Below are 72,089 nucleotides of genomic sequence, written 5' to 3'. Positions count from 1 at the left end.
AATTTCACATTGATAAATTAGCTTTTGAAAACAGCACAGCTGTGTTAAATTTGGAAACATTGGACCCTAATGATCAGCAGTTTTCTGATGAGGCAGCAGGCTCTCCAGGGCAGAAACAATGTTCTTATTTTTCTCCTCCTTCTCCCTGAGGCTCTTCCACTCCAAGCTGGGTCCTTTTTATTCCTGTCTCTCTGTAAATACTTAAATTTCATATATTTAATGTTTTTGTTACTGAATTTATATATTTTATCAAATAAACATTTATAATGACAAATGTCTCTGTTCTACTACACAGCAAATATTGGCACCCGACTTGACACAAGTAGAATTTATTTCATATTATACTAATAATAAAACATACTAATACAGTGGGATGCAAAAGTTTGGGCAACATTGTGAAAAGTAATTATTTTCCTGTACAAATCGTTGGTTGTCACAATAGAAATTGTCAGTTAAATACATCATACAGGAGACACACACGGTGATATTTGAGAAGTGAAATGCAGTTCACTGGATTTACAGAAAGTGTGCAATAACTGTTTAAACTAAATCAAGCAGATGCATAAATTGGCAACACAAAAAAAGAGAAATAAAATAAATATTTAGTGTATATCAATGTGTGTGTCTCCTATATGATATATGTAAGTGACATTTTTTACTGTAACAGCGATTCATACAGGAAAATAATGACTATTAATAAGGTTGCCCAAACTTTTGCACCACACTGTATATAGGAACATAGTGAAGACAAGTTACTTAAGAGAGTAAAAAGAGGTTAGTTTATTTTGGAGTAGAGCTCCATTTATTAAGAAAAATTTAAAAAGACAGGAACACTCTTTAGAGGTTTGTGGGTGGCTCTTAAAAGAGCCGTTGTGGGGAAGTCACTCGGACTTCAAACAGGCTACTCCTTTGGTTGCCAAGACACAGCTCCCTCCGCCGAGAAGTGGGCCATGAACTCCTCCCTCACCAGGACAGCCTCTCTGGAGGAGTTGTTTGCTGCCATACGTCCCAGGCCTTGCAACGGCTCCACCACAGCAGGTGCCACACCCCTCACAGCAGGCGCCCCTCTCTCGTCCACACAGCGCAGAAAATTGTGGAGAACACAAGTTGCCTTCACACACTTCTCCGCAATTTCAGGACGGAGCTCCACGGCGCGCCGATACAACCTCCACTGTGAGGAGAGGATACCGAAGGCACCCTCCACTATCATCCTGGCCCTGGAAAGGCGATAGTTAAAGATCCTCTTCTCTAAAGGGAGGAGGCGTCCAGGGAAAGGCCTCATGAGCTCACGCCGCAGAGGGAACGCTCCATCAGCCACAAAGACATGGGGCTGGGCTCCACGGTGTTCTCCACCAGGTAGAGGCTGGTCAGGAGGCAGATGGAGAGTCCCAGCCCGAAGAGCCTGACCAAAGGTGGAGTTGGCCAGAATACCACCGTCGCTGGTCCTCCCGTACCCCCCAACATCAATGACGCGGAAGCGATGCTCTGCATCCACAACCGCAAGGAGAACAATGGAAAAAGTTCCCTTGTAGCTGTGGAACATGGATCCTGAGTTGGGGGGTGCCTTCGTCTGGACGTGCTTCCCATCCAGAGCTCCACAGCAGAGAGGGAAGTTCCAGCGCTCCTGGAATCCCTCTGCGATGGACCGCCAGTCTTCAGTTGAAGGCACAGCCATGAAATCGTCCACTAGACAGTCCCAGATGGCCGTCGCTACCTGGGGGATGATCTGGCTCACCGTGGACACACCGACTCGAAAACTGAACGCGATGGTCCTGAAGGAGTCCCCGGTGGCAAGGAACCTGGACAAAATTGTTTAAAATGAGTATTATGTGTACTGCAGTTACAAAATACATTATTGAAATTACAAAATTACAAAACATAAATCTTACATAAAACATTTTGTAATTATAAGGATAATTACATGATATATATTAGATATAATCTAAAGCAGTCTGCGGTGATTATATACAAATATTCAACTATCCCAGAATTAAACCAGGTCTAAATAAAAAGGAGTGAGTATCACTACAAAGATTAACTCAGTGGTCCTAATGCTACAGTTTGATATCAGCAAACACCGAGCGCATACATTGATAGGACACCACAGCCATGCTATCATTGCAAACACTGATAACAGCATAAATCGAATTAAATCGGGACTTGATGAGAGCTTCTGAGCATCACTAGAAATATTATAAACAGTCGTCTCCGTACCACAGTTTGCTCTCAGTAAACACCGAGAGCATTCACTGTTAGCATAGCACATCCATGTTAGCAGTGTATAGATGGATGGTTTAGCATATATTAGCACAGGTATCAATAAAGGACTACCGTATTAAATACTTTTACTAACCTCAGGCAGACGGACAGGCGCTCTGCAGGTGGGATTGAGCGCCTGTAATTGGCGTCTAGGCGGGCGATTCTGGGACCGACGCAGGAAAGCAGGTCCTCAAACTGGCCGAGTGAGAGACGGTGATAACGCTGGAATCGGCCGTCATCCAGGCGCAGCTCCTGGAGCAAATGGTGAAACTCACCAAACTGCTCACGCCTCTGGAGGACCTGATGGACCCAGGTACGGCGAGGACGTCTTTTACGCCGCTGCTCCGCTCTCCACAGTGCATAGAGAAGGGAGACTCTCTCTTCAAGCGCTAGCTCGACAGCTGCCATCTTGCAAAGATACCGTCTGGCACAACTTCCTCCCACATTTCCGGTTCACGCGCGTCAAATATGGATTTTTTTCTTGGACACGCGTTGAGGTGCGAATGTGCACGCGTCAAATTAGGGGCGTTTGGGGCGTTTTGTTCGCGTCCATCGCGTTCGGTGTGAACACACCGTAAGGTGATTACTGGACGGGTGTCAGTGTTGACTGTAAGCTGGGCGGATCCAGGCCCACTGCCCGGGACACAAATGGGATTTGTCTCTCATGCAGAACATCAGACGCGGCTTTTTAGGCAACGGCAGCAGGGAAGGCATTACAAAAATGCCTGCTTCTGCTCACCTTGGAGGACTAATGGGCAGTTTGGCCCACCAGCGATGCAGTCATTAGCTCCGGCAGCCACTCTGGAACACAAATACAGGCTGAAAGCCACTCGACAGCACAGAAATCACACCAAAATAACCCGGCCGAGGCAGCGCTGCACATCTTTCTCCTTGTGGCTGCTTCACAGGCTTGTTATGAACCAAATACCAGGTGTCAAAATGCACTTGTCAAGAGAAACGACAGCAAACATCACAAATGACAGCACTTAGAAGAGAACAAATGAGACATCTCCTCCCGAGTGCGATATTTCGGGTGAAATGTGGGTTTCTTTCCCCAAAGCTTTCGTGAGCTGGGGGTGAAAAAAAAGTTTCTTTATCTATAAAGACATCTGACAAATCTGCAGTTTTCTACATGTTCTGACCCAAACTGTCACACTGACCCATTTCTCCTGCTTCTCCCATCATTTTACGGGTTCTTGTTCCCTGACATGTCCCACCCACTAACAGGTGCCAGGATGCAGATCAGTGTCATTCACTCCACCTGTCAGCGTGTTAAGGCTGATCGGTGTATCGCTCTCTGATTTTGCATTCCCAGCCTCGCTCTTTGTGTCTTGAGCTTTTGTACGTTCTCCTCATTAACCTGCATTAAATGTTCACTTTGAGCTCGATTCCTGCTGCCTGAGTCAGCGACACAGCTAACTCTGACACTCATAAACACATGAAACACAAATATGGACTCTAACCGGTCACGTGACTGATGTAATGTTCGCTGATCCCAGAGCTGTGTAGGAGAGCTGATGTGAGTGAAGCTGATATGTAAATGTGTCAGACTGCTCCAATAAAAGCCTTTCATGCTGTTCCAGCTGTGGCAGCCCAACCCTGCACGCTGCATGTACCGAACCAGTTCTTTTCCTTTGTTTTTTGGCATATTTCTCCTGTTCCAGGTGTGCATGTTCATATCAGACATGACCAAAGCTTCAGATGATGAGCTCAGTGTCTGTACAGTGAGCCAAAAGCTGCAGACTGCTGTAAAAACTCTATTTATCACCGTTTTTTCACCCTTTTATCTGAAGTATGTTCTGATTGGGGATTTCCTTAAGTGCTCTGATGTAAGGGAGGCATCCTCCATCAGTCTGCTCGGGGTACTGGAGGGTGGGGCACGTGTTGAGAGACAGGGGTGGTTTTCAGAAATCTGCATATCACAGCTGACCTGCAGCATGTGTAAATGCAGAATGCGTGAAGAGTCGGTGCATTCAGGAAGCTAATGCTGCTGCGCCACATGCATTCATTAAAGACAAAGGAAGGAATCTGAGTCTCAGCCAGCTGTGAACAACAAACAGAGATTCTGCAAAATCCCAGATTATGATATAAGAAGAGAGTCTGTGGAGGAGATGGAAGGAGTACTGAGCAGCTCATGAATAGCAAATGAGAGTGAGAGGAGGACGGGCGGAGGAGTAATAATGATGAAGAGAGGGCAGCTATGACGAGTGGGACGGCGGTTGGTCCTGGTGACATACACGTGGAGGTGTGGAGATGTCCAGGAGAGGGGGCGGTGGACTTCAACCAGACTGGTAACGATGATTTTGGAGAGTTGGAGGATGATGAGGAAAGCAGGTGCACTGATACTGATGGCACGATTACGTGTGTGGTAGGAGAGACAGGTGGGTTGAAGGTGGGAGTACATCAGGGATCTGCTCTGAGCTCCTTCTTGTTTGCAGCGCTGACAGATGAGGTCGAGAAAGAGGAGCAGGTGGAGGAGAGCCTGGAGAGGTGGAGGTATGCTGGGGAGAGAAGAGGAATGAAAGTCCGTAAAAGGAAAACGGACCATGCGTGAATGAGAGGTGGAGAGGTGCAACACAGAGATAGTGTCGCTGCAGGAGTTTAATACCTGGAGTCAACCATCCAGATAGAGATGAAGAAGTGAGTGCAGGCAGGGTGGAGCGGGTGGAGATGAGTGTCAGGGCTGATTTGTAACAGAAGGAGAGCAGCAGGAGAGAAAGGGGAGGTTTCAGGATGGTGGTGAGAGCTGCTGTGATGAGTGGAGATCAGATTTAAAGGGAGAAGCAGAAGCTGCTCAGTGACTCCACGTGTTGTAAAATAAACACTGTAAAAACACCACCCCACTCTGAGTCTGCGTTGGTGTGTTGGTATCTGAGTCGAACCAGGGCTCGGTGTGTCCACACTTCTGTGAAGGCGTGAAGCTTCTGGGCTCTTTGTGTGTTTCGTACTGATCTCAGAAATGTGACTGCCTGCACAATAATCCTCGAACCTTCAAACGTCATTAAGAGAAGGTGGGAGACACGGTTCAACAGTCGCAAGGACGCCCCACAGACTGTCACTAATCAAACGGGAACAAAAGATGTTTTATTAGCTTTAAAAAATGTTTATTCTTCTTAGGAAACGACCAAGAAAACATGATTTAATTGGCTGAGTTATTTGAACAGCTGTGAAAGGTCAACATTTCCTTTGGGGAAATAAAATGTCAAAAGATTGAAAGCGGCAGCTGCTGAAGAAGACGTCTTTAAACCTTAAACTGAACCTCAGAGCTGAGTTCACAGCGTAAATACCAGAATCAGCACAGAGACGTAAAGTAGTTCAAAACGTCTTTTTCTAAGAAGACATTTGTGACCCAGATTTTATGCAAACGAGCTCCTCCAGCAGCGAATAATCTGAACCTGCAGCAGGCCGATCAGACTGAAGACGTCCACAGACGGTGTGAACAAACGATGTTCATAATAAAGATCTGTAATAATATGCAGGCTAATAGAGACTACTGTAAACCTGAAAGAGTTGATACAAACAATCCAGCTATGAACTGGTGACTTTTTTAATCTCTTCTACGAGATTACATTAAAAATAATCCCACAGAAAAAATAAGTTGACAGATAAGCGAACACTGCTACCACAGTGGCCCGGCAGCTCGTTTCACTCAGATTTTATCTGACATGAATCATGAAAACCTGATAACACAGCCCCATTTAATCTCCACTGGACCAGTAAAACTTCTGCCTAATAACCCAGTAAAAAAGAAAACACCCTTACTCTGAGTGGATAAAAGTTTAACTGCATATTTAATCCTTGAGATGTCTGATAAGAAAAAAGATTGCAGCGACACTCGAGACGGGGACAGGGTTTAACAACAGCCGAGCCGTTTATTAGGCTGGGGGAAGGTACAAACAAAGACAGGTACTAAAGCTAAACTGAACTAGAACGAAACTGGGAGAAAATAGATACTAAACTCACGGGACAAAGAACATGAAAAAGACCTGAACACAGGAAACCAGGAAACACGTACGCTGGGAAACAAACACAACAGAAGACCCGACAACGACTGACAGAAAACTCCCACACTAAATCCACAGAGAGGAGACGAGGGGAGCGGAAACACAGCTGACTCAAATGAATGTGACTAAACGCAACCCACAAGCATCGCAGAAAATCTACTGTTTCTTATTGTGTGAACAAACCCAGGAAAACTCTGCTGCACTGTACTGTGACACGTGGCTGAGCGTGGATGGTGTCAGTAAGAGGAACATAAATCTGATGAAGATACAGTGAGAGGTCCAGCTTTGCGCCCTTCTCCTTTGAAATGTTCCCAAAGACTCGCGGTGGCCCAGACTGGACCCTTTGACGGCCTGGTTCTGGCCCGCGGGTTGCATGTTTGACACACCCACCCGTGGAAATGTTAATGCACAGGTGCAAAATTCTTCTTCTTCCTTTTTCCTCCCTTACACCTGGACTGCACGAGGATCACCTCACACTGATTCTCCCTCAGCAAACAGCAGGACGCCGCACGCACAGAATCAAACTTCTTATTTAATCTGCAGATTAAAGTTCTGTTTTTGATTCACTCCAAAGAGATAAAATGTGACAGAAGCAAAATCTGATCACAGCATTTGTTGTTAAACATTTATTCTAATCAAATCAACTTCTTATTCACAGTCAGACTTTTATCAGTTTTAACCTGCGGCTGTCAAAGAAAAATCTCACGTTCTGTTTGAAAAATGCATCTTTGAAATGTCTGCATGTGCATCAAGATGCAGTTTAAAGCTGGAGAGCTGGTTTTAGTCCACAGGTTACAATTCTTTATCCAGGTAAGTGTCCTCACAGCCATAGACAACCTGTGTGTGTGCGTGTGTGTGTGCGCGCGCCTACCGTGGATGAAGCTGCACAGCGTCAGGATGAGCGGGGTGAAGACGCGAGCGTCCATCATCAGCAGCGAGTCTCAGAGAAGCTGAGCGGAGTTCCTCCTGAACCGACGGCAAACACGGAGAGAACGAGAATCAACAGAGGGTTCGCTCTGAGAGGAGACGGGGTTGCTCCTCCTCCCAAAAAGCATCCAAAGGAGTAGATTCAGCAGCCGGAGACACCGAGGAGAGAGAGAGAGGTCTGTGAGTGTGTGTGTGCGCACATGTGAGGACAGAAACGTAGGAACAATCATAAAACTGAGCTTTACAGAACAACACACCTTCATCCACTGCTGGATGTTTAAGAGTTTGTAGTTTGTTTGTTTTTTCTTTTTGTTATCTGGGATCTGTATGATGTCATCGATTGGAGATACAGTTGTGGCCAGAAGTTTCCTTCCCCTCATCTCAGGCATGCATGCTGGTAATGTTGGGCTTTTAATCATGTCTTTGCACTGTTGTTTTCCCAGGGTGGATGCAGGCTCAGATATATCGTTCATATTTGTAGAAATGTCTCTGAGCAGGCTGCACCTCGAGCACAGTGTTGTTGGCAGCTATGAACATGAACTCAGGCTGATATCTGACTGCTCCTCTTGGCAAAACTGGTGGACTTCATTTAAATTGCTTGGTTTCCTGGGATGGACCACATTCAAAGACATTCTGAAGCTGCGTCGTCCACACCAAAATCAGTTCTGATGTGTGTTTGGACTTTTGCTAATCCACACAAAAGCATCACACGGCTTCATCTACACTCACTCAAATCTTTTAATAACGATTAATTTGTGTGACAGCACTCGTTGGATTGACTCCGAACAAAGTCCAACCAACTCAGTGAAGGAGAAGTGCAGATTTACACAACTACAGGTTATTCTGATGTCACGTCCCTTTGCCGAGGTCTGGAAGAAGTCCAGCCCTGTCACTGTGAAATGAGAGGAAAGTAGTTATGATGTTCAGGAACCAACCAGGATCAAGCTCGCCATGAACAGGAAACTGCAGGAACACCAGAGACAAGATGCATGTTTGGAGGAGTAAAGGTGAAGCTTTCAAACCTAAAAACACCAACTGTCATGCTCCGTTTGCTGTCAGGGAGTGGACATTCCACTCAGTGATGGAACAATGAGGGACGATGGCTACCTCCGAGTCGTTCTCCTCAAATCAGCACATAATAAATAACATTCAGTGTTGTGGCTGAACAGTGCAGCAACACCTCCCAGCCGTGATCTGGACTCTTCATCGCTCAGCTTTCACACCTCACTGAAACCAAGTCTCAGGGACTGACAGCCTGAGGTCACCTGCAGAGTCCATTCACACTTCTGACTGCAGCGCCATCACAGACACGAAAACTGAGAGACGTGCTTAAAGCGACGCCTGGAGGAACAAAGTCACAGCCAAGTTCAAATATGTTGCAGAAAAGAACACGCTTTCCTTTATTTCCTGTCATAGATCTCCTGTTCCTGTGGACGATGTTCAGCTTAAATATCGTGAAAGTTTAAAATAAGTGCATCAGGGTACGTACAAGTACTCAAAGTCAGAACCAAAGCTGCAGACCCTCACTTTCTCACAGTTTTTCTCTTTTGGATCTGTATGATGTCATAAAGAGCCTGGTCCTTTCAGGTACTGGTGTTCAAATCTTGACCTAAAAGGGGAGGAGCTAAAATTATGGATGTGATTCAAACAGCCCGCGGTGGCTGACGACCGTGCTGTAAATAAAGATTATTATTGCGGCTGTGTGCAGGGAACTTGGGATCTCGTTGCCTTGGAAATGGTTCCCTCAAAGACTCGTCTGCAACCACTCACAGTCAGCTGCAGCTTTGGCAACAACACACCCGTCTGCTTTCAGCTTTATATGAAATCTGTTTGTGATAATACAGTAATTATCTGTGATAAATAAGCAAACAATCTCAAATCTGTTGTTGTCCTTATATACGGAAATTCACATTAACTGCTCAGACCTAGATTAGAAATCTGCTTTTAAATAGGAAAATCACTAGAAACCAGCTGCCAACCAGTTCAGCCTCTGTTGCAAAGACAGGTTCTGCACACATCTGTGCAGACTGACTCCCACAAAGGTGACATCCACAGGTTGGGGGTGCTGCATGCTGAACTTCTGAACAACCGTCTCCGCCAGTAAAATAAATTCAATGCAATGATTTTTACTTCTCATCTAGTCTAACTGAACTGTAACCTTTGACAGTGGGAGGATGTTAAGATCTTCCATGAGGACTGACGGTGGTGCGGGAGCATCAACTACATCCTGCCAGCTTCTCACATGTAAGCACAAGGTGTCCTTTGTCTGCACTGCATGGCATTAAAGATTACACTCATCACACATGGACACGTGTGAAGGACCTCATCGTGCTCAAACATATTTAAACCCTGAGTTTTACAGCCAGCATCTAGTGGCTGTTAGCGGTACTGCACTGAGAGACGTCGTCCTCGGACACATGACGGAGGCCAAAGCCTCGTCACCGTTTCGTGTTTGTTTCCTTCTCCGTCTACATGCCTACGAGTCATTTCCTGTGATGACATCGTGTCCAGATGTTTTTCCTGGTGCGTCTGATGAGCGACAAACTCAGACTGCAGCTCTGACATGAAGGCTGTGACTGCGGACAACAGAAATACTCTGTGTGTGATTGTGTGACATGTACTGATGGCAGCATTGAAAACGAGCTCTGATGTTCAGTTTCATACTTTTGCCTTTTATTAAAACTCATTTTAAATTTCAGCATGTCAACATTTTATTTACTGTCATGGAAACTCTGAATAAAGAGTCGAGTCCCCAGCGTGAAGGCGTTTCTCCGCTCAGCTGAGCGTGATACAAACTCCTGATTAATTTCCTAATGAGGGCTGAATAATTAGCTCGCTTTCTTAATGACCCTCTCCATTAAAGACAGCGGCTGGCACAGAGAGAAGAGCGACGTCTGCCAAACTAAAGCCAAACTGTGGCCAGGATGATTATCCTGAGTCTGTTTGAGAGTTTAGTCACTGCAGCTTCAGCCGAGGGTGTTGCCCTGACAGATCCATCGCTGCTGTCACACAACAACGAGGAGCTTTACACATGGAGACAAAGACTTAGTCATGGAGTTCCTCAGGGCTCTGTGATGGGACTGATACTTTTTATTATACATGTTTGCCCCCCCAATACTATAATTCATTATTATCAGGATGTCATTCATTGGATCCCTGTTAAATCCAGAATTCAAAATCCTGCCCCTCACATACAAGGTCTTAAATAATCAGGCCCCATCTTATCTTAATGACCTTGTAGCACCATATCACCCTATTAGAGCACTTTGCTCTCACACTGCAGGCTTACTTGTTGTTCCTAGAGTATTTAAAAGTAGAATGGGAGGCAGAGCCTTCAGTTTTCGTTCCCTTTAACACCAGCTTCGTGTTGTAATCTTTGTTTTGATCCCCGTGTCGGATGCTTCACTCGGTGCAGAGGTGACTCTCCTGTCAGTAATGAACTTCTCTGCTGCTGTTTCTGAACTTTAAATAAAAGAAACCCATTCCTCTTTAAATAGTCACCCAGCTGGGCACAGACTGTGAAGATATGAAAGTTTATCATTGGTCTAGGTAAATCCCCTGGACCAGGTACCAGCCTTATAAGCTGTATGCAGCCAGTTAACAGTAAGACACTGAAACACTGATTATTGGTAATATTTCTGGTAATATTTGAGTTTTGCGCAGATGTTTTTAATCCCAGCATCCTCAGCTCAGCAGGCTCGGTGCACTTATTACCAGCTCTGCCTACAGCAGAGATGAGCACAAATGCTGTAACACAGGGGTGCTCACACTTTTTCCGCATGTGAGCTACTTATAAAATGACCAAGTCAAAATGATCTACCCACTACAAAAATCCAAAACATATACTTATTTATAAATATATTGAGGATTCTTTATATCTACAATGTATATACATGCATAACCGCAATATCCAATATTTCACAACACAATTAACAATGTAAATTTTTTGTCATTACCTGAGTTTACTCTGATGACTTGCACTGAATTGAATCAGCCAGGGATGCATAGTCCGGACAGTAGCTGCTGACGGCCAGCCTCAAACACACTTCCAAATGTTCATCAGTCATGGTGGAACGGTACTTGGACTTAATGATCTTCATGTGGGAAAATGATGACTCACATAAATAAGTGGAGCCGAATAATGCAGTCAAAGAGGCAGCACATTTCCTCATGTTGGGGTACTTTACTTCTGTGAGTAAGTTCCAGAACTGTCCATGATCTCTGGACTTCAGCTCAATGTCGGCTTGTAGTGTCAAAATCTCATCTTCCACTCCAGAAGAGTTCAGGTGAAATAGTTTTGCAATTTTTGATGCGAGTGAATCGACCTCAGCATCTTCCCGAAAAGGATAGCACATGAAGGTAGCGACTGGCTCGAGCAAAGAAAAGTCTTGAAAGCGTTTGTCAAACGCTGACAGACAATTGTCAATCTGCTCTGTGTAGCGTGCACTGTCAAGTTGCAAACAGGCCATCCCTTGCATCTCCAGCTCTGACGCCAGGTTTTGAAAGTTTATCAAATCATGGCGCTGCAGCTTTAAAGAGAGATGTTGCATCTTTCGTTTGAAAGCATTAACTGAGCTGATCATGTTGATCACTGTTTTGTCTTTTCCTTGCAGCTGTAGATTAAGGTCATTCAACATGTTTGTCAGATCGGTTAAAAATGCCAAGTCTAACAGCCACTGACCGTCATTAAGTTGCATGTATTCTGCTTGTCCAGCTACACGGAAAAACTCCTTAATCTCCGGACAGAGCTCTCGAAATCTTTGCAGGAATTTCCCTCGACTAAGCCACCTCACGTCAGTGTGTAGCAACAACTCAGAGTGGTCGCAGTCAGCCTTCTCCAGATGTGCACGAAATAACCGTCTTTGAAGAGATCTGGCGCGAATAGAACAGGCGATCTTCGTTGCAACATTCATGATCTCCTTCATGTTGAGCATTTTAGCGCATAACGCTTGTTGGTGGATTATGCAATGGTAATTTAGGAAGTCCGGGAAAGCATCGTCCTGCCTGCACTTGGCAATAAATCCATTCAAGCGGCCAACCATTGCGGGTGCTCCATCTGTGGTAATAGACACCAATTTGTACACTGGGAGCTGGGTTTTCTCGATAAAGTTTTTGAACGACTGAAATATGTCCTCTCCTCGCGTCTGTTCTTTCATGGGCAGGACTGTTAACAGCTCTTCTTTTGCAGTGATATCAGTAAACACCATACGAATGAAAATGCACACCTGGGCTGTGTCACTCACGTCCGTAGATTCGTCCAACTGCAGTGAGAAACACTGGCAATCTCCGATGTCCTTCCAAAGTTGCTGGGTTAAATCCTCCGCCATGGCTTCACAGCGCCGTGTAACTGTACTTCTTGACAGCTGGAGAGCTTTGATCGAAGATGTTATTTCTGCCTTATTTTTAAAGTCTCGGAACAATGAGTCAGAGGCATTCGTTGAAGCAGCTTTTACCATCTCTCCATCTTGAAAAGACTTCTTGTTTTTAACGATGATGTGACTCACCCGGAACGATGCTTCGGTGGCGGCTTTCGCTTTTGAAGTTTGTTGTGTGAAAAATGACTGCTGTCCGGACAACTGGGATTTTAGTTTATTCACCTTTTTCTTTCTTAGCTCGCTTTTCGGCGGGAATGTAGTGTCGTATTTTCCGTGAACAGTTCGAAAATGCCGCTCCACATTTCCCTTCTTTGGCATTGCGATGGTAGCCTGGCAGATGAGGCAAACGCACTTCGAAAATGACATCGTGAAAAAAAAGTCCTCCTCCCATTCCGTATGAAAGTGATACGTTTTTGTCTTCTTACTTGGTCCAGCTCCCTCACTCATTTTTAACCCTTTCTTAGGTTTAAGAGAAAAAACCGAGAGCTAAAAATTGGAGTTAAAACTGACAAGCTAGTCAGCGAGTTACTACACTTCGCGCCGCTGTTTGCGCATGCGCAGCGACCTAAGCGTCAGAAAAAATCTGATGTCATCTGACTGGCTTCCCTGTATCAATCAAGTGACGGGATGGATGATAGGCTGGCATCTATTTTTTTAATGCCATGCGATCTACCAATACTACCTTTGCGATCGACTGGTCGATCGCGATCGACGTATTGAGCACCCCTGCTGTAACACATTCAAAGGTGATCATTACACAGGCCTGGACTGCCACCTAGTGGAGGAAGAGAGAACTGCCTCTCATGACCGTTTGCGAGGAGCTGCAGGCAAAAACATCCTGAAATTTCAGGCTGTTTTACTCCCGTGGAGTCAGCTGGGTTCCAGACTTTTTTCATGTCACACTTATTTAACATCCCTGTGACTCTGAGCCTTACTCCACCTGGCCTCACCTGTGCACCACCTCTATTTTCTATTCCTCTACAGAGACATGGTATGCAGTGGGAACTGTGAGATGTAATGCATGTCTCCTTTTTGAAGTTATTCACTCAGTTTCCAGAACTGAAAAATGAAGCCAATGCTAAAGTGCTAGAAACTGCAGTTCCACTCATGTCCACTAGGGGCTCCAGCAGCGAGCCAGTCCCCTGGTCGAGACTTTACAGCTCTGGTCTCTGTGGGTAGCTCAGTTTGTATGTTTTTGGGGCGGGGGTTACCTCCGATGGGTGCTCTTTTTCGCTTTTGTTGCACTCGCCTTGCGTGCTGGTCCGAGGCTGACCTCTGCAGTCCAAGCCTGACGTCTTCGTTTAGTAATATCGGATACAGGAGATCCCTCCCGTTGCCTCCAGGAGGGGAAACGATGAAAAGAGAGCCCATTTTCCAGCTTCTTGCCTTCCCTATCGTGTGATCTAACGTTGCAACCGACAACACAGTACCCCCTCCCGTGACATCACGCTCCAAAGCCCTATAATGACCTCTCTTGGCTTAATGTATGATGGTGGATAAATGAAACGTACAAGGAAAATTTGACTATATTACAAAAGGACATCCATCTTGGTAACATCAATGACCGGAGCATAACTTGTCAACTAGTCCGAAAATAAGTTATACAGTAGCAGTCAAAGACACCTTCTCATGTGTCACATTTCTATTCATTCAAAACACTTATGCATAGCTGTGTTTTATACAGCTCTTACAGAATTCAGTACAGGCTCATGTGAGTATTTACTGTACGGCTCAGCTCTACTGAATTTCTGAGTTTCTAGAGCAGACACAGAGCTCATGTCAAAACAGGCTTCAGGCGCGATATTAGGCTACGTTCACTCTGCAGGTCTTAATGCTCAATTCCGATTTTTTGATCAAATCCGATTTTTTTGTCTGCTTGTTCACACTACAAATAAAATGCGACAGCAAACGCGCTCTAGTGTGAACGCTCTGTTTAGGCCCAGACCAAACAATATTGTTTGACTGATAGCCCTTAATATAAAGACTTCGGACTTTACGTTTCCCAATTTTTGCTTGAAGTTATTTTGTTATTTACATAATAATGTAGATAACCTAATAATTATCCTTATTGCTGTTTTAAAGGAGCGGTGCTTCAAAGGATAGCTGCAGATTCCTGTCAGAATCCGCAGATTATACAGAACAAATAAAATGTTCACGTTTCTCCAACGTTGTCTTCCCAGCAGTTTCACTGACATCTACACTGGATGGCCAGGAAGCGTTCGCGATGTCTTCTCGGGCGCTGATAATTGGCGTCTGTCTTGTGTCAGTGACGTAAAAGACGGATTTAATGCGACATGACCATCAAACAGCAGTCGCTTTCTAAAACATCGGATATGTGTCGGATTCAGGACCACATACGAAAGTGACCCAGATCGGATTTGAAAATATCGGATTTGTGCCGTTCACACTGTCACACCATGATCGGATATGGGTCGCATAGGGTCAAAAAAGTCGGATTTGATGCGCTTTCGCCTGCAGTGTGAACGTAGCCTAAGTGACTTTAACAATATTATCAATTTTAATATCGGTCTAGTGACATTACGTTATGTACGCAGCACGCAATAGATCCACATATTTTAGAAGCCAAAGGTTCAAATTAGTTGGGAGCACCTTCACTTAATTATAACAGTGGTTTTGTTAGGAAAACAGTTCTGTATACCGGATACTAAATTGCGTTACGGCTAACGTATCTAACATAGCTAACCGTTATTGTTAGCACAACATTAATAGCAAGCTGCAATGACGAGTAACAAAAACAAAAGAGTAAAAAGGTTTTAATGAAAATGTTTTACCTTTTCCAACAGTCCCAGAATCCAGAGCTTCAAAGACCAGCAGGTACTGAAGACTTTATCCGCTTCACTGTCACCGTCCGTGAGAAAGAGTTTTTTCCCCCCTTAGAAAGGTCAAGGCCCGCAGCTCGCGCAATCTGTCTGCGCATGCGCATCCCAACGATTGACCCCCCCTCCCCTCTCTTTCGGGAGGTTGCCATAGTTTGACGTGTTCTAACGTCACTCTCTCTCTCTCTCTCCCCCTGTCATTTATTTGGCTCGAAACACATTAACAAATTGCTCAGTGATGAACAAGTACTCAGATCATTTACCTAAGCAGTGTGCTTTGTCAAAACGAAGTGTGTGTTCATTACACTGACATTCTGTTGTGCAATTGTTATTTACTTGTATTTTATAATTTGACTTTACATACTGCTGGGTGGTTTGTAAAGTTTACAATAACTAGTATTATCATTATGCTATATTTTCTAATATATACAATAACCTCAAAAGTAATGCCTTGAAGCAGAAAATAGTAATACTTTATTAAAATTTAAAACTAAAGTAGAGTATTTGAATGTGTGCATTGTGTCTACTGTTTGTTAACTCATCACATTCATAAACTTCTTAATGATAAACTCCATAGTCCATATAAATTCCATATTATTTACCACATTATTTGTGATCAATGGGTTTGCGGGGTTAGGGGTGTTGGGGGTAGGGTCTTTAGGCTTTGGCCCCCACCCCTGCCACCAGTATATTTTTAAGCAAGTATTTCTAACTTTTATTTGAATATTCAGTTTCCTATCATCTGCTCTTAAAGGGTAACCCGCCCTCCCCCTTCGCACACACATGCACACAAACAAAACACACAGTATAATTCACAGCCTCATTATAGTGAATAAATATTTATGCCATTTTACACCATCAAACTTAGCTAAGGATGAAGAACCATTTGTAATACCTAAAGAACCATCTACAAAATAAAAAGGTTCTTTGACGTATGATGGTTCTTTAAAGAACCACGAAGACATCTGAAGAACCATTTAAGAACCATAATTTTTCTGAGAGTAGGCTATAAATGTGCTTCTATAAAGTGCTGCAGGAATAAAACTGAAAACCCTGAAATAGGTTTGCATGTTGCAGCATGCAGGCTCTGTGGGGCTGCGGTGACACACTCAGACGGTAACATGTTTGAAGAGGTCTCTCCTCAGAGGGCAAAGAAGGTCATGATACCAGCTGTCAGCTGACATTTTCATTCAGAGGTGATGCAAGAAACTATTGAAAGTACAAATGTAAAACTATTCACCATCTTGTATAAAAACACTTCCCTATATATGTAACTTAAGCTTTGAAACATTTGGAGCTGTAGCAAAAACACAGACTTTGGAAACAGATCTTTGCTTCAGTCTTCAAGGCAATAACGTCACAACAGCTTCACCTACAACCATTCACCTGTGCTATAGCTCCACCTACTGGACTTATTGGAGCAGACACATTAAAAATAAATCAATAAGAAATCATCCCTACCTTGACTGTGATGGCGATGGGCGTCCTCTGACAGCATGTTGTGCCCCAGGTAGAATCGGCCTCGTTTCACAATAATATTAGTTCTGCTTTTCTCTTCACGAGAGGAGCAGAGCGGACACGAGCGTGACGGGCGTCGCGTTCATGTCATCTGTTGTTTTTAAATGTGCTATGGAAAATAACTTTTGAATTGAATTGAATGTTTGTCCATAAAGCACCACAGCACGTTTGGACGAAACGAAACACGTCAGACCAGCTGTCAGCACCGTGGTGGACGGATGATGATCTGGGCCCCGTGCAGTGACTCAGTAAACCATGAACTCCTCTGTATACAAATGTATTCTAGAGTCAGATGTGAGGCCATCAGCCACAGGACAATGATACCAAGAAGAGTGCCAAATCTCCAAAAGAAAGGCTGAAAAAGAAATGTGGTGCAATGCTCCAGTCAGTCCAGACCTCAGCCTGACTGAGAAGCTGTGGTGGGACCTTCAGAGAACGGTGCTGAAACCGACTGAAGAGTTGAGTCTCAATGATGAGACTAATAACATCTACAGGGCGCACGCACGAGGCATTGACGATGACGTGAGCATGAGCAGAGACAAACTGAGGGCTTAAATAGACAGGATAATGAGAGGATGAGAAACAGGTGGAAACACGGCTGGAACAAATCTAACTAATGAAACAGAGGAAGTAAGGTGGCAGTTAGTACAGTAGAGTTTTTATTTTCATTTTTATAATACTAAAAATGAAATGCACAGTGCAGAGATTACTTGAGAAACTGTAGGACAGCTTCTGTGTGCATCCTGTGAAGTGTGGGGTGTGTGAACAGGGAACATAGGAGGGGGCTAAGCACACATCCCTGTGGCGTTCCTGTGTTTCAAATGAGTGATGAGGAAGTTTGCTTATCAACTCTCACCACCTGGGGCCTGTTTGTGAGGAAGCAGAGAATCCATCTGCAGATACATGTTCCCAGCCCAAGGTCAACAAGCTCCCAGGCAAGTTTTGAGGGGATGATGCTGTTAAATGCTGAGCTGTAACCGATGAAGAGCATTTTTGCATACATATTTCTTTTTTCCAGGTGAGTGAGTGTGCATTGCAGATTTGTGGGAAAACAGACTACATGTCAGGTGGCTTCACTTAGCTTGACACAGTGTTTTCTTCTTACCATGAAGTTCAAGTAAAATCTCTCTCCACGGTGAGCAAAGTGCCAGAAACACTCCAACCCAGCAGCAGGAAGCACTATAGCAAAGTCGTACTGGTCAGAACCCCAGAACAGCTCCTGGTCTGTGACGTCGGGGCGGGCGTTTGTCTGGGGAACCCCATGAGCTGAGCCCCAAAATAAAAAGCCCAGAAAGAAGCAGGGAATCCAGCACAGCATGTCTAAAACATGGAAAGGTGAGAGTAGAGTCTGTGCTGCAGTGCGAATAGATCAAAAATGATTAACCACCCCTGAAATGTCGCCTCCTCTGGTGGGAAAACTGGACGGGCTGCACAGATGGAAGCACTGCTGATAGAGAGGAAAACCCTGCAGGAGGGAAACTCTCCAGGTGATCCAAACAAATGAACCTTGAAACTGTTCCACAGACAGATCCCGACTGCTTAAAGGCATCCTGTGGAGGTTTGGACCACCAGTTCAGTAATATTTGACCATGTGGTGGATGTACATTTAGATTATTCTCATGGCCGTCATTCACATTTCAACATTTACATGAATCCATTGATCCACTGGTGAAGAGGAAACAGCAGACATATGCCAACAGGAGAGTGGGTGTGTAGTGCTGAGAAGAAGGTCTGTTTGATACATGTTTTACATGATAAAACTTGTTTCCATTCTAGACAAAGATAATAAAGATAATACAAAAAGTATTGTTGAAATGATGGTTTCATTTATAAAGGGAAAAACACTCTCCAAACCTGCCCTGTGTGCAAAAGTAACTGCCCCCTAAACCTAATCACTGGTTATGCCACCCTCTGCAGCAGGAACTGCAGTCACGTGTTTGTGGTCCTTCAGTGAGTCTTTCACATCACTGTGGAGGAATCTTGGTCCACTCTTATTTGGAAGATTGTTGGAATTCAGACACATTTTTAAGGTCACGCTGACGCACCTCAGTCTGATTTCAGTCCAGACTTTGACTCGGCCACTCCAAACACTTCATCTGTTTTTGGACTCATTGAGAAGTCGACTTGCTGCTGATCATGGTGCTGCTGTATAACTGGAGTGCTTTTGAACTTCAGGGCACAAACTGATGGTCAGACATTCAGGACTGTCAGGTAGAGAGTAGAATTCAAAAGGGCCAGAGCCTCTCTTTAAGAAATGTCACTTGACATCTGCAGCACTCAGTCTGCTGCGGCAAGCGTGCTGCTGCAGTCTGTTGGGGGGCATCATCAGGAACAAGGATGCAAGGAGAGGAGACAAACTAGTGAGGAATGCTGGCTCTATAATTGGAGCTGCCACACGCACACACACACACACACACACACACACTGACAGACGCACACACACACACTCGCACACACACACACACACTCACTATTATTTATCCTTGTTGTGCAAACAAGCTGCAAAACTTAATAAATGTAGAATTTGAAAAATAACAAACCTTAAAAGAAACACTAGGTACAGATACATGAGGACCTGTGATACGGTGATACTTTTGGTAAACAACCATTTGACTAACATGTGTCTCACCTGCTCTTGTTCATCTCTGTTCTGTCCTCATTCTCCCTCTCTCTCTGTTCCTCTCTCTCCCTCTTTGTGCTGACAATCATCAAATATACAGTTGAAACCAGATATTTACAAACTCTTCAGATAAAACACTTTTTTAATTGTAACATCAAATCAGACTAAATGTTTATTTTTTTTTAAGATTGATAAATATAAAAAACACATTTGTTAACTTTAAGAGTAAAGAGAGAAATTGTCTGTATTTCTTAATTGTAAATGGCACCAAATTGTATTCAAAATTGAGCCACACTTATGGAGCTCCACAATTCTTTTTCTGGTGTTTTGGTTGACATCTCTTGATTTTCCCATTTCAAAGAAACAGGCTCTGTGTTTTACCTTATATGCATCCACAGGTGTGCCACCAATTTACTCACATGGACTCTACTAACCTATCAGAAGCTTCTTCAGCTCAGAATGGAATCGTCTTGTCATGAACTGGCTTATTTTTGTACACTCTTTCAATTTCAATTCCATTAACCCTTATTTTAGATACATTTTTCATTTGTCTAGTGCCAAAAATAATCAATTTTGTTTTATTTATATTTAATGATAACTTATTTACATCAAACCAATTTTTTAATATATTTAACTCCTTTTCCGCTGTAGTCAGAAGCTGTTCTAGGTTTTTACCTGAGCAATACAGAGTGGTATCGTCAGCAAACAATACACATTTTAACAGTTTGGAAATGCTACATATGTCATTTATATATAATATAAATAATTTAGGGCCCAGCACAGAGCCCTGAGGAACACCACAAGTTACCTTCAGCTGCTTAGATTTGACATTATTGAATTCGACATATTGATATCTGTCATCCAGGTAACTTTTCATCCACTTGTATGCTAACCCTCTTATGCCATATCTCTCTAGTTTATTCATTAATATAGAATGATCAATTGTATCAAACGCCTTTTTTAAGTCTATAAAAACACCAACAGTATATTCCTTATTATCTATAGCATTAGATATCCCTTCAACAAGTTCCATCACTGCCATCGAAGTGGACCTTTTCACTCTAAAGCCATATTGGTTATCACTTAGGAGATTATGCTTCTCAATATATTTATCAAGTCTATCAACAAATAACGTTTCTAAAATTTTTGAGAACTGTGGGAGCAGTGATATTGGCCTATAATTGGTAAACTGACATCTCTCTCCGTTTTTATGGATTGGAATAACTTTTGCTATTTTCATTTGTGAGGGAAACACACCAGTTCGAAAGGACAGATTACAAATGTATGCGAAAGGTTGCACTATATATTCTATAATACTTTTAACTAATATCATGTCAATACCAAAACAGTCAGTGGACTTTTTATTTTTAAATGTCTTCACAATGTTAATTATTTCTCTATGAGTTACAGCACCAATAAACATGGAGGACACATTCTGAGTAATATGTTTATTTAGGTCGTTATTATTTCTTGACTCTGGAATTTCTTTTGCTAAATTAAAGCCAACATTTACAAAGAAATCATTAAATTCATTTGCAATGTCTTTAGTTTTATCAAGCACAATATCTTTATCTTTTTTAAAATAATCTGGATAATTCTTATTTTTTGAGCCCTTTTTGATTATACTATTTAATATCCTCCATGTTTCTTGTGTGTTACTTCTACTTTGCTCCAATAATTTGTGGTAATATTCTTTCTTACTTGTTCTTATAATATTTACTAATCTATTTTTATATAACTTGTACTTTATTTCAGCATCTTTTGTCCTCTGTTTTATGAATCTCTTATATAGATTATTTTTCTTTTTACATGCATCTTCTATCCCCTTTGTGATCCATGGCTTATTTGATCTGTGATTCTTTCTAGTGATTTTCATTAAAGGACAATGTTTTTCATATAGTGAAATTACAGTTGATAAGAATGCATCATATGCACTATTTGAATCTTCATTTGCAAAAACCTGATTCCAATTGTGTTCCTTTAAGTCCACCTGGAGGGCAGCAATGGCTCTTGTTGTTCTATGTCGTATCATATCAAATATTTGATTCTTTTGTTTAGTTTTAATCCCAAAATAATTTTGAAAAATTGCAAAAACAGGAAGATGATCGCTTATATCAGTTATAAGCAGTCCACCTACTATTTTATGGTCAATTTTATTTGTGAATATATTATCTATCAATGTAGCTGTATCAATTGTTATTGTTAGAACACAATCTTGTGGCTAAAGTAAAATTTCTGCCATAGAAGAGAGCGGTTTAAAAGATCAACCTGATGACGGGGGAAATACAAAGCTGCTGCCCGCTCAGGTCGCACAGAGGCTTGTGTTTTATTAAATTTAAGAGTTTATTATTCAGCAGAATAACTCACGTGTCTCTGGAGGAGAGCTGATTATACTTCAGAAAAGCAGAAAGAGTTTTAAAAGACTCGAACGGCTTCGTCAAACAGGCTGCTGATGGACAACTGAGCGGTCTCAGCTGAGCGCGCTGCAGTCGGGATCAAATACAGCACGAGTACAATCACCTCCTGCCTGAGAAAAGAAGAGCAGCCGAGGAATTGGACATGAAGGAAGCAGGCCCGCTTCAAATGAGGAAGTACTCATACCAATCAGAGTTTTTAAAGCAGCCATAGCTCTTTTATGATGAGGGCCTGAATTCTCCTTCAGGGCTTAATTAATAGTGGAATGTAGAAGCCATTATCACACCGAATGGCTGGCCCTCAAACCACCATTTCCACGTCTCCACAGTGTTTTTCAGAGGAACCACAGATGAGAGGTTATAACATTACAGATGAGGAGCAGTCACAGGGCACAGTTTGGTTAAAGGCTCGATGTAATAATTGAATAATAATCATTTATTTTGTGTTGCTTTATAAAGTTGCCTCACGTAGGCTGTTACAACAAAAAAGGAGAGTTATAAAATTAAAATATATAAAACAGCAAAAATAGGATAATAATAATGTGTTCATAGAAGATGAAAAGTCATGAAAGTTGTTTTATGAGCTCTGAGTTTGAATCAGTGATTTGTTGATTCCTGACCGACATGTTCAGTGTTTGATGGGGCCAAGCTGCCGCTCTGTAGTCTTTATTCCACTTTGTTTGCACATGAACTTTGGACTTTGACCCAGTGATTTTGGGTTTGGGGGCTTCTGTTTAATCACTAGTTTGCTCATTGTTTCCATGAAGTTGACTGTTCCTGAGCTAATCTGAAGGCCACATGAAGTTTGAAAGTCTGTAACGAATGACAGGAAGTTGGCGACCTCTGCATCTCAGCATCTCCTGACCCCGCGCTGCGATTTACGTGGCCTACAGCTTCATGGCCGGGTTGCTGTTGTTTCCAGTCTCTTCCAATTTCCCCACTAACAGCTGACTGTGGAATATTTAGTAGTGAGGACATTTCCTGACTGAACGTGTTGCACAGGTGGTGTCCCTATCATGGTACCACACTGGAAATCACTGAGCTCCTGACAGCGAGTCATTCTTTCACAATCGTTTGTAGAAGCAGTCTGCATCCTTAGCTGCTTGACTTTATACACATGGAGATGAATGGAACACCTGAATTTAATGAAAACAGAGTCTTTGTGTTTTTAGTTGGTTTAGCCTCTTGAGTGGCATCTTGTTAAGTCTCTCCAGTTTCTTGTTGATTGTGTCTATTTGGTCTGTAAGTCACGTCGTTAGCCATTTCCGGATCCAAACTCCACTTCAGGTCCCAAAGCCGAACGAATACTGCGGCATCACTGAGAGTTACAAACTGTCTAAATTCTTTCATCTTTAATAAAATGATCAGTGTTGCTGCTTTACCAGGTGTAACAATTAAGTTTAACATCCAGGCATCCATGAAAACAGGATTTATGAAGTTTAGTTAGAAGTTAGCAGGAAGTTAGCTCGCTAGCTTCCACCTAAACATGATATAGCATGTTCTGACTGAGAGATTTCTGAAAAATTCAAACGTACAGCTCTGCTATCACTTCCAACATAAATGGAGACAGAAAACTAAACAGCAGTGATGTTTGTAGGGTTACTGAAGTTGGGCTAGCTGGTATATAATGATGTGCTACATGATCGCTAGCGACACAGCTATGTTAGCATAACATAAACACAGTGAAGCTGGAGGATGAACGCTGACTGTTTTCCACTTGATAAAAGTTAACGTGAGGGTTCCCGATGGTTATGGCTTTTTTAAGGGGCTTGTTCAGATTAAATAGAACCAGATGCAAAGCATTAAAACATGTTAAAAACACAACAGCCTTAGTAAACACAGAGTAGTTCAGACCTGGCAGCAGGGTTCATACGTCACACTTAAAGAGCAGATGGGTCTAGGCTGCTGAGTGTTTCTTCTTCACTTACTATGTGTTTATACATCACTAATACAGATTGTGAATGAGATGTCATATATCTTATTGTTTGAACAGAGTGAGTAATTAGCAGACAGAGATGAGTTCAGTATGTCAGAATTTGGTAACTTCAGTGTGAGGAACAGAGAAATGCAACCATCCCCAGGCCTTAACTCAAGGTTAGAGAAATGGAAAACGAAGAGAAGAAAACTAAATGTCAGCTTGTAAATGGATAATTTAGCCTGACTGCAATCAGCTGTTCCCTCCAAACCTCACTGAGCTCAGCTGCTGAAGCTAATCAGTCACCTCAGAGGGCGACTCCAGGCACCAAACTTTGACTCTTGTTGTCTCAGCAGCTAGAAAGAATTATGCGACCAATTACAGAAACTCTGAGCAACAAATCAACAACTGTTCAATAATTTCAGTCTGCATATGGAGAGCAGCCTGTACATAATCTATATTAGTGTATTGGGTGTGGGTTGATGGGGGCATTTGGTGTGTTTTTGCTCTCTTCTTTCCACAAACACTTTTTCTTCCTCTTTACTGATATTTTCTGGATTTATCAGCTGCCCTGCACCTGAGAGGGTGATCGGAGAAGTCGGCCAAGTGTAGATGCCAGCGATCAAAGGCGCTCCCGCTGTGAACGTTTGTTGGAATGTGTGTTTAATAAGATGATGGCGGATGGAGCTCACTGCACAGCAGAGAAACTGTCTCAAACTGGGTAAAGACTTTCGAAAGATGCTATGATCAAAAGAAGATCCAACATGGAAGGCTGCACGGAGCATCTTTTGGACAGACATGAATACAGGTGTACATTTTGCCCTCTGGTGTGCCTTGAAATTATGCAAATTATTTCCCCTACACCTTCTTTACTACCATTGCAACAAGGCTGAGAAAAATTGGAAGATATCCAGTGTTCACAGGTAGAGCTTAAAGGTAATCTGTCATCGTTATCTGACAAAATCAGCAAGTCATCCACAAGCCACAGGATCCTGTATTTCAAATCCCAGAGCATCTTTCTGGATTTACTTACCCTGACATTGGTGGTCAAGTTAAGCAGTCACACAAAGCCAGTTACAAAGTCACTAAGTTAACTCAGGCTTACCCCATTTTCCTGGTGTTATACCTAAAACAACTATAAACTACCACAGTCAGAAGACTCTTGCTCCACCTACTGAGTACCCACCTAACCTAATGTGACCACATGGTGGCCCAACACAACCCAATTTACGACATCTACCAACACTTTACAACAACACAGTAGATTAACAAAGCCGGATAAATTTACGGACCATAATATATTATATTACAACATAAAAAAAACCCTTCAACACAGTCCATCATGGTGAAGAGAGAGCTGAGAGTAAAAGCGAAGCTCTCAATTTAACGGTTGATCTACGTCCCTACCCTCACCTATGGTCACGAGCTGTGGGTAGTGACCGAAAGAACGAGATTGCGGATACAAGCGGCAGAAATCAGCTTCCTCTGAAGAGTGGCTGGCCTCTCCCTTAGAGGATAAGGAGTTTGGCCATCCAGGAGGGGCTCAGAGTAGAGCGGCTGCTCCTCCACATTGAAAGGAGCCAGTTGAGGTGGTTTGATAAGGGCGTCTGACAAGGATGCCTCCTGGGTGAGGTGTTCTAGGCATGTCCCACTGCAAGAGGCCCCGGGCCAGAACCAGGACACGCTGGAGAGATTATATCTCTCGGCTGGCCTGGGAACGCCTTGGTGTTCCTGCGGACAAGCTGGAGGAGGTGGCTGGGGAGAGGGAGGTCTGGGCTTCTCTTCTTAGGTTGCTGCCCCCGCGACTCGGCCCCGGATACGCGGAAGAAGATGGATGGATGGATAAAATAATCCAGATCAAAAGTTACAAACAACATGAATTAAAGATCATAACAATGCATGCACTCATTTACTCACAGCCAGGCAGACCTTCAGTACAGTAAAGAAAAACACAACTGTTACACAAAACAAGAAAAACAAAGTAAAACATGAAGTAACCAAAAGAAAAATAACAGTTTTCTGAGACCAGAAAAGTGACGTGAAATGTAGCAACAAATGGAGCAAAAACACAGACAGCAGAAAAAAAACCTACAAATACAGAAAAACTACAAATACATGACGCACACCCACATCTGGTGTGATTTCCCGAGCTGTTCTGACATGGATGCAGTCATGCAGATCTTGTTCTGATGACATCACTGTCACAGGTGTAGGTGGTCACCTGCAGATGTTTAGACTGCAGGAAACATGTTACACACAGTTCTGTGGTGTGTAGCATTGTGTGTGTGTGTGTGTGTGAGCTGGATAAAGAATGAGCAGAGGAAGAAGAGCCCTCGTGGCTGTTGTGACTCTGATCCGTGTGGGTGACTCAGCTCGCATCATGACATCTTCTGAGGTTCTCGGGCTCCAAACACGAGGAACGGTGTAGGTGCCGAGCAGGCGGTTGCTATGCAACAATTCATTGCCAGCAGCATCCAGGTTGGAACCGGGTGGAGAGCAGCAGTCAGGCGGAGGGGGTGGTGTGTTCTTTGAAAAGCCGGAGGAAAGCAGCGTTTCTGCAGCGAGCTGTCAGTAGATTTGATTATGTGGAAGCTTAATGGAGAGGATCGGGCCAGAGCAGCTGCAAACGGAGATACGGTGCAGATAAATCTGGAAGACCGGCATGGAGGATGTGTAAAAACAGGCAAAGTGGGGCCTGGATGAACAGAGTGACACTAATTTGAAGCTTGCGACAGGCTGATGTAAGACAGGTACAGTGAGAGGCAGCACAGTGTTTACGCTTTACAGTGAAGGGATGAAGATGCCGAGTCTGTAAATGGAAATATTTACCGATCAGCTCTTCTCGATATGAAGCCGACCTCACATCAGCTGTGACAGTCTGACCAATTAAACACAAGTGTTTTATGGTTACATCTTTTAAAAATCACCTTGTTCATTTAAACTCCTGTCACAGAACAAAAAGGAATTGCATCATGGGTAATGTAGGTAATGAATAAATAAAGTACTTCCTGTTCTGCTGCACTGATTGCGATCATCTTTGTTGAATCCAACATCGTCACAGGAGAATTATTTTAGCAGAAAGTGCAAAGACCCGGGCAGTCTGGAGTTTTTCTACATGGCAACTCTGCATTCACAATTTCCAGTTCTGGTGAGTAGAACTCTTCAAATTTCACTCAGTAAAACTGAAGCTCGGACTTCTTGGACGTTCTGTTGGTACAGTAACTTTACAGCAGTCTTATTATTGATCAGATGATGTCATTAAAAATGCTCCAGAAGACTCAAAGCATAAACATGGTCCTGAGGTCCAGGTCAGGTGAAGCTGAGCAGACAGCTCTCGCCTGTGTCACCATCCACCTGTCATTCAAATAGGCCACGCCCCTAGTAATGCAAAATTTAATCCTTAATACAATTCAAACGGGTGACTTATAAAAACATTGTCGTTGCTACAGTTGCTATGAGGGACGAAATGATCCACTGAAGGTGGACATTTTAACATGGGAGTCTGTGGGGACTGCCTCACCGCTGGAGCCTCTGGTGGACGTTGGAGGAACTGCAGCTTGTAAATACTGTGTTTGATAAATATTTTATTGTTTTACAGATATTCTCAGGCAGTCCTAACACTCCAGCTGCATTATGTCACGCTAAACTTAAAATGAGACGGCAATCTCCTGACAACAAGACAACACAGCGGTGGTTGCTCGGTGATTGGATTGAACTATTTGTTGCTTTTAGTGACTGATTGTTAGCGCTTTCTTGTGTTGATAAAGGTCCAGGTGACCACTTTTAATCTGAAGGTGATTTCCCAGATCACCTGGTGGGAGTCTCCAGAATTGACTATGTGCACGTTAGCATATGCTACTTCCGGTGCGGAAACTCCTGTGGGGAGTTTTGTTTCCGATGTCCTTGTCATGATCCTGGGTCTTTTGACCCAGCGTTTTAAGTTTGTTTATTTTGTTCATTAGGTTATCTAAGTTCATTTGGTTATTAGACTCCTTGTGTTTTCTTCCCCTGTATTTAAGTTTCCCCTCACCCTTCGTGTTTCATGCTGCGTGTCTTATGTTATCAAGTTTGTATTATCATGTCTGTCTCATGTTTCCTGTTTTATTTTGATGGAGTCGTGTGTTCTTTGTTCATTGTATTTAGTTTCACTTCCCTTGTCCCCTCATTAGGCTCATGTCAGTCAGCTGTTCCTCCATGTGTTCCCACTTCCCCTAATCACCTCCTGTGTATTTAAGTCCTCTGTTTTCAGTGTGTGATTGTCAGGTCGTCTGTTGTCCACGCCATGTTTCCCATGCTTCCAAGTTCCTTGTCTAGGTTTTTCTTATTGTTCGTTTAGATTTCCCAGTTTAGGTTTGTGTTAATTTTGCTTCAGTTTGCCTTGCCCTTTGTTTGTACCTTTTTACCAGCCATATTAAACGGCTCGCTTTTTGTTAACGTTCAAGTTTTGTTCCCTGTTCCTTGGAGTCTGCATTTTGGGTCCTTTTTTCAATTCATACAGTCTGCCCTCGCCAGACTGTGACAGAACGACCTGACCATGCTGGACCCAGCGGACATTTATTTCAGTAACTTTTTTGAATTCAAGATTCGTGTTACACAGCTTCGTGGACTTTGGATTATCTCCTGTGCAGGGAAGCAGGGGGAGGAGAAGGAGGCTATTCGGGCTCAGTTGACCCGGATAGCCATGGCTAACCCAGGTTTTATGGACTGCCTGCCTGCAGACTTAAAGAACTTTGCTACAGCCACGATCTCCTCTGCCTCACCATCATCGCCTGAGCAGCAGCTGCCCGGTGTGCAGGCTGAATCACCCCAGCCCTGCGGTGATGCAGCTCTTCCTTCACCGGCTACGGGAGTAAGAGTCGGCTTATTCAGTCTCTCACCTGTGTCCATGCCTGTGTCGCCACTGCAGCAGACAAGTGCTGCGTTTTCCTCACCTCAACCGGTGGCTGCTTCCACCGCTACATTCATCTCAGCCGTAGCGGCGCCGGCCTCCACAACCACGGCTTCCAGGAGGAGGCGGCGTCCAGGTCGTCACCACGGCTCACAGCAGCATGAGGTGGGTGACTATATTCTGAATCCACGCGTTTTTTCTAAGGACAATATTGGAACAAACACTGCCTTAAAGGTTCATGGGCATGTTTATGAAATGACTAAGACTGAAAAACCACCAGCCAAGTCTTCCACGGAATATCTTATCCCTCTGCACAATTACCTAGCATCCCTGTGTATTGATCATGCTACGAACTTTGCTTCCAAGAAGCCAAATTATAAGACTGTTTGCACTGGAAGTGCTAGCCATGAGGCTCAGCTAAGCCACTGTGGGACCGAGATCAAGGCCAGGTTGGAGCCAGGGGCTGAGTTGGAGTTTGTGCAGCCTTTTCCTGTGTCGGCTGGAGGGCCCGAGGAGCCCGTCCAGCCTCATGCCACGTCGGCTGGAGGGCCCGAGGAGCCCGTCCAGCCTCATGCCACGTCAGCTGGGGGTTCTAGTGAGCCCGTCCAGCCACCTTGTGCTTCACCACCTGCTGGCCCTGCCTCGCCTCAGCCAGAGGTCTCCGCACCTGCTGGCCCTGCCTCGCCTCAGCCAGAGGTCTCCGCACCTGCTGGCCCTGCCTCGCCTCAGCCAGAGGTCTCCGCACCTGCTGGCCCTGCCTCGCCTCAGCCAGAGGTCTCCGCACCTGCTGGCCCTGCCTCGCCTCAGCCAGAGGTCTCCGCACCTGCTGGCCCTGCCTCGCCTCAGCCAGAGGTCTCCGCACCTGCTGGCCCTGCCTCGCCTCAGCCAGAGGTCTCCGCACCTGCTGGCCCTGCCTCGCCTGGTCCTGTTGCGCCAGCTGGAGGTTCAGCCAAGCCCGTCCAGCATCCTTCCACGCCGTCGCCTGCAGCGCTGCCACCTGCGGCTTCCACGCCGTCGCCTGCAGCGCCATTATCTGGTCCTGCCTCGCCTGGTCCTGCCACGACCCAGCCAGAGGTCGACGCCACGCCTCTGCTCGTCTCACCTGCCAAGCTACGTCCAGCATGGCTGTTTCTGGGGCCTGTCAAAACAGCCTGTTCACGGAAACCCACTAAACCACCCGAGGGGTCTCGTCCACATCCACACTACCGTCGACCACCTGCCAAGCCACCCGACGGGTCTTGTCCACGTCGCCGCCGGCCACGAGCCAAGCCGCCCGAGTGTGGCCAGCCATACCTGCTTCGCCACTGCCACCTTCCTCGTGGCCGGCCCCCTGGACCTTTGAACTATGAACTGCTATGCTGTCGACCTCCAGGACGGCCACCTGAACTACTTCGCCACGAACTCCTTTTCTGCCGAGATCATGGTCGCCCTCCTGAAACAGGGTCTCGGACTCTTAAGCTCTTGTGTTTGGACTGAGTGCTTCAGCTTTGTTTTTTGTGGTTTTGTTTCAGGCCCTCCGTCCTGGACCCCCACCGCCCGCCCTGGGTGGGTTGTTTTGGTTTTGTTTCCTGTTTGTTTTCTTGTTGCTTCTTTTCTTTGTTCATGGTTTTGGGCGTCTGGAATCCGCCCTTGAAGGGGGGGCTCTGTCATGATCCTGGGTCTTTTGACCCAGCGTTTTAAGTTTGTTTATTTTGTTCATTAGGTTATCTAAGTTCATTTGGTTATTAGACTCCTTGTGTTTTCTTCCCCTGTATTTAAGTTTCCCCTCACCCTTCGTGTTTCATGCTACGTGTCTTATGTTATCAAGTTTGTATTATCATGTCTGTCTCATGTTTCCTGTTTTATTTTGATGGAGTCGTGTGTTCTTTGTTCATTGTATTTAGTTTCACTTCCCTTGTCCCCTCATTAGGCTCATGTCAGTCAGCTGTTCCTCCATGTGTTCCCACTTCCCCTAATCACCTCCTGTGTATTTAAGTCCTCTGTTTTCAGTGTGTGATTGTCAGGTCGTCTGTTGTCCACGCCATGTTTCCCATGCTTCCAAGTTCCTTGTCTAGGTTTTTCTTATTGTTCGTTTAGATTTCCCAGTTTAGGTTTGTGTTAATTTTGCTTCAGTTTGCCTTGCCCTTTGTTTGTACCTTTTTACCAGCCATATTAAACGGCTCGCTTTTTGTTAACATTCAAGTTTTGTTCCCTGTTCCTTGGAGTCTGCATTTTGGGTCCTTTTTTTCAATTCATACAGTCTGCCCTCGCCAGACTGTGACAGTCCTATTCACGCCCTGTTTACGGTCCAAAACAAGTTAAGCAAATGAATGAATCAAGCGGCGATTTACATTTCTATAGATGTCTTGGGCATTTACCCAATATATCTGTAAATGATGTTCATCGACTTGTCGATATTTTTCCCCCGCGCCTCAGAGCAAAAGAGAAAAGGGATTCAAATGTTATATTTCTCAGCTGTCCCTCGTTTATCGCGGGTGTTATGTTCTAAAAATAACCAGCGATAGGTGAAATCAAGTAGCCAATTTTATTTTTTGACGGTGCAAAACGTTTCGTGGACATCGTGGACATACAGCACTGCACTCCAGAGTCACACTGCTAGCGATCGATGCAGCAATTCTGTACTGTACAGGAGAGACGTCACGGAGGAGATCGTCTGCAGCGATCAGGATGCAGGACACAATGTGATGTAAAAAAAACGTGCAAACTTGCACTAAAAAAATCTGTGAAACAGCGAGGTGAAAGGTGAACCGCGTTATTAGCGAGGGACCGCTGTAATTTTGAAGGTAAGTCACAACATACCCTTCGTAACTACTAATGTATAGAAACCCTTACCAGCAATCGTTCATTTTTTGTGTGGCTTTTTTCACGGTTTGTTAACATGCTGTGTAGGTGTGTACTTGACTAGCTGATATCAACATAACGGGGAAACATCTGGTTTGACTATTGTTCACCTGTAGTTTGAATGCTGAACATTTGCCTGTTTAAATCACAAGACCAGTCACTATACAGAGATGTGCTTCTGAATGTGGACGACGTGTCTTCTGCTGCAGTGATGCAGTTCTGCTTGTGTTGAGTGATGTAAACAACTGATCGATCTAAACTCTTTAAACGTCAAAATTGATCATTAGATTTTTTATGACACAACAGTGGTGAGTGTTCCCACCTTCTGCTCTTTGTAACTTAACGCGATCTTTCCGTTTTCGAGTTTTGGACATGATTTTGGAGTATATCTTCGCAGTAGCAATTGACCGCAAAGTTAAGCTACCGGAAATGTACAACCCCACATCCGGTCTCAAACCAGGAAGTTAGCATTTTCTCGTGCACAGGGTCAATAATCCTCCCCCCCCCAGAGCTTCCAGACCCTCTCAGACAGACTCAGGGATGTGAGACGGCCAGCATGTTACAACAAATTAAATCTGTAAAAGTCCCACATCTCTTTGCAAAAGTAGACTTGATTCAGCTTGTTGTGATGTTCTGTGTATGCAGATAGAAGAGGTTTGTCACAGTAAACTGAGACACTGGGATGCAGTGATTCCGTTTAGAAGCAGTCAGGCACACTTGGTTTGCTGCTGTGTGGATATTTTAGCACTCTGAGCTTCGGTGTGGACGTCCAGGCCTCCAAACCTGCTTTTGCTTCACCTGAAGCATCAGGAACCCTGCGCTCTCTGAGTTACAGTGTTCAAGCTTGGAGGGAGAAAAAAACGAAGATTGATGCGGCTCGTGCTGAAGTCACGGTCTAAATCAGAAATCCTCATCATATCCAGGCTGACGGAGGCTGCCTCGCCTCGCTTCTCTCCAGGGTTTAATTAGAGCCCCCGGGCTCGGTGTGAATAATGCAGCACCTGAGCGCACCTGAGTGGCCGAGCAGAACGAGGAGCCGCAGGAAGGCCAAGAGAGCACCACCTCCAGAAGGAGAGAGAGAGCGAGGGCAGTGAAAGGGTTTGAAAGAGTAACATCATAACATCTGAAGGTTTTCATGTCACTCTAATGATGTCCTGACAGAACCACGAGGGGCATCAGAAACATCTGTGTCACACCTGTCCATCACTACATCTGTGTTAGTGACACTGCTGGAAGAATCCAGATTGCTTTGATTATTGTTTCCTTCCATTTTGTTTGCACTAACACTGCAAGCATCAGACTAAATCATACTTATTACTTATGACCCCACAGTACCATATCACCCTATTAGAGCACTTTGCTGTCACACTGCAGGCCTACTTGTTGTTCCTAGAGTATTTAAAAGTAGAATGGGAGGCAGAGCCTTCAGCTTTCAGGCCCCTCTTCTGTGGAACCAGCTTCCAGTTTGGATTCAGGAGACAGACACTATCTCTACTTTTAAGATTAGGCTTCAAACTTTCCTTTTTGCTAAAGCATATAGTTAGGGCTGGACCAGGTGACCCTGAATCCTCCCTTAGTTATGCTGCAATAGGTGTAGGCTGCTGGGGGATTCCCATGATGCACTGGGTGTTTCTTCTTCACTCACTATGTCAGTGGTTCCCAAACTTTTTTTGCTGGGCCCCCCTTTGTTTACAAGAAAAATGTTTGCGCCCCCCCTCCCCGCACGCGCACAAATCCTCCAACCACACACACCCATATTTTTCTCCATTGCGGTTTATTTCACACCTCAAACATTTACTAAAAATTAAGCAAATACAAGTAATCTGCAATAAATTACAGGTAGTAAGGAAATAAACTACTAACTCTTTTACGCTACGTCCACACCTACACGGGGATTTTTGGAAACGCAGCAGTTTCGTCCACGTAAACGGCGTCTCGAATCACCGAAAACGGAGATTTTTTAAAACCCCTTTTTTGCGTTTACGCGTGGACGAGGAATACAGAGTTCGTCGCGCGACGTCAAAGCTATGTGCCGTTTTTCACGTCATGCTGTGCGCCACGTTATTGTTTACATGAGATGAATTGCAGAATGGCAGATAGAGACACAATACTGTTAATCTGACTATCTGCAGGTTTTACACAGTTACATACACGCAGTTACTGTCCCTCCATTTACAAAGGCAGAGGCGTCACGGTGTGATTATTTTACGTGCAGTTGTTTTTTTCATGTGTAATAATATTCAACATTGCTGTCAATACAATTTTCAAAATGGATTCAAAAACATAAACAGCTGTGGGATCCTGTTTGTCCGTGATTTGAACAGCCCAGCGCTGCTCCCGACACAGGGAAATCCAATTCTGCAGGGAGACCTACCTCGGCACTTGTGCAGGTGAACCCAAAGGGAAGATTTGCTTCACCATATTTTCTAGTCTTTGGCTTAGAATGAAGTTGGTTTGGAAACATATTCAGCTATGCTTCATCTCCTGCTTTGCGTTTCTGTGGCCGCCCCGTGCTAGCAGTGTCCAAGCGTTTTGTTTCCCCCCCTCTTTCATGCCGCGCCCCCCCTGCAATGGCTCTGCACCCCCCCTAGGGGGCGGGCCCCACACTTTGGGAAGGTCTGCACTATGTGTTAACAGACCTCTCTGCATTGAATCATATCTGTTATTAATCTCTGTCTCTCTTCCACAGCATGTCTTTATCCTGTCTTCCTTCTCTCACCCCAACCAATCACAGCAGATGGCCCCGCCCCTCCCTGAGCCTGGTTCTGCTGGAGGTTTCTTCCTGTTAAAAGGGAGTTTTTCCTTCCCACTGTCGCCAAAGTGCTTTCCCACATCTCATTGTTGGAGTTTCTCTTTTTTCTCTTTATTATCATAAGGTTCTTACTCTACAATATAAAGTACCTGGAGGCAACTGTTGTTGGGATTTTTTGCTGTATAAATAAAAGTGAACTGAGTTGAATGTAATTTGGTTGAACAGGAAATTCACATCATGGATCTGCAGTGGCCGTGTGATGATGTCATGTCAACATGGACCAAAACCTCTGAGGGATGTTTCCAGAAACTTTTTAAATTTGTGCCACAAATAATTAAAGCAGAAGAGATCTCAGACTCAGCTTCACTGTCATTCAGCCATTTGACATGATATGAATGAAAAACAGATTCTCTGTCCAGGACCTGGGTCTGAGCGACCCAGGGTCCATGAGCATTTATGACTCTTTTTATATGATATGTGTTTGTTTCTGCATTGTGCTGCTGTTCCTGTGTCTATGATGTTGGAGACCTCAGTTGGAGGTCTCCACACCTGCTCAACCGCCACCATCACTTCACCTACCTGTTGCTGCTGCATCACTGTCCAATCTACCCCCAGTGGCTGCTACACCACCATCATTTCCACTGCCTGCAGCTGCCACACCATCTTCACCATCGGTTCAACTGTTGGCAGCTGTGATGGACGCGCTCTGCCCGAGCAGGAGATCAGCGCGCCGGAGGGACCAGCACGGCCTGCACGTCACCGTCCAGCACGGCCTGCACGTCACAAACCACCTGCAGTGCTTCGCCATGGGCCATCGGAGCTCTTACGTGGCTGGACCTACTACAAGGCTGTCATCAGATCACTGGCCGGCCACCAGAACTGCTATGCCACCGCTGCCAGACCTGTGGCAGGCCACTCGAGCTGTTTTCCTGCCGTCACCGTCCATCGGGCCAGCTGCCAAAACTTTGGGATGCCACCGTCAGAACTGCGGTTGGTTTTTTCAGTTTTTTGGGGACTGTTTTGACACCGCTGCTGGACGTGCGGTCGGACTTTGAAACTGTTGGGATTAGGGGTTCTGTTTGCTAGAGGATTTTGTTTTTGCACGGAGAGTGCGGAGACTCGGGAGCAGAGTACAGACACTTGGAAGAAGGCACGACACGGGAGTCGTGGGAGCGCACTGGAGATTTGTTGTGTGTTACATTTACTTCACTGTAAATAAACGCACTGTTTACTGCACAGAGTCCAGCATTCAGGTCCTTTCTCCCGCATCCCCACGGTCTGCCACACAGACCGTGAGATCCTCAGGTCTCAGTATTGCAGAATGCTACCAAACAACGAGTAAAACATTACAAATAACTACAATTAATAGGACAAGAAATTCTCAAAAATAAGTACTAAAATATGCAAAAACATAAATAACAATATATAAATATAAACAAATATATAATATTTATATAAATATAATGGTTCTTCTTTATTTTAATGACTATTTACAGATTTTCACTGGAGGCGTCAAAACTATGGATGAACACATGGAATTAAACCCTCGGCCTTCTCTCAGCGAGCTTCATGGTGTAATCATCTGACATGGTTTCACTTCACAGGTGTGTTAACTCCAAAGCTGGAATCCTGGAATTTCTTGCCTTCTGAATCTGGTTGGGACTAGAAGTCAGGTTGGTACACAGTAGGGCTTCACGATATTAGGAAAACCTGCGATGTGCGATAACTGTGATCAATATTGCGATAATGATATGACTTGCGATAAAATAAATAGCAAAACAAACAAAAAAAACCCTGAATACATCATTTCCGTTTTACTGCAACAGTTTTATTTAAAAAAGCTGCTGTATTAGCAGTGTAACAACAAAGTGCACTTTAACATTGAAACATTGCCCCCATAAAAAATTTTGGGTCTTCTTTAAGATCCTGAGAGAGAACAAAGGACGCGGCGACACTAAGCGACGGCCTCGAGGTAAGCGAGCCGGCATCAGGAACAGGCTACGGGCTCGCGCACACCGCGCACCCATGCCCAGTATCCTGCTAGCCAATGTTCAATCCATCGAGAACAAGCTTGATGACCTCACAGCCAGAATCAAGTTCCAGAGAGACATTCGGGACTGCAACCTCCTCTGCTTCACCGAGACTTGGCTGAACCCAGCGATACCAGACCACGCCGTGCAGCCGATGGGGTTCTTTTCGGTTTACCGCATGGACAGGACAATGGAGTCGGGGAAGAAAAGAGGTGGTGGAGTGTGTTTGATGGTGAACAACAGATGGTGCGACAGCACAAACATCTCCCCACTCACACGCTCTTGCTCGCCCAATCTGGAGCTTTTGATCGTTAAATGTCGCCCTTTCTATCTCCCTCGGGAATTCACTGCGGTCATTGCCTGCACTGTTTACATTCCGCCTCACGCGGACTCGGACACTGCCGTATGTGAGCTACATGAGGCTCTCACACATCAACAAACACTTCACCAAGATGCCGCACTCATTGTTATGGGAGATTTTAACAGAGTGAATCTCAAACGGACATTTCACAACCTTCACCAGCACATCAACTGCCCCACCCGGGGCACTAGGACATTAGACCACTGCTACACCCCGTTCAAGAACTGTTACAAGGCTCAGCCCCTGCCGGCATTTGGAAAATCGGACCATGCCGCCATCTTCCTCATGCCTGCTTACAAACAAAGGCTAAAGCAGCAACCACCAATCAGGAGGGAGGTCGCTCGCTGGACGGACCAATCAGTGGCCGCGCTGCAGGACGCACTGGATGACGCACTGGATGACGCAGACTGGGACATGTTTCGGCGCAGCTCTGATGACATCAACATGTTTACGGAAGCGGTTGTGGGATTTATCGGGAAACTAGCGGACGACACAGCAGAAAGAACTATCATCCGAACGTTTCCCAACCAGAGGCCGTGGGTGGATAAAAACATCCACGACGCTCTGAGATCACGCACCGCTGCCTACAATGAAGGGCTCGTCTCCGGTAATATGGACCTATACAAGGCTGCGTCCTACAACGTGCGCAGCGCGGTCAGAAAGGCAAAGCGGAGCTACGGGGAAAAACTAGAGTCACAGCTACGACAGTGCGACTCTAGGAGCCTGTGGAAAGGACTGCGGACTATAACGGACTATAAACGACCAGCTTCTTCTGTGATGAATGCTGATGCTTCACTGGCTGATGAGCTGAACACGTTTTATGCTCGCTTCGACACCGCAGCAATTAAAACAACAAACGGCTGCGCGCGCTCGGAGTGCACCAGTGAAGAAAATGCATTCGTCATCACAGAGCATGCCGTGAGGAACACCTTCAGGAGGGTGAACACCAGGAAGGCAGCAGGACCAGATGCAATCCCTGGCCGGGTCCTTAGAGCCTGCGCTGACCAGCTAGCACCGGTGTTCACGGAGATCTTCAACCTCTCCCTGGCCCAAGCTGTGGTTCCCACGTGCTTCAAACAGTCCATTATTGTTCCTGTCCCAAAGAAACAACAGCCCGCTTGCCACAGTGACTACCCTTCAGTAGCACTGACTTCAATTGTGATGAAGTGTTTTGAAAGACTGATGAGAGATCACATCACTTCTTCACTTCCTGCCACCATCGACTCGCTTCAGTTTGCTTACCGGACTAATCGTTCCACAGACGATGCCATATCTCACCTGCTCCACACATCCCTGAGTCACCTGGACACTGGCAGAGGGAATTATGTTAGGATGCTGTTCGTGGACTACAGTTCAGCATTCAACACAATAATTCCCTCTAAGCTTTTCACCAAGTTGACGGATCTAGGACTCAGCTCATCACTGTGTCAGTGGATCCTCAACTTCCTCACAGACAGACCCCAATCAGTGAGGGTGGGAAAACAAGTCTCCCCCTCCATCTCACTCAGCACTGGAGCGCCTCAGGGCTGTGTTTTAAGCCCCCTGCTGTACTCACTGTACACTTATGACTGTGTAGCCACATCAGACACCACCTCCATTGTCAAGTTTGCTGACGACACTGCTGTTGTGGGCCTGATCTCCGACAACATCGAGACGGCCTACCTGGAGGAGATTAGGAACCTGGAGACCTGGTGCCAGGAGAATAACCTCCTCCTAAACATCAGCAAGACTAAGGAGCTGATCGTGGACTTCACTACAAAGCAGGCGAGGAATTACAAACCCCTCATCATCAGTGGCACGCCAGTGGAGAGAGTGGACAGTTTCCGATACCTGGGTGTCCACATCACTCAGGACCTGTCATGGTCCTGCCACATCAACACCCTGGTTAAGAAAGCCCGTCAGCGTCTCTTCTTCCTCAGAAGACTTAGAGACTTCCATCTGCCACTGAAGGTGCTCAAGAACTTTTACTCCTGCACCATCGAGAGCATCCTGACGGCAAACATCTGCACCTGGTTTGGGAACAGCACCAAGCAGGACAGACGAGATCTGCAAAGAGTGGTGCGCTCAGCCGGACGCATCATTCAATCAGAGCTCCCTGACCTGCTGTCCATCTACACCAAGCGGTGCAAGTCCAAAGCTAGGAAGATCATGATGGACCTCTCCCATCCCAACAATGGACTCTTCTCACTGTTGAGGTCTGGGAAGCGCTTCCGCTCCCTTAAGGCCAAAACAGAGAGAATGAGGAGGAGCTTCTTCGCCCAGGCTATTCGGGCCCTGAACCAGGTGTAGGACTGGACTCTCCCACACACGTCACTATAAGACTGGACTCTCACACACATCACCACATGCACCACCACACATTTCCTATAATCCTATAATTCCTATAATTTATAATCTTTATAATCTCTTCTGCTATTTGCACATTCTTTACTGTAAATTCCTAAGTTAATTTGTAAATTTTGTATTAACCTGTAAATTGTAAATATCGTAAAACTTTTTCTTCTGTCATTTAATGGTCGGGCATTGTACAGCTACAAGCATTTCACCCCCATGTCATACTGTGTATGGTTGTGTGTGTGTGACAAATAAAATTTGAATTTGAATTTGAATTTGAATTTGAAGATCCCAGCTGGCTAGCACCTCACGTAATACACGGGCTATATTTTCACTAGTGTGAGAGTCTGGAAAACACACAGTCTCTAGACACCGTGTTTTCAGTTCAAAGTCTTCGGTGAAGAAGTGCACTGTGAAACTCATATATGGCTCCGTTGTACGACTTGACCATAGGTCTGTAGCGCTTGCGTAGTTTTCAGCTTGGCTCAGTTCAAACGTGACGGTCTTCCGGCATGTTTCGTACATTTGTGGAATGGCGACATGGGAAAAGTAGTTTCGTGAGGGGATGCGGTATCTCCGGTCCACTTTATGTATCAGACTGGTGAAGCCCTCTCTGCTAACTGTATTTATAGGCATCATGTCTTTGTCAAAAAATGTGTAATGGCCTCTGTTATTTCTTTGTAGCGCTTCGACGTTTTCTCATAAGGAGTTGCACTTGAAAAACTCTGATACAGAGACGGCTGTTGGACTGCTGCGCTCTTTGTCTTAACATTAGCAACCTTTGTTTGGCTAGCCCTGTCTTTCTGGAACTCTTCAAACTGTTCTCTGTGGTTGTATTGAAGATGATGGTGGAGATTAGTCGTGTTTCCTCTGGTGGTTGCCACAAGTGTTCGGCAAGTGTTGCAGAGCACCTGTGTTTGGAGAACGTCGTCTTTACCAAATCCAAAGTACCTCCAAATAAGCGAGGTACTATTTTTTTTTAGCCACGAGTTCATAGTCAGTAGCGTTCTCGTCATGCGTCTCGCTCTCAGCCATTACAACTGACTCGTTGCTGCAGCGTTGTTCGCTCCCCACCTACGTAGGAGGCGGGCCTCTAATCCATTTGATTGGTTAATGCCGTGAAGGGCTCTATTCGACTGGTCTAATGTGTAAAGGGGGTTCTTTGATTGGCAAATTCTTTAAAGCATGTGTGTAAACATTTTAAGGTACCCAATTATCGCAGTTTACGCCGTCTTTTGCAATGGGCCCATCGCACAGGCTGATATTGCGATGACAATAAATTTTCGATTTATTGTGCAGGCATAGTACACAGCTGACAGCTCTATTTGACAACTGTTAGAATTCATATTATGGCAAGAACCAATCAGCGAAGGAAACAACAGTCTGTCATTACTTTAAGAACTGAAGGTCAGTCAGTCCAGGAAATTGCAAAAACTTCACAAAAACCATAAAGCGCTACGAAGAAACTGGCTCACACGAGGACCGCCCCAGGAAAGCAAGACCCAGAGTCCTCTCTGCTGCTGAGGATACATTCATCCACCAGCCTCAGAAATCACAAGTCAACAGCTACTCAGATTAGAGCCCAGATAAATGCCACATAGAGCTCCAGTAACAGACACATCTCTACATCAGCTGTTCAGAGGAGACTGTGTGACTCAGGCCTTTATGGTCAAATAGCAAGCAGAGGAGATTAGTTTGGGCCAAGAAACACAAGGAATGGACATTAGACCATCTGTGCTTTGGTGTGATGAGTCCAAATTTGAGATCTTTGGTTCCACAAAGGTGAACGATGGTCTCTACATGCATGGTTCCCACCATGAAGCATGGAGAAGGAGTGTCTGGTAGTGTGTGCGCCAGTGAACATGAACTTTTAAAACTCAAAATATTTTTTATATACTGGTTCAAAGTGTACTTTGGTTTTTATGCTGGACTAAAAAACTGCAGTCACAAAGACTGACTGTGAGCACTTTTCGGTGATTACAGAGTCATAATAACATATATGAGATTATCACCATGGCATGACATCACATCACGTATGTATTTGCAATATTAAAAAAAAAACAGCTGACAGTGTGTTTTCATATTTTCATTCTGTGCTTAAAGGGAGAAAGGTTTATAATTTATGCAGTATTGCTGTCATTGCTTTTATCTATAGTTTGTTTTTGTTTTTTTTGTTTTTTTGAGAATAACAGCACCAAACCTGAGAGTGAATCAGACTGCAGGATGAACACTGAGCTGTTTGTGCCCCCCAGTGGTCTTTGACCACAACGTGCTTACAGTGAATTCCCGAATCCAAGCTGGATGATGAGCTGTGTGTCATCAGCAGCCACTCCACCTTAAAACTGACTTCACGTATAAAACTTGGGTCATTTATTTAAGAATTTGCACCATATCCAGCCTTCTTGTGCCCCCCTGTACAGAAACTCAAATGTTATTTTCAGACTTTTATTTTAGGGAACCTTACACCTGTACACATGGTACACATTCACAAATAACGTTTCCTTTAAAAATTTGTAATAGAGGGGAGGAAACTTATGCTAATGTAATGTTAATACAGGGAGTGCAGAATTATTAGGCAAGTTGTATTTTTGAGGAATAATTTTATTATTGAACAACAACCATGTTCTCAATGAACCCAAAAAACTCATTAATATCAAAGCTGAATGTTTTTGGAAGTAGTTTTTAGTTTGTTTTTAGTTTTAGCTATTTTAGGGGGATATCTGTGTGTGCAGGTGACTATTACTGTGCATAATTATTAGGCACCTTTCTTTGCAAGGACACTCAAAAGCCTGCCATCCATGGATTCTGTCAGTGTTTTGATCTGTTCACCATCAACATTGCGTGCAGCAGCAACCACAGCCTCCCAGACACTGTTCAGAGAGGTGTACTGTTTTCCCTCCTTGTAAATCTCACATTTGATGATGGACCACAGGTTCTCAATGGGGTTCAGATCAGGTGAACAAGGAGGCCATGTCATTAGTTTTTCTTCTTTTATACCCTTTCTTGCCAGCCACGCTGTGGAGTACTTGGACGCGTGTGATGGAGCATTGTCCTGCATGAAAATCATGTTTTTCTTGAAGGATGCAGACTTCTTCCTGTACCACTGCTTGAAGAAGGTGTCTTCCAGAAACTGGCAGTAGGACTGGGAGTTGAGCTTGACTCCATCCTCAACCCAAAAAGGCCCCACAAGCTCATCTTTGATGATACCAGCCCAAACCAGTACTCCACCTCCACCTTGCTGGCGTCTGAGTCGGACTGGAGCTCTCTACCCTTTACCAATCCAGCCACGGGCCCATCCATCTGGCCCATCAAGACTCACTCTCATTTCATCAGTCCATAAAACCTTAGAAGAATCAGTCTTGAGATATTTCTTGGCCCAGTCTTGACGTTTCAGCTTGTGTGTCTTGTTCAGTGGTGGTCGTCTTTCAGCCTTTCTTACCTTGGCCATGTCTCTGAGTATTGCACACCTTGTGCTTTTGGGCACTCCAGTGATGTTGCAGCTCTGAAATATGGCCAAACTGGTGGCAAGTGGCATCTTGGCAGCTGCACGCTTGACTTTTCTCAGTTCATGGGCAGTTATTTTGCGCCTTGGTTTTTCCACACGCTTCTTGCGACCCTGTTGACTATTTTGAATGAAACGCTTGATTGTTCGATGATCACGCTTCAGAAGCTTTGCAATTTTGAGACTGCTGCATCCCTCTGCAAGATATCTCACTATTTTTGACTTTTCTGAGCCTGTCAAGTCCTTCTTTTGACCCATTTTGCCAAAGGAAAGGAAGTTGCCTAATAATTATGCACACCTGATATAGGGTGTTGATGTCATTAGACCACACCCCTTCTCATTACAGAGATGCACATCACCTAATATGCTTAATTGGTAGTAGGCTTTCGAGCCTATACAGCTTGGAGTAAGACAACATGCATGAAGAGGATGATGTGGACAAAATACTCATTTGCCTAATAATTCTGCACTCCCTGTAAATGGGGATTTATGAACACTAAACTTTCATGTTCAGAGAACACTCTCAGGTATATCTTGAGGATCTGAGTGTTCATGTGATTTATATTCTTTGCTATATATATGCAACAACGTCCAATGTTACATGTTAGTCAACTTCATTCACATTAATTAACCTTCAGCTTTCGAAACTTAAGTTTTCATATTTCCTTGAACCACTTGAATGCACCTTTTCTAATTCGTGTTTTACCGGGGGTCCGCGAAGGCGCTTCGTTGGCATTTTACGGCCTCCGATTGGTTCGATTTGTGTTATTTGCACCACGTGACACCAGACATGGCCGCCAGCGAGCCGAGTAAAGACGGTAAGTGTGACTTTTTAAACGTGTCCGCGGCTTTAATGCTGATATCTGGTGGTCTGCGTGCAAAGCTTTGGGTGTCGGTGACTCTCCGAGTCTGTGGGAATTCACAATCAGCAGAAAAAAGGCTAAAAAAAAAATCAGAAAAGCAGGCGGGAAACCGCCCGGCTAAGCTAGCAGGCTAGGAAATAGCTGGGCTGCTAACTCTGATTATACAGCAATCTCTATATTCAGTCAGTACACTCAGTCTGACAGCTGTGAAGTTTATTCAGGATTTAACAGCGTGTAAAGTCTGAGCTCGATTAATGAGTTATTTACTTAATTAATTAATTAATTTTTTTAACTTTTAGATCATAGTTTTGTCCCCACGGGTGATGAAAATAATTGTATACAGACAGATTTTTGTAGATCAGAGGGAAATGCTTCTTCATGCCAGGCTGTACATTCTCGCTTCCGCTTGGTTTTGACTCACCTGGTCTGGAGTAGAGTGTGTGTGTGGTATATAAGGTGTAGTCTCTCTTCTGCTTTCTCAGGTAAGGACAGCATTCTGGAGCCGCTGTGTGTTTCCCTGAGCAGCCGGCTGACACCTCCAGCCCTCCCGGTGTTCAATGTCCCGGCTCCGAGCCGCTGGTCTGCCTGTTCTGCTCTGAGTCCGTCCCACCGCCGCAGAAAGACGTCCTCCTCAGACACCTGCTGATGGAGCACAAGCTTGTCATCGCCGACGTCAAACTCATCGCAGACGTCCCAAAGTGCGAGCCACACATGCTCCGGCTCACTCGTTTAACTCTCGGGAACACGTTTGGATGTTTTTAGCATTTGGAACTCGATCATTTCACCAAAGACTTACTGTAATTATTTGGGGTGATGGGGGGAAACCCTTACCTTACAAGTATACATATATACAACAAGTCCAGCATGTCCACGCCTGTTAGTGTGCTGCTTTTATGAACCGTGACGAAGTGTTTCTGTGCGCCGGTAAACCTGGCTGTGAGTCGGCTGCGGTTTTTACTGACGAGTTTCCTCCATCAGGTACTTGCTGTACTGGAAGGGCAGATTCCTCGAGCAGCCGGTCACAGATTTCTGCAGCGTCATCAAAACCAACTCCACGGGCCCAGTCGGTGAGTTCACTCAAACCCACAGAGGACCTGACCTTTCAAAGTGAACCACGTACACTTCCTCCAGCTCTGATTAATGACTCATTAAAAACTCTTCTTCCTCGCTGACCTGACAGAGGAGCAGGAGGACTACTTCCTGCTGTGTGACGTCCTTCCAGAAGACAGAGTCCTCCGAGAGAAGCTGCAGCAGAAACGACTGGTGAGGAGACGTGACACTCGGAGCATCCTGAGTGAATCTTGTGCTGCTGGAAGTTTCGTTTCTTTTAAACTTTATTTTGAGGCAAAGTCTGAAAATCAGGAAAAATCAGAAAAATTGCAGATTTGAGTGATGATTTTACACGCTTTGTGTCGTTGTAACCTCTGCACTTTAAATATCTGAGCACTCTGAGGTAGTTTTCTGAAGAATTCCTCTGAGCTCTTCTTCTGTGCTCCCACAGGAGGAGGTCCTGGAGCAGCAGCCGAAGGAGCGAGACGACAGCAGCTTCCATCGTCTCTGCATGTTCTGCAGCGAAGAGTTCACGGGAAACAGGTAAAGCGCCGCAGGATTCCCATCAGTCCTGGAAACCTCACGTGTGTTAGATTAAAGCAGACAGAAGGTAGAGCTTCCTGAAATCATGTGACTTAAAGCTTCTTTGCTTCCTGTAGTCATCCTCTTATGATCCAACCCCCAAAAAGCTGCTTTGAGGCATAATTCCATAAACATCATTCAGTGACATGTCTGAACCTGAACCAAGAAGCTGATCTGAGACCAGTGCAGCTCCTCATCCTTCTTCCTCTTCTGCTAAGGGTCAGGTCTCAGACCTGTGCAGGTGTGCGCTGGTTCATGAATGGCATGAAGGTGTGACTGGCTTCTCACTGGTGTTTACCACAGTTCTTGTGTGGATCTGTGTCTTTACCTCCAGTTAAGCTTCCATCCATCCATTTTCAGTCACTGTGTTGGTTCGCAGATGCTCGGCCTCCCTCTGCACAGGCACCACCTCCAGCTCCTTGTGGGAGGACGCCGAGAGACATAACCCGTGTCCGCTCCGGGTCTCCTCACATTTGGACATGCAGCGGCCCATGGCGAGAGAGGCTGCTTCCCTCTGTCTGCCACTATGGGCACGCTGCGTGGATCTTGAAGTCTTGTCCAAATGGGAACTTCTGGACGAAGCCCAAAGGACTGCAGCGCAGTGCTAACAGTGATGATGTCAGCTGATGTTTTCTTTTGTTTATTAAAAATGGCTCCACGTGCTGTTTCCAGGTCGTCTCTGCTGAACCACATGGCCAGAGAGCATTCCTTCAGCATCGGACTGCCGGACAACATCGTCTACTGCAGCGAGTTCCTCGACACGCTGCAGGACAAACTGGACAGGTACGCTAATCGTTGCTTTTTATTCACAGCGTTAAGTTTTGTTTTGCTTCGCGCGCCTTTTCATTTTGCTGCCCTCGCTTCAGTCTGCAGTGTCTGTACTGCGAGAAAACGTTTCGAGATAAAACCACGCTGAAGGATCACATGAGGAAAAAAGCTCACCGCCGCATCAGCGCCAAAAACCACGAGTACGACCGCTTCTACGTCATCAACTACCTGGTAAAGCCCAGCGACACACTCGCCACACGCTTCCACGTCAGGATAAACGAAGCAGTTCTGTAGAAGCAAACGCACTACCTGAATGTATTGTTCTGATTTTAAAGCGTCCCTCCTGTCCTGTCAGGAACTGGGAAAAACGTGGGAGGAGGTGCAAAGCGAAGATGACCGTGAGCTGGCGGATGATGAGGATGAGTAAGTATCCTCATGTAGCTCTGTGAGGACGGCATTAACTAAAGTGTCCTGATTCATGTCATACAGACTGCTCTGTGTCGTGTTAAAGGCAAAAACCGGGCCGGGCTGCACTTGCGTGTAATACCAGTTTTTACCACCAGATGGTGCAGTTAGTGGCTGTAACGTTTATTTTAAACCAACACGACATCACCAGTCTGAGCACGCTTGATCTCCAGCGCTAACCAGGTGCTGAACCAGGTGCTGTGAGCTCGGGGTAGCTGTGGATCAGGAGGTACAGCGAAAGGTTGGAGGTTTGATCCCCGGCTCGATCCCAGATACTGAACCTCGGGTTGTCCCTCCTGAGAATATTCTTATTTACTGTGTCAGCCTGGATACAAAAGTTTAAATCAAGTCCGCTTCCTACTCCTCCTCTGATCCTGCGTGAATGCTTTCAGTCTGCTCGTTTCATCTCCGCATCGTCCGCAGTGATTGGTCGGACTGGCAGGCTCATCCGGTCTCTGCGGTGTGTCTGTTCTGTGATCACCAATCGGAGACGTTGGAGCAGATCTACGCGCATATGAAGGTACGGGAACGTAGAAGTTTCAGAGAAGGAAAATATCGTTTTCTGCGTTTCATCCCTGAAACGATTCTGCAAAGGATTCTGGGAGAACGGAGACAGTGCACACTAACAGGAAACGATCTGCTTCCTGAGGTCTCTGCAAACACATGAATCCATCGTAAGCACAAAACATGGATTTTACTCAAAAAGTGCCCTCACACACAGATGGACCGAAGCTGAAGAGCTTTTAAAATGAAGCGCCTTTTATTTTGAAAAGTTTCCAAATAAATACATGATTGTCAAAACTTTAACAAGCAAATAAAAATGTTTCCTCGTTGTTGGGTCTGTGTTTCCACAGGCCCCGCTAGTTTAGAGACTTATTCATCATGAAGAAAACAAGACATAACAGAACATCTTCAACCGCTTTTTCACTCGCTAACGAGGGAAGTCTTTGGTCAAGAACCAGCTCTTGGAGGTCACGCTCCTAACCTGTCTCGGGCCCGAAATCCTTCAAAGAGCAGCTGTCCCCGTAGCTATTTATTGACATCACAGTTACAATACACAATACAACACAAGCACCTCCCACCGTAAAACCCCCCAATGGTTCTAAGACAAGGCAGTGTGTGTGTGTGAGAGACCTCCTGCTGACCAAAAGGATCATAAAAGCAGGAAGCTTACAACAGAAGAAACAGATCTGTCAGGATGCATCTGCAATAAAAGCTCCCCCAGCACAGAGTGGCTGGAGAGGTCAGAGACAAAGGAACGTCTTGATCCTATAGATTGAACTCAGACCTTACAAATTTAAGAAACACGATGACAACATTCAACAATTAGACTTAACACTGGTGAACAATAAATAAAATCTAGGATTCGACGTCGACTGCAGTCAGATTTTTGTCGTTGATTAAACGTTCTGGTTTAAAGTTAGAACCAGTTTCCCAAACGTGACTCTGCTCACGAGTGACGAGTTTACCTGAGAGGCAGAAAAGTTTCTCTCTGCTTTCTGGTTTTGTTATTTATGAAGTCTGTAACGAGCGTCGCGGCGTTGCGTGACCCTGACATCTTTCTGTTTCGTGATTGTTTTGCGGGAGGCTCACGGCTTCCACCTCCTTAAGACCGAGCTCAGTGAGTGAAGTCTCTGTGGTAATTCGAGCGCAGTTTTCTTCTATTTCTTCCTTCTGAGTGTTTCTAATGTTCTGTCCTCCCTCAGACCTCAAGTTCTACCAGCAGGTCAAACTGGTGAACTTCATCCGGCGGCAGATCCATCAGAGCCGCTGCTACGGCTGCAGGCGGATGTTCGACTGCCGGGCGGACGCCCTGCGTCACATCGCGGCTGAAGGTCACGTGATGAAACTGCCAGAGATGTCCGCCTGGGACCAGCCGCAGTAGGTTTAACGAAGCGCCTGTGATCCGCAGAATTAACCAATGAGAGCGCGGGCTTTAAAGCTGGCGTACAGCTGCTGATGAACGTGGTCAACGCCACAGATGTTTACACTTCATTTGGAGTATTTTTATCAGCTGATGAAAATGGCGTCCTTTTTTAAGTTGGGACTAATTTGAGCCTGAGCACTAAACTTCGTCTCGCTCCGCAGGTATTACTTCCCCACGTACGAGAACGGCGCTCTCCTGTGCACGCTCTCTGACAGCGAGGAAGGCGACGGTGACGAGGAGCATCGCGGCGAGGAGATCCCGGTCATCGCGGAGGACATCTCTAACCTGAGAGCGCTGAAACAGTCCAGCGTCCTCAAGCAGCTGCTGAAGGAGCGAGGAGGCAGCAGCTAGGACCACAGACGGACACGTGTCATACGTTTGACTCAAAGTCGTCTCTGACGTCGGCTGAGCTCAGCTCACGGTGACCACATCCCACATGGCTGGAACGCAGCGGCACGGGTTTGAGTCCGGCCCGTGGTCTTTCCCTCTCAACTATTTCCTGTACGTCTCTACTCAGTAAAGATAAGAAAGTTTAAAAGAAGAGTCCTCTCCACAGCTGGACACGCGGACGCCGTGATGTCCGCTGAAACGTAATTGCTCTGCCTCGTGCAATGAAGCTGAAACATGCGTTTTCTTGAATATGAATTTTATTACTCGAGTAAAAATGATTTTCTTTTGTAACTTGTAACTGAGCTGGATTCAGTGCTGTGGTGGACGAGCAGCTCATCGTCAAGAGAAGACGAGAGAACTCTTTATAGTCATTGCAGAGTCACACTAGGAACAACAGTACTACACAATTGGAAACTGTCCCGCGTCGGCACTACGCACAATCAATCAATCTTTATTTATAAAGCACTTTTCATACAAAGATGTAGCACAAAGTGCTTTACCTGCTTAAAAGCAGCCCACCCCGCCCTCCAGCTCACTCCCAACACAAACAACACAACACAGGAACTTGATAAATGAAACGAATGAGTGTATGTTTTACTGCACATTGTTATTATTGTTGTTGTTGTTGTCCCCTCAAAAAGTCCAGGGACTTCTCGTGCCTGAAACATCTGTCCTACTTGGCGTTTCTGTTGTTTTTCTGCGTCGCGTTGCCGAGCGACACCTGCCGTATGGTGGAGCCGAACTGCAGCGCGCTCAGAGTTTCCACCGCGTCCTTCGCGTCCGGGCTCACGTTCACGAACGTGCAGCACTGAGGAGAGAAACGAGAGGTCGCTGCAGGAACTCACTGCTGTCAAACTTCCTGTTTTATCCTCATTTCTGACTCTGGCAGGCCCAGGCTGTGTCCCAATCCAGCGACCGCACGCGTACTACGTACGGTGCGTACTATAAGTACGAGAAGTGCGGAAGTGAGAGGCTTGTGAAATGGGACGGTCTAGCCTTCGTCGTGCTGTTCAGGTTGCCTAGCAACCATGATACTAACCGCGAGAAACGTGTCATACGGCTTTGTTTGACAGAAATGAAGGAGAAAAATGTTTTGTTGGTCATTCATTTTTGTCATGACATCACTTTGATTAGTTGAGTATCTGAGGCTGAGACCACAGGACTGTAAAACATGATTGTTGGGCTTCATTTCTGTGCTGAACACTCATTTAAGATTAGTTAGTAAATAACAATTAGCTGATGTTGTTCATGAGACTAAAGTCATCTCACTGTGGTAATGTAAATATAATATGGCCAATATTATAGTATTGTCAGATTATTATGATATATATATATTACAGGATATATTACAGCAGTGAGCTTGAACTCTGGGTCAGAGATTCAAGTTGCAGTTATTTATATTTCCTATCACCTTAAATGAAGTCCTTGTGTTTGGGCTTCCTAAAGACCCCAACCTTTCCCTTGATTTTATGGGACCCCTAACTTCCGAATGTACTTCCTCCATTAAGAGCCTCGGTGTTACTTTTGACAGTGCTTTTAAATTTGATAAACAAATCAGCTCCGTAGTCAAGGGATCTTTTTATCATCTACGTATTTTAGCTAAAGTCAAGTCCTACCTGTCCAGGAACGATCTAGAAAGGGTGGTCCATGCTTTTATTACTTCACGGCTGGACTACTGTAACTCCCTTTATGCTGGTTTAGATCGTTCCTGTCTGCATCGCCTCCAACTGGTGCAGAACGCTGCTGCTCGCATGCTGACCGGCTCCAAAAAGAGAGACCACATCACTCCGGTCCTCTGCTCTCTCCACTGGCTCCCAGTTGCTTTTAGGATTGATTTTAAAATTTTACTGCTGGTTTTTAAGGTTCTTAACGGTACTGCACCTCCTTACCTGGCGGAGCTTCTTAGCATTTACCGCCCCAGGAGATCTTTGAGGTCAGCAGACCTGATGCTTTTAGATGTTCCCAGGTACAGACTAAAGACTAGGGGAGAGAGGGCTTTTGCTGTGGCTGCACCCAGACTGTGGAACAGTTTACCTCCTCACATCAGATTCTCCACAAGCCTAGGAACCTTTAAAACTGCTCTTAAAACTCACCTCTTCTCATTGGCCTTTAGCAAGGTTTAACTTATTGTTTTAATCTATTGTTTTATCAGTGAGGTGTTTTATGTATTTGTGTTTTATTGTATTTTATATTTGTATTTTATTGTACAGCACTTTGGTCAGCCTCGGTTGTTTTTAAATGTGCTTTATAAATAAACTTGACTTGACTAAATCTTCACTCAAAGACAAGTATCTTTGACAGTGTATCTATAGATGTATTATGTAACAAATATTGTTTGTTTAATTTGTTGGCATTACTAAATTTGGCTCAATGCTTACACATATGTGTAAAAAGCAAATGTACGAGCTGTGATAACTGTGTCTGATAGGATGAAGAGTCGACTGATATATGAAATATTCCTTTATTGGGGGAGAAAATCAGACCATGTCATAACTGCTTTAAGTCACACAGAATAGATATCAGAGCCTTAAACAGGCTGACTTCTGCTAAATGGGTCAAACTGGGCAGAAAGTCTACAAACACATAACATCCTTATGGAATATGATGTAACACTATAGATCAACTTAGCTCAGAATATATAAAGCATATAAACAATTACAGCAATATGATGCAACAAACACAGCAGCTACTGATCCAAAATACTCAAAGCTTCGTAGAACTGAAACAGACATTTATTTTTAGCTCCATTCTGCTGCTGATACAGACTTTAGGTTTCTGAACATTAAACTTGTTGCTGCCTTTCATAGTGTGTAACTTGAAGGCCCTGAGTACTTTCTCCCACACTGAAAACACTGGATGATCACATTATTTGAACATTACCTAATAAGACTGATTCAGGACAGACAGTGATGTTAAACTTTCCTAGCAGTCCTTCACAAACAGGGAACAGTCTGTCTATTCTCTCCATCTGTCAGCTGCTGCTGGCTCTTCCTCCTCCTCTCCCTCACACACTGCTGAGTTTGTCCTGGTGGATCATCAGGGCTGCAAAGCCTCACAGATGATGTGCAGCAGTGGGTCCCTCAGTCTGTCCTCACTCTGGACACTTGCAGTCGTCACACACGGAAATCAAATGTGTGAGAAGCTGCAGGATTCAAACACAAGTGTAACTTATAAACACATGTTCATACTTTTATTCCACAATCAGAGCGAAAGAAACAGAGAGAGAGTGCAGGACAGACAGACAGGTGACAGTCTCAGGTGTACACACTGCTACACAACAGCACAGAGAAGGAGGATTTAGTGTTTGTGTTATTACGAGTGTAAACAAGAAGAGTTCCCAGATGGTCCAGTGGACACATGTGTGACTGCTGTGATTAAAGCATCTTTCTTTCAGCTTAACGAGTGAACCGTCAGCTCGTTCAAACACACGTTAAAGTCCGTTTGGCTCGACACCACCGAAGGCGTGCTGCTGCAGTCTGCTGGGGGGGCATCATCAGAAACAAGGATGCAAGGAGAGGAGACAAACTAGTGAGGAATGCTGGCTCTATAATTGGAGCTGCCACACGCACACACACACACGCACACACACACACACACACACACGCACATGCACACACACAGACTGTGTGAAGCTCGTCTACATTATATTTTCTGATCTATCATACAGCTTAAACTTATTCCTGGTTATATTCTGATCAGTGCTGAGCAGTTAAACATGATTAACTATCAATGAAATCATGTATGAATTATGATTCTGTGATTAACAATGAATACACTTAATGTCACTTCTCATTTTCAAAATCATGTCGTTTAGCTTTGAAATGTCTGCATTTGTGAATAAAACATTTTCTTAGTAACAACATTTGTTAAGATCCAACCATGCAAAATATGATTTTTGCCATTTTTCAAGTGGTCTTAAAGCTTTAATCAGGACTGTATCTGATATCACTTCAGTTTAATGTGAAAAAGCTGCATCAGTGTTTTGCTGGGATGTGTCTGCTCCTCTGGCTTTCCTGTTAGCAGTGAGTGCAACGATGTCACAGAGGTTTTAGTGCAGCATAAACTCCAGCAGATATTTTTGTCACTCTGGAGCACATTTCAGGAAAATAACAAGAAGTAAATGAAGGAAACCGACAGAAGCCGACAGGATAAGACGAGCGTCGTATCTGAGACAATAACCAGGGCCGGACCGTTTCTGACAGCTGCATCATTTTTATTGTGCAAAAACACGGCAGCAGAGGACGATTTGATTTTGTCTTGGGAATAAATCACTACTGGAAATCACAGGACTCAGATCAACACACGTCTGCTCTCCAGAACCAGGACGACGTGCTGAGATCACGGTGGGCGACAAATGTTCATCAGCAGAACGATGAGACAGAAACACAGAAGAGCCGTTTGGAAAGGCAGGAGGTACAGTGCTAACAGGCTGCAAGAAATATAAATACTGACTCACGTCTGTCTCTATCAGTACTTATCATTCAAAAGATACGACACACGTGTACAAAGAAGTGTCCAGGTTCATCCTGACCATCAACCTTTCTGACTGAAGGGCATTTCTGCCAGCAGGACTTCAGATATAAGCCGTGACGTGAGATATAAGACAATAACACTATCAGTCATGGTCTGGCATTCCCAGAGCACAAAGCTCAGCAGGACATAAACAGTGTGGAGTCATCAACATCATCAACAGAAGGAAAAGTCTGGAGAAGTCTTCCTGCAGGTCCTCACAGAGACGCCAGAGAGCTGCTCAGAGAGTTCAGAGTGAGCTGAAGGATGAAGGTCAGACCATAACATTCCTCCAAAAGTGCCTTCATGGACCTGCAGCCGAGAAACCGATGCAAAGTGTTTATGCAGGTGAGAGAAGTTCACCTGAGGGCTCTTATTCAGCGTGCATGCCGAGCGCTGAGAGACGGAGGTTGTGCTGCAGGCAGACGTTTGGACGGCGACTCAGACTTCTCTTCTAGACGTCGTCAAATATTTGTCTACGAGATGACGACGAGACAGGTACCGTCCTCCCGAGTGCACAAAAACACACAAGTGAACACAGCAGCACACAAATCCACACGTCTGTGGACACGTCAGGACAATCTATAATCTTCCAACACAAAAACATACACTGAAGTAAACACACAGAGCAGTAGCAGATTTTTTTTTAATGTGTTTTATTTATTTTCATTTGCTGCTAACTGCCTTGTTTTCATTTGTAGTTTTTGTAGTAGGAAGAACTACAAAATCTACAAATAAAAAAAGTGCAGTTAACAAATGTAGTGCTCTCCACTATGTGAACCCCTCAGCTGAATTTTTAGGTTTTTCAGTTCAAGCCAATGAAATGAAATCCAAAAATTCAACCCCAACAATCAAATGATCCCCTATGAGCAAGCACTCTGGCAACGGTGGAGAGGAAAAACTCCCTTTTAACAGGAAGAAACCTCTGGCAGAACCAGGCTCAGGGAGGGGCGGTCTTCTGCCATGACTGGTTGGGAGGTGAGGGGCAAAATAAAATCAAACATAAAGGAGAGCACAGCGTATTTATGACAGGTCGGTGGACTGTGGCTCGAGTTCAAAAGATGCTCGAATCCCGCCTGAGGTGGTATGGACACGTGATTCGAAGCGATGAGAACTCAGCAAAAACGACTATTAAGGATCGACCCAGACGGACGCCGGCCTCGAGGCAGACCGAAAAAACGGTGGATGGACAAAATCAAGGAAGACATTAAGACCATCAACGCGTCACCTGAGGACGCCTTGGACAGAACCAAACGGAGAAACCTTTGCTGAGGAGCGGACCCTGCACCAGCGGGAACAACGCCAGGATGAAGGTGGACTGTGGCTGGAAAAGATCATTACTGTTTTTAAAGGGTAACTGGTCCACATCCACAATTACAGTAGAGCTGTAATTGTGGATGTGGACCACAATCCACAATTGTCGATGGGACGTGTGCATGCAAGCACACGCAAGCGATCCCCGCTCTGTGGGGTCATGATAATAATCATGACCCCACAGAGCGTCATGATAATAATCATGACCCCACAGAGCGGGACATTCGCTTCAGCCGAAAAACCTAGAGGCGACCCAGAAAGCAGCTGCACAAAGAACAATGAACCATCCGACATCATTTGTGAGTACTTCGTTCCTTTCCCTGAGTTGTCTGATCTCTTCACAGAGTCGTCTGTTCTCTTGCCTGAGTTCTTCGTTCTGTTGCCTGGGTCGTGTGATCACTTGCCCAAGTTCTATGTTTTCTCGATTGAGTTGTGCGTTTTCTCGATTGAGTTGTGCGTTTTCTTCCCTGATTTGTGCGTTTTCTCGATTGAGTTGAATGCTCTCTTGCCTGTGATGTCTGTTTTCTTCCTCAAGGCGTGTGTTAAATTCAGCGATGTCTAAGTTTTGACCAACCATAATATGTAGAATTTCAACTGCCGTACGCTGCACTGGGTCTGACTCATCACTGCTTCCAGATGGATTATTCGACGTTCCCTGTGACATTTCTTTGAAGGTTTAAAGCTCAAAAAAGTTAAATCTCTGAATGATTTCAATGCAAAGGTCAGCTTTGTCTAAAACAACTGGCTCCTTCTGATGTAAACTGTTAAAGGACCTCCTCTATTTAAGGACTTGGTGGGTGTGGCAGAGAATGTGATGTCGCCGTGACGTCACAATGATCGTTCGAGAAGATCAAAGGATCAAAGGAGCGCTGTGGATCATTCTGCGCATGCTCAGATCAATGAACGGGAGAATTATTTGTAAATACTTTGCTATCTAACAAAGGTGCTTTTAGCAACAGCTGGTGGTGATTCATCGTTATCAACCCTTAAACTCGTGAATTGGCTCTCTAGCTTTTACGTTTCGATTGCTACTGTTGTCTATCACATATGTATTATTTGCAACCCAGCTTACCTGTAAAAACAGACACACAGCAGGTAACAGGAACTACTCTGTGCGCCAGCTCGGCACCACTCTTCTTCTAGCGAGGTGTTGGCTACTGATGCGTAAGACACCGAGCGCCCTCTGCTGGCGGAACTTATATTACAGACATTAACGGTAGTTTTCCCCAAAAGAAAGTGACTTGAAGCATAAAAATAAAATGGGAGGCTGCAATTTTCATGTACTCATCTATACCATAGTGCCACACAAGCCCAAAACTTAATTTATCACATTAAATAAATGTGAATGGCTAGAAAAATCTAAATCAAAATATGAAACTCCAAAATAAAGTTTATTAAAAGCCACTGAGGTTACAGTGATCCTGAATTATATGTGCATGTGCTTTGCAGTACATTAGGCAGGTCAGTTCTTTATTAACGAGGCCATTTGGCTGGAAAGCTGAGCCATCAGTGTGTGTCTGTGGACACGTCAGTGCCTGCAGACACTTTAGAAATGGCTGTGCTTCACTCTAACACTTTAACACTAAAGAACACTGAGGAAATGAACAAACTGACAGTTAACAATATGGAAAAATAAAAGGATCTCTCTGCTGCTGAAAAGTGTGAAATAGCTAAATGCCTTGGACACGTAGTGAAAACCTGAGATATTTCATGAAAACTTAATCGCGATCACCGCGACGTTAGGAGATCTGTGGCTGAGTCAGAGCACACACGGGTTCGTGCAGATAAAGGCACAACGAGGAAGGTTTCTGCAGGACAAATACATCCCATTAAGAGAGCAGCTGCTAAAAGGCCATTACAAAGCAGCAAACACATATTTGAAGCTGCTGGTGCCTCTGGAACCCCACCAACATCAAGGTGTAGGACATTTTGGACAATCTATAATCGTCTAACACAAAAACATACACTGAAGTAAACACACAGAGCAGTAGCAGATTTTTTTTTAATGTGTTTTATTTATTTTCATTTGCTGCTAACTGCCTTGTTTTCATTTGTAGTTTTTGTAGTAGGAAGAACTACAAAATCTACAAATAAAAAAAGTGCAGTTAACAAATGTAGTGCTCTCCACTATGTGAACCCCTCAGCTGAATTTTTAGGTTTTTCAGTTCAAGCCAATGAAATGAAATCCAAAAATTCAACCCCAACAATCAAATGATCCCCTATGAGCAAGCACTCTGGCAACGGTGGAGAGGAAAAACTCCCTTTTAACAGGAAGAAACCTCTGGCAGAACCAGGCTCAGGGAGGGGCGGTCTTCTGCCATGACTGGTTGGGAGGTGAGGGGCAAAATAAAATCAAACATAAAGGAGAGCACAGCGTATTTATGACAGGTCGGTGGACTGTGGCTCGAGTTCAAAAGATGCTCGAATCCCGCCTGAGGTGGTATGGACACGTGATTCGAAGCGATGAGAACTCAGCAAAAACGACTATTAAGGATCGACCCAGACGGACGCCGGCCTCGAGGCAGACCGAAAAAACGGTGGATGGACAAAATCAAGGAAGACATTAAGACCATCAACGCGTCACCTGAGGACGCCTTGGACAGAACCAAACGGAGAAACCTTTGCTGAGGAGCGGACCCTGCACCAGCGGGAACAACGCCAGGATGAAGGTGGACTGTGGCTGGAAAAGATCATTACTGTTTTTAAAGGGTAACTGGTCCACATCCACAATTACAGTAGAGCTGTAATTGTGGATGTGGACCACAATCCACAATTGTCGATGGGACGTGTGCATGCAAGCACACGCAAGCGATCCCCGCTCTGTGGGGTCATGATAATAATCATGACGCTCTGTGGGGTCATGATAATAATCATGAGCCCACAGAGCGTCATGATAATAATCATGACCCCACAGAGCGTCATGATAATAATCATGACCCCACAGAGCGGGACATTCGCTTCAGCCGAGAATCTTAGAGGCGACCCAGAAAGCAGCTGCAGAAAGAACAACGGCCAATCCAGCAATACCTACATACCACGAAACAAGGTTGTCAGCCTCCTCAGGTCTAGGAGGTTCTGTTTCTGTTGTCTGTTGTACATGTACCGCTTGGCGCTGAAGATTTTCCACAGCTTGTCTGAGTTCTGCGTTCTCTTGACTGAGTCGTGTGTTTTCTTGATGGACTTCTGTGTTTTCTTGATGGACTCTTGTGTTTTCTTGACGGACTTGTGGGTTATCTTGCCTGAGTTGTGTGATTTCTTGACTGCGTTCTGCGTTTTCTTGATCTAGTTCTATGTTTTCTTGTTTGAGTCGTTCGTTTTCTTTATGGAGTTGTGAGTTCTCTTGATGTAGTTGTATGATTTCTCGCCTGAGTTGTATGATTTCTTCACTGGGTTGTATGGGCTCTTGCCTGGGTTGTGTATTCTCTTGCTGGAGTTGTGTGTTTTCATGCTTGAGTTTTTTGTTTTCTTTCCTGAGTTTTGCGTTATATTCAAGGAGTTCTCTGTGTAGTCTCCTAGTACTATGTAGAGATTCAACTGTTGGCTGCAGTGGGTCTGACTGATCACTGCTTCCAGATGGCTTATTCGACGTTCCCTGTGACATTTCTTTGGAGGTTTAAAGCTCAAAAAAGTTAAATCTCTGAATGATTTCAATGCAAAGGTCAGCTTTGTCTAAAACAACTGGCTCCTTCTGATGTAAACTGTTAAAGGACCTCCTCTATTTAAGGACTTGGTGGGTGTGGCAGAGAATGTGATGTCGCCGTGACGTCACAATGATCCTTTGAGAAGATCAAAGGATCAAAGGAGCGCTGTGGATCATTCTGCGCATGCTCAGATCAATGAACGGGAGAATTATTAAGTGTGCCTATGTAATGGCACACTTATTACTATTCGACAGATTTATTATTCTTATTATTATGACTCTTGGTAGAGATTCGTCGCACGGTTTTCCCAAAATTCCCAAAAAAAGACCCCATTTTCCCCATTCATTTCGATGGGGAAGGGCCCGAAAAAAGGCGCCAACACAGGCCACTTTGAAGGCCTACCGCTCAGCCATACTTTGTTGTAGAAACGTCATTTAAACTTTAAACGGGTCACAAGATTTTGGACTTTTATTGCCCAAATCCTCGTTGCGATATCTTTTACTGTTGGTTCACAAGAGCAGTTTAAGTTTTAGGAAAATTAAGATTTTCACGGAATGTTCGCGCCACTGTCAACTGCCATAAAACTAGAGTGTGGACAATAATTTAAAAAATTTGTTTTTCTCGTCCTGTCCCACCCAAACCGTTTGCCCTACATCTATAATTTATACATCAAAACGTAGCTATCGTTGTCTTCTTTCATCCAGTGTCTTCCTCATTGAGATCAGATTTACGGTTTTCTCACAAATGCCATCAAACAAATGCCATTCAAAAACTGCTCTCAATTTTCAGCTCAAATTTAACATCGAAGGGTGTCTTTACACTGTTACCACGTCAGTATAATACACTCTACAGGCATTTTAATATGTTGTAGTCTGGAAGTTTTCTCTTGGGAAGCATTTGTTTCAGAGCTTAATTCCTGTTTGCCCATCTCTGTGTCTGACCCTAACTGCAGTGTGTGTGTGTCCCATCCCCTCCTGCCACACACAGGAGTTACTATAGCAACCGGCCCTAACAGCTGAGTACAGGAACAGCTGATGACTCTCTGCTTAAAACTCAACAGTTTTTTGCTCCAAACACATACATCCTGATGTCTTCGGACATCTAATCCGGCAGTAGCATAGGCACACTTAAAATTTCTTCAGAAATTTTCGCTATCTAGTTTGTAAATACTTTGCTATCTAACAAAGGTGCTTTTAGCAACAGCTGGTGGTGATCAGTGGCGGAGCGGGGGGGGGGGTGGCTTACTGGGCTTAAGCCCGGGTTGTTTTGTCAGAAGCCCGGGGTCTTTTGGAGTGTAATTTTTTCATAGTTAGATGCCTGGCTGACAACTGTATAAAGCAAAAAACTACACACAATATTCGAAGCACATAGTGCACACTGTGGGAATTTACGACTGTGCGTAAATCCCCCCTAATATTGGTATGACCCGAGCTCAGACACTAAGCGGGGGGGGCAGCTGCTGCCTACGAGTGCGCTGTTTGAGAAACGGAGCCAGGCAGACAGAGGAGAGCTGAAGTTTGACCAGGTACCAAAGCAAATCATTTGTACTGTACAAATAATGTAAATATGACGGTGTATCACGAAAGATTGATATCAAACTGATCACTTGACCCATATTACGTTACTTGCTCTTCAAGTGAATCAACAAATGGTGAAATGAAAAGCCGAACAACAACAATGCTGTTTCTTTAGAGAGTCTTAGCTTACATGTGTGTTTATTTCATATTTTCAGTTGTTTCCCTCCACGGCTAAATAAATCGGTTTCAGTAATGCACTGATATACAAGAATGGACATAAGGGGCTTCTTTCAAAGAAAAAACTCTGGTAGATGTTATTTTATATATTATGCTTTGTATGTTGTTCAGTATATTTCTATGCAAAACAAGAGGAACTTCAATACACAGCAGTATATTCACAGTTTAAACCAGATATTTACACTTTATGGAAAACACAAGAACATTTTCTTTTACTGTACAACATCAATTTAGAGTAAACTTGTTTTGTTTTGGATAAATAAATATTGAAATATCTTTTGAATTAGTTAAATATCAGAATAAAGAGAGACAGAGCTTCTATTTTTATCACTTTCATCAAATGTAGGAGCACATGTACACTAAGTTTATTGTTAATTAATAAGAAATAAGAAACTCCAGACGTGTCATGATCCTGGGCCATATTGGCCCAGCATTCTTAGTTTTCTTGTATTTTTGTATTTTGCTCCTTATTTATGCCGTGGTTCCTAGGTTCTGTTAAGATGTTCCTTATTTGGTTACCTCTTGTGTGCTCCTGTGTATCTGTGAGCCCTCGTCTCTCCTTGTGTTTTATTCCATGTTTTCCCCAGCCCGTTATGTCTGTGTTCTCCCCGTGCTCTCTCTCCTCCTGTCTGAACCTCTGTGTACTTCCTGTTTTACTTTGACAGTCTCTCGTCAGTATGTGTCATGTTGTGTTCACTCCTGCCCTGTCTCGTTATGATTATCTGTGTCAGCTGTGTTCCCCGTGTGCTCCCACTTCCCTCGTTAACCCTCTGTGTATTTATGTGCATGTCTCCCTCAGTTCAGTGTCGCGTCGTCAATGTCTCCTCCCCGAACCTGCGTGTCTTTCTGTGTTCCCTCGGTCTTCTGTTAGTATTCCCAGTTTAGTTCTGTTTCGTTTTAAAGGCCTGCAATAAAGCAGTGATTTTGAGTTCAGTTCCTGTCTCCGTGAGTTTTGCGTTTGGGTCCTCATCTGCCTCCACACAGCCAGTTCATGACAAGACGATTCCATTCTGAGCTGAAGAAGCTTCTGATAGGTTAGTAGAGTCCATGTGAGTAAATTGGTGGCACACCTGTGGATGCATATAAGGTAAAACACAGAGCCTGTTTCTTTGAAATGGGAAAATCAAGAGATGTCAACCAAAACACCAGAAAAAGAATTGTGGAGCTCCATAAGTGTGGCTCAATTTTGAATACAATTTGGTGCCATTTACAATTAAGAAATACAGACAATTTCTCTCTTTACTCTTAAAGTTAACAAATGTGTTTTTTATATTTATCAATCTAAAAAAATAAACATTTAGTCTGATTTGATGTTACAATTAAAAAAGTGTTTTATCTGAAGAGTTTGTAAATATCTGGTTTCAACTGTATATTTGATGATTGTCAGCACAAAGAGGGAGAGAGAGGAACAGAGAGAGAGGGAGAATGAGGACAGAACAGAGATGAACAAGAGCAGGTGAGACACATGTTAGTCAAATGGTTGTTTACCAAAAGTATCACCGTATCACAGGTCCTCATGTATCTGTACCTAGTGTTTCTTTTAAGGTTTGTTATTTTTCAAATTCTACATTTATTAAGTTTTGCAGCTTGTTTGCACAACAAGGATAAATAATAGTGTGTGTGTGTGTGTGTGTGTGTGCGTCTGTCAGTGTGTGTGTGTGTGTGTGTGTGTGTGTGTGTGTGTGTGTGCGTGTGGCAGCTCCAATTATAGAGCCAGCATTCCTCACTAGTTTGTCTCCTCTCCTTGCATCCTTGTTCCTGATGATGCCCCCCAACAGACTGCAGCAGCACGCTTGCCGCAGCAGACTGAGTGCTGCAGATGTCAAGTGACATTTCTTAAAGAGAGGCTCTGGCCCTTTTGAATTCTACTCTCTACCTGACAGTCCTGAATGTCTGACCATCAGTTTGTGCCCTGAAGTTCAAAAGCACTCCAGTTATACAGCAGCACCATGATCAGCAGCAAGTCGACTTCTCAATGAGTCCAAAAACAGATGAAGTGTTTGGAGTGGCCGAGTCAAAGTCTGGACTGAAATCAGACTGAGGTGCGTCAGCGTGACCTTAAAAATGTGTCTGAATTCCAACAATCTTCCAAATAAGAGTGGACCAAGATTCCTCCACAGTGATGTGAAAGACTCACTGAAGGACCACAAACACGTGACTGCAGTTCCTGCTGCAGAGGGTGGCATAACCAGTGATTAGGTTTAGGGGGCAGTTACTTTTGCACACAGGGCAGGTTTGGAGAGTGTTTTTCCCTTTATAAATGAAACCATCATTTCAACAATACTTTTTGTATTATCTTTATTATCTTTGTCTAGAATGGAAACAAGTTTTATCATGTAAAACATGTATCAAACAGACCTTCTTCTCAGCACTACACACCCACTCTCCTGTTGGCATATGTCTGCTGTTTCCTCTTCACCAGTGGATCAATGGATTCATGTAAATGTTGAAATGTGAATGACGGCCATGAGAATAATCTAAATGTACATCCACCACATGGTCAAATATTACTGAACTGGTGGTCCAAACCTCCACAGGATGCCTTTAAGCAGTCGGGATCTGTCTGTGGAACAGTTTCAAGGTTCATTTGTTTGGATCACCTGGAGAGTTTCCCTCCTGCAGGGTTTTCCTCTCTATCAGCAGTGCTTCCATCTGTGCAGCCCGTCCAGTTTTCCCACCAGAGGAGGCGACATTTCAGGGGTGGTTAATCATTTTTGATCTATTCGCACTGCAGCACAGACTCTACTCTCACCTTTCCATGTTTTAGACATGCTGTGCTGGATTCCCTGCTTCTTTCTGGGCTTTTTATTTTGGGGCTCAGCTCATGGGGTTCCCCAGACAAACGCCCGCCCCGACGTCACAGACCAGGAGCTGTTCTGGGGTTCTGACCAGTACGACTTTGCTATAGTGCTTCCTGCTGCTGGGTTGGAGTGTTTCTGGCACTTTGCTCACCGTGGAGAGAGATTTTACTTGAACTTCATGGTAAGAAGAAAACACTGTGTCAAGCTAAGTGAAGCCACCTGACATGTAGTCTGTTTTCCCACAAATCTGCAATGCACACTCACTCACCTGGAAAAAAGAAATATGTATGCAAAAATGCTCTTCATCGGTTACAGCTCAGCATTTAACAGCATCATCCCCTCAAAACTTGCCTGGGAGCTTGTTGACCTTGGGCTGGGAACATGTATCTGCAGATGGATTCTCTGCTTCCTCACAAACAGGCCCCAGGTGGTGAGAGTTGATAAGCAAACTTCCTCATCACTCATTTGAAACACAGGAACGCCACAGGGATGTGTGCTTAGCCCCCTCCTATGTTCCCTGTTCACACACCCCACACTTCACAGGATGCACACAGAAGCTGTCCTACAGTTTCTCAAGTAATCTCTGCACTGTGCATTTCATTTTTAGTATTATAAAAATGAAAATAAAAACTCTACTGTACTAACTGCCACCTTACTTCCTCTGTTTCATTAGTTAGATTTGTTCCAGCCGTGTTTCCACCTGTTTCTCATCCTCTCATTATCCTGTCTATTTAAGCCCTCAGTTTGTCTCTGCTCATGCTCACGTCATCGTCAATGCCTCGTGCGTGCGCCCTGTAGATGTTATTAGTCTCATCATTGAGACTCAACTCTTCAGTCGGTTTCAGCACCGTTCTCTGAAGGTCCCACCACAGCTTCTCAGTCAGGCTGAGGTCTGGACTGACTGGAGCATTGCACCACATTTCTTTTTCAGCCTTTCTTTTGGAGATTTGGCACTCTTCTTGGTATCATTGTCCTGTGGCTGATGGCCTCACATCTGACTCTAGAATACATTTGTATACAGAGGAGTTCATGGTTTACTGAGTCACTGCACGGGGCCCAGATCATCATCCGTCCACCACGGTGCTGACAGCTGGTCTGACGTGTTTCGTTTCGTCCAAACGTGCTGTGGTGCTTTATGGACAAACATTCAATTCAATTCAAAAGTTATTTTCCATAGCACATTTAAAAACAACAGATGACATGAACGCGACGCCCGTCACGCTCGTGTCCGCTCTGCTCCTCTCGTGAAGAGAAAAGCAGAACTAATATTATTGTGAAACGAGGCCGATTCTACCTGGGGCACAACACGCTGTCAGAGGACGCCCATCGCCATCACAGTCAAGGTAGGGATGATTTCTTATTGATTTATTTTTAATGTGTCTGCTCCAATAAGTCCAGTAGGTGGAGCTATAGCACAGGTGAATGGTTGTAGGTGAAGCTGTTGTGACGTTATTGCCTTGAAGACTGAAGCAAAGATCTGTTTCCAAAGTCTGTGTTTTTGCTACAGCTCCAAATGTTTCAAAGCTTAAGTTACATATATAGGGAAGTGTTTTTATACAAGATGGTGAATAGTTTTACATTTGTACTTTCAATAGTTTCTTGCATCACCTCTGAATGAAAATGTCAGCTGACAGCTGGTATCATGACCTTCTTTGCCCTCTGAGGAGAGACCTCTTCAAACATGTTACCGTCTGAGTGTGTCACCGCAGCCCCACAGAGCCTGCATGCTGCAACATGCAAACCTATTTCAGGGTTTTCAGTTTTATTCCTGCAGCACTTTATAGAAGCACATTTATAGCCTACTCTCAGAAAAATTATGGTTCTTAAATGGTTCTTCAGATGTCTTCGTGGTTCTTTAAAGAACCATCATACGCCAAAGAACCTTTTTATTTTGTAGATGGTTCTTTAGGTATTACAAATGGTTCTTTAAAGAACAAAAGGTTCTTCATCCTTAGCTAAGTTTGATGGTGTAAAATGGCATAAATATTTATTCACTATAATGAGGCTGTGAATTATACTGTGTGTTTTGTTTGTGTGCATGTGTGTGCGAAGGGGGAGGGCGGGTTACCCTTTAAGAGCAGATGATAGGAAACTGAATATTCAAATAAAAGTTAGAAATACTTGCTTAAAAATATACTGGTGGCAGGGGTGGGGGCCAAAGCCTAAAGACCCTACCCCCAACACCCCTAACCCCGCAAACCCATTGATCACAAATAATGTGGTAAATAATATGGAATTTATATGGACTATGGAGTTTATCATTAAGAAGTTTATGAATGTGATGAGTTAACAAACAGTAGACACAATGCACACATTCAAATACTCTACTTTAGTTTTAAATTTTAATAAAGTATTACTATTTTCTGCTTCAAGGCATTACTTTTGAGGTTATTGTATATATTAGAAAATATAGCATAATGATAATACTAGTTATTGTAAACTTTACAAACCACCCAGCAGTATGTAAAGTCAAATTATAAAATACAAGTAAATAACAATTGCACAACAGAATGTCAGTGTAATGAACACACACTTCGTTTTGACAAAGCACACTGCTTAGGTAAATGATCTGAGTACTTGTTCATCACTGAGCAATTTGTTAATGTGTTTCGAGCCAAATAAATGACAGGGGGAGAGAGAGAGAGAGAGTGACGTTAGAACACGTCAAACTATGGCAACCTCCCGAAAGAGAGGGGAGGGGGGGTCAATCGTTGGGATGCGCATGCGCAGACAGATTGCGCGAGCTGCGGGCCTTGACCTTTCTAAGGGGGGAAAAAACTCTTTCTCACGGACGGTGACAGTGAAGCGGATAAAGTCTTCAGTACCTGCTGGTCTTTGAAGCTCTGGATTCTGGGACTGTTGGAAAAGGTAAAACATTTTCATTAAAACCTTTTTACTCTTTGTTTTTGTTACTCGTCATTGCAGCTTGCTATTAATGTTGTGCTAACAATAACGGTTAGCTATGTTAGATACGTTAGCCGTAACGCAATTTAGTATCCGGTATACAGAACTGTTTTCCTAACAAAACCACTGTTATAATTAAGTGAAGGTGCTCCCAACTAATTTGAACCTTTGGCTTCTAAAATATGTGGATCTATTGCGTGCTGCGTACATAACGTAATGTCACTAGACCGATATTAAAATTGATAATATTGTTAAAGTCACTTAGGCTACGTTCACACTGCAGGCGAAAGCGCATCAAATCCGACTTTTTTGACCCTATGCGACCCATATCCGATCATGGTGTGACAGTGTGAACGGCACAAATCCGATATTTTCAAATCCGATCTGGGTCACTTTCGTATGTGGTCCTGAATCCGACACATATCCGATGTTTTAGAAAGCGACTGCTGTTTGATGGTCATGTCGCATTAAATCCGTCTTTTACGTCACTGACACAAGACAGACGCCAATTATCAGCGCCCGAGAAGACATCGCGAACGCTTCCTGGCCATCCAGTGTAGATGTCAGTGAAACTGCTGGGAAGACAACGTTGGAGAAACGTGAACATTTTATTTGTTCTGTATAATCTGCGGATTCTGACAGCAATCTGCAGCTATCCTTTGAAGCACCGCTCCTTTAAAACAGCAATAAGGATAATTATTAGGTTATCTACATTATTATGTAAATAACAAAATAACTTCAAGCAAAAATTGGGAAACGTAAAGTCCGAAGTCTTTATATTAAGGGCTATCAGTCAAACAATATTGTTTGGTCTGGGCCTAAACAGAGCGTTCACACTAGAGCGCGTTTGCTGTCGCATTTTATTTGTAGTGTGAACAAGCAGACAAAAAAATCGGATTTGATCAAAAAATCGGAATTGAGCATTAAGACCTGCAGTGTGAACGTAGCCTAATATCGCGCCTGAAGCCTGTTTTGACATGAGCTCTGTGTCTGCTCTAGAAACTCAGAAATTCAGTAGAGCTGAGCCGTACAGTAAATACTCACATGAGCCTGTACTGAATTCTGTAAGAGCTGTATAAAACACAGCTATGCATAAGTGTTTTGAATGAATAGAAATGTGACACATGAGAAGGTGTCTTTGACTGCTACTGTATAACTTATTTTCGGACTAGTTGACAAGTTATGCTCCGGTCATTGATGTTACCAAGATGGATGTCCTTTTGTAATATAGTCAAATTTTCCTTGTACGTTTCATTTATCCACCATCATACATTAAGCCAAGAGAGGTCATTATAGGGCTTTGGAGCGTGATGTCACGGGAGGGGGTACTGTGTTGTCGGTTGCAACGTTAGATCACACGATAGGGAAGGCAAGAAGCTGGAAAATGGGCTCTCTTTTCATCGTTTCCCCTCCTGGAGGCAACGGGAGGGATCTCCTGTATCCGATATTACTAAACGAAGACGTCAGGCTTGGACTGCAGAGGTCAGCCTCGGACCAGCACGCAAGGCGAGTGCAACAAAAGCGAAAAAGAGCACCCATCGGAGGTAACCCCCGCCCCAAAAACATACAAACTGAGCTACCCACAGAGACCAGAGCTGTAAAGTCTCGACCAGGGGACTGGCTCGCTGCTGGAGCCCCTAGTGGACATGAGTGGAACTGCAGTTTCTAGCACTTTAGCATTGGCTTCATTTTTCAGTTCTGGAAACTGAGTGAATAACTTCAAAAAGGAGACATGCATTACATCTCACAGTTCCCACTGCATACCATGTCTCTGTAGAGGAATAGAAAATAGAGGTGGTGCACAGGTGAGGCCAGGTGGAGTAAGGCTCAGAGTCACAGGGATGTTAAATAAGTGTGACATGAAAAAAGTCTGGAACCCAGCTGACTCCACGGGAGTAAAACAGCCTGAAATTTCAGGATGTTTTTGCCTGCAGCTCCTCGCAAACGGTCATGAGAGGCAGTTCTCTCTTCCTCCACTAGGTGGCAGTCCAGGCCTGTGTAATGATCACCTTTGAATGTGTTACAGCAGGGGTGCTCAATACGTCGATCGCGATCGACCAGTCGATCGCAAAGGTAGTATTGGTAGATCGCATGGCATTAAAAAAATAGATGCCAGCCTATCATCCATCCCGTCACTTGATTGATACAGGGAAGCCAGTCAGATGACATCAGATTTTTTCTGACGCTTAGGTCGCTGCGCATGCGCAAACAGCGGCGCGAAGTGTAGTAACTCGCTGACTAGCTTGTCAGTTTTAACTCCAATTTTTAGCTCTCGGTTTTTTCTCTTAAACCTAAGAAAGGGTTAAAAATGAGTGAGGGAGCTGGACCAAGTAAGAAGACAAAAACGTATCACTTTCATACGGAATGGGAGGAGGACTTTTTTTTCACGATGTCATTTTCGAAGTGCGTTTGCCTCATCTGCCAGGCTACCATCGCAATGCCAAAGAAGGGAAATGTGGAGCGGCATTTTCGAACTGTTCACGGAAAATACGACACTACATTCCCGCCGAAAAGCGAGCTAAGAAAGAAAAAGGTGAATAAACTAAAATCCCAGTTGTCCGGACAGCAGTCATTTTTCACACAACAAACTTCAAAAGCGAAAGCCGCCACCGAAGCATCGTTCCGGGTGAGTCACATCATCGTTAAAAACAAGAAGTCTTTTCAAGATGGAGAGATGGTAAAAGCTGCTTCAACGAATGCCTCTGACTCATTGTTCCGAGACTTTAAAAATAAGGCAGAAATAACATCTTCGATCAAAGCTCTCCAGCTGTCAAGAAGTACAGTTACACGGCGCTGTGAAGCCATGGCGGAGGATTTAACCCAGCAACTTTGGAAGGACATCGGAGATTGCCAGTGTTTCTCACTGCAGTTGGACGAATCTACGGACGTGAGTGACACAGCCCAGGTGTGCATTTTCATTCGTATGGTGTTTACTGATATCACTGCAAAAGAAGAGCTGTTAACAGTCCTGCCCATGAAAGAACAGACGCGAGGAGAGGACATATTTCAGTCGTTCAAAAACTTTATCGAGAAAACCCAGCTCCCAGTGTACAAATTGGTGTCTATTACCACAGATGGAGCACCCGCAATGGTTGGCCGCTTGAATGGATTTATTGCCAAGTGCAGGCAGGACGATGCTTTCCCGGACTTCCTAAATTACCATTGCATAATCCACCAACAAGCGTTATGCGCTAAAATGCTCAACATGAAGGAGATCATGAATGTTGCAACGAAGATCGCCTGTTCTATTCGCGCCAGATCTCTTCAAAGACGGTTATTTCGTGCACATCTGGAGAAGGCTGACTGCGACCACTCTGAGTTGTTGCTACACACTGACGTGAGGTGGCTTAGTCGAGGGAAATTCCTGCAAAGATTTCGAGAGCTCTGTCCGGAGATTAAGGAGTTTTTCCGTGTAGCTGGACAAGCAGAATACATGCAACTTAATGACGGTCAGTGGCTGTTAGACTTGGCATTTTTAACCGATCTGACAAACATGTTGAATGACCTTAATCTACAGCTGCAAGGAAAAGACAAAACAGTGATCAACATGATCAGCTCAGTTAATGCTTTCAAACGAAAGATGCAACATCTCTCTTTAAAGCTGCAGCGCCATGATTTGATAAACTTTCAAAACCTGGCGTCAGAGCTGGAGATGCAAGGGATGGCCTGTTTGCAACTTGACAGTGCACGCTACACAGAGCAGATTGACAATTGTCTGTCAGAGTTTGACAAACGCTTTCAAGACTTTTCTTTGCTCGAGCCAGTCGCTACCTTCATGTGCTATCCTTTTCGGGAAGATGCTGAGGTCGATTCACTCGCATCAAAAATTGCAAAACTATTTCACCTGAACTCTTCTGGAGTGGAAGATGAGATTTTGACACTACAAGCCGACATTGAGCTGAAGTCCAGAGATCATGGACAGTTCTGGAACTTACTCACAGAAGTAAAGTACCCCAACATGAGGAAATGTGCTGCCTCTTTGACTGCATTATTCGGCTCCACTTATTTATGTGAGTCATCATTTTCCCACATGAAGATCATTAAGTCCAAGTACCGTTCCACCATGACTGATGAACATTTGGAAGTGTGTTTGAGGCTGGCCGTCAGCAGCTACTGTCCGGACTATGCATCCCTGGCTGATTCAATTCAGTGCAAGTCATCAGAGTAAACTCAGGTAATGACAAAAAATTTACATTGTTAATTGTGTTGTGAAATATTGGATATTGCGGTTATGCATGTATATACATTGTAGATATAAAGAATCCTCAATATATTTATAAATAAGTATATGTTTTGGATTTTTGTAGTGGGTAGATCATTTTGACTTGGTCATTTTATAAGTAGCTCACATGCGGAAAAAGTGTGAGCACCCCTGTGTTACAGCATTTGTGCTCATCTCTGCTGTAGGCAGAGCTGGTAATAAGTGCACCGAGCCTGCTGAGCTGAGGATGCTGGGATTAAAAACATCTGCGCAAAACTCAAATATTACCAGAAATATTACCAATAATCAGTGTTTCAGTGTCTTACTGTTAACTGGCTGCATACAGCTTATAAGGCTGGTACCTGGTCCAGGGGATTTACCTAGACCAATGATAAACTTTCATATCTTCACAGTCTGTGCCCAGCTGGGTGACTATTTAAAGAGGAATGGGTTTCTTTTATTTAAAGTTCAGAAACAGCAGCAGAGAAGTTCATTACTGACAGGAGAGTCACCTCTGCACCGAGTGAAGCATCCGACACGGGGATCAAAACAAAGATTACAACACGAAGCTGGTGTTAAAGGGAACGAAAACTGAAGGCTCTGCCTCCCATTCTACTTTTAAATACTCTAGGAACAACAAGTAAGCCTGCAGTGTGAGAGCAAAGTGCTCTAATAGGGTGATATGGTGCTACAAGGTCATTAAGATAAGATGGGGCCTGATTATTTAAGACCTTGTATGTGAGGGGCAGGATTTTGAATTCTGGATTTAACAGGGATCCAATGAATGACATCCTGATAATAATGAATTATAGTATTGGGGGGGCAAACATGTATAATAAAAAGTATCAGTCCCATCACAGAGCCCTGAGGAACTCCATGACTAAGTCTTTGTCTCCATGTGTAAAGCTCCTCGTTGTTGTGTGACAGCAGCGATGGATCTGTCAGGGCAACACCCTCGGCTGAAGCTGCAGTGACTAAACTCTCAAACAGACTCAGGATAATCATCCTGGCCACAGTTTGGCTTTAGTTTGGCAGACGTCGCTCTTCTCTCTGTGCCAGCCGCTGTCTTTAATGGAGAGAGTCATTAAGAAAGCGAGCTAATTATTCAGCCCTCATTAGGAAATTAATCAGGAGTTTGTATCACGCTCAGCTGAGCGGAGAAACGCCTTCACGCTGGGGACTCGACTCTTTATTCAGAGTTTCCATGACAGTAAATAAAATGTTGACATGCTGAAATTTAAAATGAGTTTTAATAAAAGGCAAAAGTATGAAACTGAACATCAGAGCTCGTTTTCAATGCTGCCATCAGTACATGTCACACAATCACACACAGAGTATTTCTGTTGTCCGCAGTCACAGCCTTCATGTCAGAGCTGCAGTCTGAGTTTGTCGCTCATCAGACGCACCAGGAAAAACATCTGGACACGATGTCATCACAGGAAATGACTCGTAGGCATGTAGACGGAGAAGGAAACAAACACGAAACGGTGACGAGGCTTTGGCCTCCGTCATGTGTCCGAGGACGACGTCTCTCAGTGCAGTACCGCTAACAGCCACTAGATGCTGGCTGTAAAACTCAGGGTTTAAATATGTTTGAGCACGATGAGGTCCTTCACACGTGTCCATGTGTGATGAGTGTAATCTTTAATGCCATGCAGTGCAGACAAAGGACACCTTGTGCTTACATGTGAGAAGCTGGCAGGATGTAGTTGATGCTCCCGCACCACCGTCAGTCCTCATGGAAGATCTTAACATCCTCCCACTGTCAAAGGTTACAGTTCAGTTAGACTAGATGAGAAGTAAAAATCATTGCATTGAATTTATTTTACTGGCGGAGACGGTTGTTCAGAAGTTCAGCATGCAGCACCCCCAACCTGTGGATGTCACCTTTGTGGGAGTCAGTCTGCACAGATGTGTGCAGAACCTGTCTTTGCAACAGAGGCTGAACTGGTTGGCAGCTGGTTTCTAGTGATTTTCCTATTTAAAAGCAGATTTCTAATCTAGGTCTGAGCAGTTAATGTGAATTTCCGTATATAAGGACAACAACAGATTTGAGATTGTTTGCTTATTTATCACAGATAATTACTGTATTATCACAAACAGATTTCATATAAAGCTGAAAGCAGACGGGTGTGTTGTTGCCAAAGCTGCAGCTGACTGTGAGTGGTTGCAGACGAGTCTTTGAGGGAACCATTTCCAAGGCAACGAGATCCCAAGTTCCCTGCACACAGCCGCAATAATAATCTTTATTTACAGCACGGTCGTCAGCCACCGCGGGCTGTTTGAATCACATCCATAATTTTAGCTCCTCCCCTTTTAGGTCAAGATTTGAACACCAGTACC

The 72,089-nt window shown here is 44.4% G+C and overlaps 2 protein-coding genes, 2 long non-coding RNA genes and 1 pseudogene across 6 annotated transcripts; 4 read left to right on the top strand and 1 right to left on the bottom strand.

Moving 5' to 3' along the window:
• Nucleotides 1-17,147: 17,147 nt before the first annotated feature.
• Nucleotides 17,148-20,024, bottom strand: LOC146360550 (uncharacterized). The gene is made up of 3 exons (XR_014799634.1): nt 19,975-20,024; nt 19,550-19,618; nt 17,148-19,229 (listed from the first exon to the last, which is right to left on the bottom strand). It is a non-coding gene; the product is annotated as an uncharacterized LOC146360550 (long non-coding RNA).
• A 6,076-nt stretch (nt 20,025-26,100) lies between these two features.
• LOC146360548 (uncharacterized) lies at nt 26,101-41,952 on the top strand. Of its 3 annotated transcripts, none has more exons than XM_084922752.1 (2): nt 26,101-27,017; nt 31,387-41,952. In XM_084922752.1, the coding sequence occupies exon 2, from the start codon at nt 36,376-36,378 to the stop codon at nt 39,028-39,030; it is 2,655 nt and encodes an 884-aa protein (XP_084778878.1). In that variant the 5' UTR covers nt 26,101-27,017; nt 31,387-36,375; the 3' UTR covers nt 39,031-41,952. The 3 variants fall into 3 exon arrangements, with proteins under 3 accessions (XP_084778878.1, XP_084778881.1, XP_084778879.1); XM_084922755.1 differs by having other exon boundaries at nt 26,102-27,017; nt 34,576-41,952; XM_084922753.1 differs by having other exon boundaries at nt 26,103-27,017; nt 34,288-41,952.
• On the top strand, nt 28,943-31,378 carry LOC146360549 (uncharacterized). Its single transcript, XM_084922756.1, has one exon. It carries the CDS (start codon nt 29,013-29,015, stop codon nt 30,231-30,233), a length of 1,221 nt encoding a protein of 406 aa, XP_084778882.1. The 5' UTR covers nt 28,943-29,012; the 3' UTR covers nt 30,234-31,378.
• Nucleotides 41,953-42,858: 906 nt separating the features above from the next.
• Nucleotides 42,859-50,899, top strand: LOC146360547 (zinc finger protein 277-like; annotated as a pseudogene).
• Nucleotides 50,900-60,311: 9,412 nt separating this feature from the next.
• On the top strand, nt 60,312-63,700 carry LOC146360546 (uncharacterized). Its single transcript, XR_014799632.1, has 3 exons — nt 60,312-60,874; nt 61,228-61,296; nt 61,619-63,700. It is a non-coding gene; the product is annotated as an uncharacterized LOC146360546 (long non-coding RNA).
• The last annotated feature ends 8,389 nt before the right edge of the window (nt 63,701-72,089 follow it).

Source organism: Perissodus microlepis, unplaced genomic scaffold (genome assembly GCF_051167445.1).
Source record: "Perissodus microlepis isolate ML-2025 ecotype Zambia unplaced genomic scaffold, ASM5116744v1 scaffold_26, whole genome shotgun sequence".
NCBI lineage: Eukaryota > Metazoa > Chordata > Actinopteri > Cichliformes > Cichlidae > Perissodus > Perissodus microlepis.
This window is presented reverse-complemented; position numbering and strand designations above follow the sequence as displayed.

Bases quoted from the DNA above. Each gene is read 5' to 3' on its own strand.
- LOC146360549 (XM_084922756.1), top strand. From the start codon at position 29,013: ATGACTAAGACTGAAAAACCACCAGCCAAGTCTTCCACGGAATATCTT.
- LOC146360548 (XM_084922752.1), top strand. From the start codon at position 36,376: ATGCCCAGTATCCTGCTAGCCAATGTTCAATCCATCGAGAACAAGCTT.